We start from the raw sequence: 72,089 nt of genomic DNA, 5'->3' as shown, positions 1-72,089 counted from the left end.
GAAGTAAGACACAAGCCTGTGCCGTACTCATCAAGATAAAGAGAAGTTGTGAAAAAGGGTGCAGGAGAAAGAATAGTTTACATCAGGCAAAGGAAGAGTTGAGCAAAACAATGGTACTGCTTTCGGATTTAGATTTGCAGTATTCCCTTTAGTAGATCATACAATAATTATTCACAATACTAGAAATGTATGTCTACATAACAGTGTCGACGGCGTTTCGATCCTATGCTCTACAATGAAAGGATCATCATCAGGACTAAATATATGCCTGGAATAACATAGAACAATCAAGCCTGTAAGGAAAAACAGGAGAAAACAGAGAGGCAAAAATATTTTTAGAACGCTACTCTGTGTTTTAGCATATAAGAAGTCAACTTAGTCACACTCTCAAAAGAACATGCAATTCGGAATCGCAGTGCGGTGACGGTGAAACACTGCATGACGTGGACTGCGTGAACCCTGTCAGGCTTATCATCTGCGCCATACTAACGACCTGAAATGTAAAAAAACAAAACACAACAAAGCCATGCAGAAACACAACGCTGTGCGCCAACGGAGGGCATGGGGTTTTTCTCGTCACCGCCACCGGAGCCAATAGCGGGCCAAGCTGCAGGTGGCGTCAACATACTGTACAGCTCTATGGATGTATAGATGTGTATATTCAAGTCGTCGTCACCGGGGGCGTGGCTGCCACTGTACAACCACCTAGCCTGTCCTGTCAGAAGCACGCCCCTCAACTTTTTTTATTTATTTATTTTATTTATGCATTTTTATATAGCGCGGACTTTACCCGAAGGCGTCAGAGCGCTTCACATTAGGAACAGCAATGAAACATAATGAGAAACATTACAAAAGAACAGATTGCAAAAACATACGTTACTTACATAAGGTAAAAGTGACAATTGTGAGCAAACAAAATACATGAGGTAGTAAAAACTGTGAGCAACCAAAATACATGAGGTAGTAAAGGTAATAGTGACAATCGTGAGCGAACAAAATACTTGAGTAAAAATTGTGAGCAACCAACATACATGAGGTAGTAAAGGTAATAGTGACAATCGTGAGCAAACAAAATACTTGAGTAAAAATTGTGAGCAACCAAAATACATGAGGTAGTCAAAAGTGCACAAGAGGAAATGAAAGTGACAAGTGTGCAGTTATAAGAGAAAAAAGAGTATAATTAGAGGTATAGTCCTGCAATAGGTGCTAGACACTCAGGCTCAGGAACAAGCGTTACGTGGGCAAGGTGGCACTTGTGCAAGTATCAAAGGTAAAGACATGTGAGAGGTAGCAGCCGTGTGTTGCAAGGGCAGAGTGGTGTGTGCATGTTACAAAAGGGCACCGAACACCAGTACATGTAAAATACTGCAAAAAGGCAGACCCTCCAATCACAGGCATACACTGGGAAGGCACTTCCATGGTCATGAAAGTAGAAATTATCAGTAGTGGGAAGTCTTCCTCACAAATAGCAAGAGGACGTGAGCTACTTTTGGAGGTGTCTCTGGAGGAGGAGAACTTTGAGGTCCCTTTTGAAGGCCTGGGAGGAGGCGGTGGTCCGGAGCTGAGGTGGAAAGGAGTTCCAGATTCTCACTGCGTTGCCTGAAAAGGATTGGGCCATTGTTCTTTCCTTCTTGAAAGTGGGAGGTTCAAGCAGTAGATTCTCCACATTGCGTGAACGTCTAGAGCCACCAGAGAGTTTCAGTTTATTCGCTAGGTAGCTGGGAGATGAGGAGTGCAAGGCTTTGTGGGTAATGCACGCAGTCTTGTAGATAGCTCTAGCCTCGAAGGGAAGCCAGCGGAGGGTGGATAACAACGGTGTGATGTGATCGCTTCTTTTGGCTCCATAAATGAAACGAGCTGCTGAATGGAAGACAGATTTAAGTGGGGACAGGTGAGATTTGGGGAGGCCAGTAAGTAGAGAATTGCAGTAGTCTAGTCTAGAGAGGACCAGCGATTGCACCAGGGTTATAAGGTCCTGCTCCGGGAAGAAGCGACGGATTCCCCAAAGAAGGCGCAGTTGGTAGCGAGCAGATTTTGCAATAGAATTGATGTGGGGAGTTAGATTGAGTTTTTTGTCTAGAATGACACCAAGGGATTTTGCACTGTCGACAATGATGGGTTTATTGTTTAGTAGATTCATCTGATCCATCCATGATTGAACCGGGGGAGGAGAGAGTGAGGAGGAGAAGAGGAGGAATTCAGTTTTGGAGGGATTCAGAATCAATTGATGAGTTGACATCCAGTTTTGAATGGAGTCAAGAGTAGATCTTAGTATGGAGAGATCATGAGTGGAGGCAACCTTGAGGTAGAGTTGAGTGTCGTCTGCATAGAGATGATAGTGGATCCCAGATTTGCTTAGGAGGTTTCCCAGTGGTTCTAAGTAGAGATTGAACAATGTTGGTGCTAGTATCGAGCCTTGGGGAACACCTTGACCCACCGCCACAGGAGAAGAGAGACTGTTCGCTATTTTGATCATTTGAGATCTGTCAGAGAGGAAGGATGCAAACCACTTAAGCACAGTGCCCTCCATGCCCATTCTCTGTTGAAGAATATTGAGGAGGGTGTTGTGATTACACTGCACGTCTGCGCGGGTGCCAGCCGAGTAAACACACACCTAACCCATGCTTGAACCGCCTGCCAGATTAAGATTTTCTCCTCTCTGATGGGCTGTTTTTTGGCGTTCCCACAGCGGTGCATAAGAAAAGGGGGGCCAATCGGCCCCCACGCACACATCGCTGGGCCCGGCCCCCCCCTTGGGCCGGTCCTTTGTTGGGCGCGCGTCCCGCCCTTGCCCCGGAAGTAGTTTTGCACTTCCGGGTCAAGGGGGCGGGACCGCAGCCTGGGAGGGGTTAAGAGCCTGGGGAGCGCGGGAACCGGCCTCTTTGTGCCCGCGCTTCCCAGGCTCGCTCCTCGCCCCACAGTGGGGCCGTTTAATTTTGCTTTTGTTTATTTTGCAGGTTATCTGGCGGATCGGGGATCTTAAGGGCGGCGTTGGAACACTGGGATGTCCGGCGGATCGTGGATCTTCCTTAAGTACTTCGCCGCTGCCAGTCTCTCCATGGACTGAGGCGGCGCGCTTCGAGGAGCTTTAAGGAGCTGTCTGTGTGCGGCGCCATGATGTACGTTGCGGATGCCCGTGGGCGCTCGGATGCCTCGAGGGTGCTGGGCAGTGGAGAGCACGGAGAGTTGATCAGCGGTGGGTACACGCGCGCTTGTGTTGTTTGGGCAGGGGACTGGCTTGGACATGTTGAGGTATCAAAGTTTGGCGTGGTGAGTCTTGTGAGGGGAGGATGTAGCTCAGTGGTAGAGCGCTGCCTTTGATGCTTTGTTTCCCAAAGCAGCGAGAGACTGGGTGAGGATGGGTTGATGCAGTGGTTTGGTCGCAGCTGAGCAGCAGGCCAGGCATGCCTTCTTTATTGTACTCTGGCGTTATCAACAAGTGGAGAGGAGGTGGCCTAACGGCTAGGGTGCTCGACCTCGGACCAGGAGGAGCCGGGTTCGAGTCTCGGTAATGTCGCTTAAACATCCTGTCATTCTGGGCAAATCACTACACCTCGGGGGGCGCTAGAGGGCGCACTGCGGGATGGCTGGCATGTAAGTCAGCTCCGCTGGACGGGTGCGGGAAAAGCGGTCCCTATACCCCCAAAACTGCATCTACAACTGCCACAAAAGGAAAAATGGAAATCGGAAGGTGGTGGCAATAAACTGCCGAATTTACAGCACTGTGGCAGGGACCCAGCAGACGAAATCGGCGATTGCCCTGGTGAAGGTGAGCGGCGATCCAAGATGGCGGCGATCGCGACTCGGAGCTACGAGACTTGCAGGAGCTAACCGCCCCTAAACGCACTGTAAACGCCGAAACTACCACCCCGATAGAGCGGAGCCACAACGCTGCCTGGACCAGAGTATTGAGTGCCCCAAGCAAACGGTGACGGACCGGCGGAGGGGCTGCGTTCCAAACACAGCAAAATGGCGGTGGCGGTAAAACGCACGGGCGGAGGACCCGCGAAAAGTACTGCAAGCCTGCCGTGGCCTTGAGGGAGTGCTAGCGAGATCAGCAGCATCTTGTGAGCGGGGACGGCGGCTGAGTGGAGAAGACTGGTGAGGGTACGGATGATGGGAGACTCAGCGTAAAGCGCCAACGTACGCCATTGAGAGGTGAGCGCTGCGGCACACACACTGCAAAACGGCTGCATACCAATGGCGTGAGCGGAGCTTACAATCAAGCCGGCAGCGGGGCGGCTACACCGCGAAGAAGTGCTGACGCACAGCATTTGCATGCACGATCGGATCTGTGCAGAACAGTGCCTCGCATAGCTGTCCATCACAACTTCCACCTGCAAGGATAACCAGGGCTAAACAGACGAAACAGAAACGGCGAAACAGACCCCGGCGCGACGTGACAAGGTGTCCATGAGCGAACACTGCGTGTGATGGCAAGATACCACGACAATCGCAGGCACAGCTTCTGGTGAAAAAACAAAAAATGAACAGTGACAGGTCCAATGAATAGACCCGTGGCCATAGGGGCGCAAGGCAATCTACAACGGCGTAAGCGGACACCAGCAGTGCCCACGGCCACGGCCAGTCCGGAACCACGAAATAGTAGCCCAACTGCGGCTCCCAGCGGCATGGGGAAACCTGATAAACAACAATCGAAACTACCCTTCGAAACCAGGAAACAAACACTCAAAACTGTGCCCACACCGGACGCAGAAGGGGATCAAGAACTGGGAGGCGGTGCCAACATGGAATCGGTGCTACGAGCCATCCAGCAGAGCTTGCAGGAGATGAACACTAAGATGGACGCTGTCGTGCTGAGGGTGGACTCTATGACGGCGAAACTGGAAAACCACGAGGAGCGGCTGGTGGAAGCTGAACAACGGCTCTCAACGGTTGAGGATCTGTCCAGGGACACAACGAAAACATGCGGCAACATTGGAAAGACCCTGGAAACCCTGAAAGCGAAGGTGGAGGATCAAGAAGCCAGGTCTCGCCGCAATAACGTGCGTATTTCGGGCCTGCCGGAGACGACAAACACTGGCAAGATGGAGTCCTACGTGGAGGCAATGCTGAAAGACATATTTGGTGCGGGGAGCTTCTCGGAGATGTTCCTGGTCGAGCGCGCACACCGCTCCTTGGCGCCCACCCCAAAACCGGGGGCCACCCCTAGGATGATCATTGCCCGCATCCTCAACTACAGAGACAGGGACACTATACTCAGACTCGCTAGAGAAAAAGGCACAGTCACGTATCAGGGAAATACCCTGGAGTTCTATCCTGACCACACCATGGCGGTGCAAATGGCGCGAAAGGAATTTGCTTCAGTGAAAAAGAAACTCCGGGACATGGGGGTTGAGTACGCAATGCTCTACCCCGCGAAACTCAAAATTCTTACGGAGGGCAAACCGGTGATTTTCCCGACGGTGCAAGCTGCACAAGAGTATGTCAAACAACTAGGTAAGCGCCGCAAAGAGCGAGACAGGGAAGACAGAATGAGCGACAACGACTGAAGGCATTAATGGCGGACTAACGCGAGCAATCTAGACGTTGGTATTCAACCGGCAATGCTTCGCGGACGCTGCTGCTCATGGTGTGCAACAGATTGGATTGTGCTGCGACAAGTGGGCGGCTGTCTGCTTTCGCCACGACGATTGCCAGCACGGACGTTGAACAGTGAGTATCTAATGCACTCTTTAATGCAGGACGGCTGTACGTGACACATGGGAAGCAATACTCGGGGTGCATAGACAACGAACTAATGGGCCTGCACCACCGCACCCCCGAACTGTGTAGGTACCTCCACTGGTGGGACAACGTGGGTGCAATGGAGCGCTCTGCCTGTCATTGCTCAAACGATGGATAGACCGTTGATGGGGGAGAAGCTATGTCACCTTACGTGAAACAAGATGGGATGGAAAGGGACAGACTTTGTTGATTATGCAACTGAATACCGCACCCGTCCACATCCACTATGTGGATGGAGACGTGTGCTCCTGGCGACACCCCCAGGCGGGTGTACCCCAATACAAGTTCTGACATTGGTTTGAAGTTACTAAGGGGATGGCTTTGGCAAAGTTTGGGCGCTGAAGTGGGGGGGGGGAAGGGGAGTTGGGGAATGTTCGAATATATGCACTGTGTCTGAGAGGCATTGCGACTTCATTCATTGCTTGTAATGATGCTGTTATGACTACACTCCTTACCAGAGGGCTAAAGCACACACGCAGCCAGGAGCTGCAAAACTGCATATCAGATGCTCTGTTAGGCGCTAACACAAAGACTCAACAACCAGACACACAGAAATGACACGTCCTGGTACGCTGAACTTTATCACGTGGAACATACGGGGCCTAGGGAACCCAAAAAAGATACGACACATGTTTGCGTACTTAGATAGAACTAATGTGGATGTGGCCTTCCTACAAGAAACACATCTGGCACCCAATAGCACGTTGAAGCTGGGAAGTAGGTGGGCAGAGTCGATCACTAGCTCAAACTATTCAACTTTTTCGAGGGGCGTTAGTATTCTGATAAAGAAAGGGACCCACTTTCAGATTACGGACACACGCAAAGACACGGAGGGCAGATACGTGGTGGTGGTGGGAAAGGTGAGACAACAGCAGATTGCATTAGTAAATGTTTATGGCCCTAATATAGATGACTCCACCTTCTACAAAACTCTGTGGCACACGCTAGCAGATTTAAGAGCGGACAATATATTGTGGGGAGGGGATTTCAACGTCACGCTTCAAGACGGGCTTGACAGAACACTACATACACTGGAACCACATGTAAAGGCAAGGGCGATATTACTAGAAGCGATGACTGACTTGCACCTGGTTGACATGTGGAGGATATCACACCCTGGGGAGCACGTAGCGACACACATTAATGCGGCTAATAGTAGCTGGTCCAGGCTGGACTTCTGGTTAGGCACACAGGATACATTAGCATGGGGGGGGGACATCAAGCACCTCCCCAGGACACTCTCGGACCATAGCCCTGTGCTCTTAAAGCTGCAAATCCCTCACTATGTATCGCCGCCATATGTGTGGAGATTTAACGCACAAGCCCTGAAAGATCCGCTGTATGTGGACACCGTCCTGAAAGCGATCACAGACTATTTTGAGCTAAACTCACCCACAACGGAGGACCCATGCCTCCTGTAGGAAGCTTTCAAAGCAACTATACGGGGTGTATGCATAAGCACAACTTCTGGCATTCTGAGAGACATACGCCAGCAATTACAGAGGCGGGAGGAGGCGATTAAAGAGCTGGAACAGCGATACACGCAGACGGGTGATGCCTATCTTCAAACGGACGACTGCCAGAAGGTACGGTGAGGGGGGTAGACCTGGCAGGGCACTGGCTGAAAAAATCTGTACGGGCAGGGCACCGCAACACGTCGAGGCAATACAAACTAAGACAGGCGAACGAACACACAATATCAAGAATATCATGGGAGAGTTCATGGGCACATATGGGGCACTATATGAGGCACGACCAGTCATACCGCAAGAGGACCTGTTGGCCTATATGGCTGATGTGGAAATAGCGTGGTTGGCTGACGGACACAGAGAATACCTAGCGCGACCTATCACAGCACAGGAGGTTGTAGACACCATTAAACGACTTCCCAATGGCAAAGCCCCGGGGCCGGACGGTTTTGTGATCGAATTTTACAAAGCATTCGCGGACATACTTGCACCGCATCTAGTGCGGCTATATGAAGCCTCACATGAGGCGCAGACACTACCGGCCTCGATGAGAGAGGCGCTCCTCATTGCCGTACTGAAGCCTGACAAGGATGAGGAACAATGCGATTCTTATCGCCCTGTCTCGCTAATAAATGTGGACACCAAAATACTGGCGAGCATACTGGCGGACAGATTGAAACCACTCATGCCGCTGTTGATTAGGCCTGACCAGTCTGGGTTCATCCCGGACAGATCAACCACACACAACACCCGAACCTTGTTCGCACTGGCGCACTACCTGGCTCCGGACATAAAAGCAGTGGCGGTCCTACTAGACGCAGCCAAAGCTTTTGATACAATTGACTGGCCCTTCCTCCATGTGGTACTGATACGAATGGGTTTCCCGCCATTGTTTACAGGCTGGATTACGATGCTATACACGAACTTAACAGCGCGAATTCGAATAAATAAACACCTCTCTGACCCAATAGCCATTGAACGCGGCACCAGGCAGGGATGTCCGCTCTCGCCAATGCTGTTTGCCCTTATACTCGAGCCATTGGCGTGTAAGATCAGACAACATCATCACTATTCGGCCATTCAGCTCCCAACGCGACCCATACACATATCTTTATACGCTGATGATATGGTCCTATATGTAAAAAACCCTGAACAACATCTCAAACCGCTGCTGCGGGAATATATTAAATTTGGCCAATACTCAGGGCTGCAGATTAATTGGTCCAAATCCCTCGTGCTGGCATTAACAGATGGTACCAAGCCTACCACACTGGACTATCCTCTGGAGTGGCAGGACGAGCCAACTAGATACTTAGGTATATGGTTCCATAGGGATCCGGAATTGGTCATCCGCACTAATTACGGGAGAGCTATATCCTCACTGGAAGACAAAATCAAGAGGTGGGTTGGGCTGCCGATGTCCCTGGCTGATAGACTCGCTATAGTGAAAATGGTGCTGCTACCTAAATTTCTGTATCTGTTCAACAACATACCTATTAAGCCCCCAGCAGAGGTGTTCCGTAATATAAAATCCCTTATACTGTCATTAATATGGGCGGGCAAACAGGCCAGATTAGATTTACAAACAATGACACTGCCGTACGCTAAAGGAGGGTTTAAGGTTCCAGATATTTACCTGTATTATCTCTGCGCCCAGGCGCAATTCGCGCATTACTGGTTCCATGAGATACCTTTCCTAACACACGTAGCGGTGGAAAAGGGTGATGCAGATCCTATCCCGCTGACAAGTATATTGCCTCATAACAGACCCAGATTGCATGAACACGACATCAACCCGGTAAATGCCACAATTGAAGCATGGAGACTATTAGGCAAGACAGCGCAAAGCATTCCACTTTACGCACCAGCACTCCCACTGGCTCACCATCCGGCCATATCCGTAACTCAGGAGCAAGCCGGAATGGACCTACTAAAACATGCTGGCATAGATAGGTTGGGCGATCTATACAAGGACGGGAAGTTCGTAACCCTAGACGCACTACACTACATTCAAAATCCGACATTGCTCTTTAGTTTCAACTACTACAGACTACAGAGGGCGATGAAAGAATATTACCCGACATCTCCGGATGAGCCTCAGAAGCTAGCCCCTTTGCAACTAGTTCTTACCACACCCTCGGCCTCACACTTGGTGTCTAGACTCTACAACAGCGCGCAGACACACATTGGGGGTAACACTGCACGGGCCCGGGAAAAATGGTGCGCGGCGCTAGATGATACCCTCACAGAAGTGGAATGGGAGACATCCTGTGTACTGACGGGAATGCTGACACCAAATGGCAATCTAAGACTCATTCACATCAAGTGTATCACACGCCTCACAGATTGCACAGGTATGGCTTGAGGGATAACTCCAACTGCGTAAGGTGTGGGCAGGACGATGCAGACTTTATGCACTTAGCGTGGCACTGTAACTTGGTAGCGCAGTACTGGGTGCAAGTGATAAAGGCCATTAACGACATGCTGGGAGCGACTTTGCCATGCACGGCCAAAATCTGTTTGCTAGGACTGGTGCCGCAGCTGAAAGCGCAGAGGCGGAAACTGTGTGTGATTGCCCTGCTAATGGCGAAAAGGAGAGTATCATTGCACTGGAGCAGTAAACTGAAACCTAGGGTGAAAAACTGGCTGGAGGACTTGGCATATTGCTGTGACACACTAGCCACATACGAGGTGGAGCTGCCAGCAGGCTCACGCCCCAGAGACTATTGGGCACCTTCTAGACAATACCTGGTAACGATTGCTGCGGACCGGGACGCGCAAACAGAGCTGAATTGACACTAACCTCATGTTGGAAAGGGGGATTACTCGACGAAGTGATGGAGGGGGGAGAATGCTGTGACGCAGTGCTTTAGGTTTTTAGGGGTTGTGTTAAATTGTTCCTCTAGGTTACGGAGGTTACAAATCTAATGAACAAAATGTAAGACCATAAGCGCCACTGTACCTGCATACCACATTGTCTAATTACAAACTTGATAGTCATGGCATGAACACGCCGCCGGACCTAGGGTTGTCGGCTGAGGGGCCGTGTATGAACAGCGACATGATTAATGACACCAACAAAATGTTGAGCCGGCCTCATAAGGTTGTAGGCGAAGTGAATGTATATTGACTTTGTGACAATGGAAAATAAAAGTCTTACACCAAAAAAAATCAGAAAAAAAAAAATCACTACACCTCCCCGAGCCGACCAAAGGGAATGAGATGTAAAGCGCTAGCAATGTGGTGCTGCGTCTGCCTTGTGCCCGGAATTTGTGGGGGCTATGAGGAGTGCACACGAGACCAGATGGCGGAAAGGGAAAAGGAGTATCACTCGGTGTGTATATGTTTCCCTGTTAAGGGCAGTAGGAGGGTGGTGGTGTTTTCCAACACTCCGACCGAGAAGGGTCGGTAATTTTGGCGATATACTGCTGTCCGCCATAACTGGCTTTCCTCACTGACCGGGAAATGTGTCTTTGGGAACTGTGTTCTGATAGGTTAGGGATTACAGTGATCAGCACGGAGCTGATATCAGATATTGGATGTTTAGGTGTAGACAGGTTGGAAAAAACTTGGAAGTGGTGACCTAAAGCCTGCGCTAGCCCTCAACTCACGAGGTCTTGTGAAATAATCATTGGGTTTTCGTGAGGGGGAATTGGGATTGGAAAAGCATCTCCTAATTGTCTTCTCCTTCCTTGCTTTTATGTGACTGAAAGTGCTCATGCATTAATTTGTAAAACCTGATTTCTTCGGTTTCACCAAAAGCATCTCCTAATTGTCTTCTCCTTCCTTGCTTTTATGTGACTGAAAGTGCTCATGTATTAATTTGTAAAACCTGAGTTCTTCGGTTTCACTAATGGCAGTCAGCGGTAATGCCATAAAAATTTGCATCCCGTGAGGAGATTTTGAGGCAACTTTTTAACATTCGACAACCTGTGCTCGAGATAGCTAAGTTTTATGAACACCAACCGTATCTTACCACTACCAGTATGTGCTGGGTGATAAATCAGATTATGAATTCGAAGTAATACCGATGCATTCTATGTTAGTTACAAGATGTTTCTGTTTGGGTTCCCATGGCCAATGCGGTCAGGTTCGTAAGTATGGGGTCCGGGGTTCAAGCCTCGCTCAGGTTAGGGGACAAGAACTTATGATGAACATGCACTTCGTTTTCCAAGCTGTTAATTTGAAAGGCAATAGGACTGCCTTGTTGGATTCTGGGCAAATCACTTAATCTCCCGTGCCTGAAGGTGTAATGTAAATATGGTGCCTGTGTGAAGCGCTCCAACACCTTCTGGTCGATTCTGCGCGATATAAAGATGCAAAAAATAAATAAGTAAATACATTAATAAAAAATAAATAAAAATATCATCTCTGAGATGTAGGTGACCGAGTGGGACCGTGGTGCTGCCATACCAAAATAACCAACCAAGAGGCGCCTGTTGCTCTCTTGCTCAAAAGGTGTCCTCATAGCTGCCAAAGTTTTAAAAGTGAAATATCGAATGCATGCATTAATGCAGAGGGAGGGGATGTGGTCCGTCGGCATAGACGCCCGACGCTGGTGCTGGAGACCAGGGTACGATCCTCGGGGTCGCGTATACATCCTTTGATTCTAGGGCAATTCACTTAATCTCTCGGTGCCTGAATTTGTAATGTAAATACTGGCCAAAAAAGTGCAGGGAAAGAATAAGTCAACTTATTTAACGTTGCAACCACAAGTAACGGTGTATGCTTTTAATCCCCGCAGTTGGTAATTCAACCACAAGGTCGCAGCAGGGAAATACTAGAATCACATTTGGCTGTTTGTTTCATTTTTAACTATTGGGTCTGCGTGACAAATATACTCTGTCCTGATTCACTGACACAGTAGCAAATGGTGCTACTTAATGGGGCAAATGTTATGATGGTATTGTTTACTTATTGTCATAGTTGATATTGCTACAAGGGGCCATTGGTCGCCTCTCTTGTCTGCTAGTTACGATCAAATATAGCATTAAACAACAATAACCAGCCAGGCTTGGGAGAAGGGCCTGTACTATGTGGCTAGATGTATTGCAGCGCCAGATGTCGCTTAGGAGACAAATAGGGGAGGTAGTAGTGCTCCAACCTCCTCTAGCTATCAATTTGTGTCTTGCACCCACATTTACATTTACATTGATACTTTATGCAAGATGAAAACAATGTTGGGCTAGGTGAAATTTGCCAGTCTTTTCACCTGTAACAGTAAGAATAGGTCAGCGTTGTCCTTATCCTGGATATGCTGGTGGCATCGACCATTGATGCTCCCAGAAGCCTGGCTTCGCAATCATTGCGGGGAATTACGAGCAGCACTGATTTGGGAAAACTGAATGTTCAATGATGCTGCTTGCAAAAACTAAAGTGAAAGGTTTCCTTTAGTGGGCTTGTGAGTTACTCATTTTATGTTTCCACTGTGTGGTATTAGTGGAATACCAGACGTAGCTAGCTACCTCTTTATTGTATAGACTATTCAATGAGTGGGTCTGTTCGGAGTGTGGCGGGCCCACGTAAGTTCTCCATGCTGATGCCCTCTTTCTTGGGTTCCTCCTTGCGAGTAACGTGTGTTTAAGTGTAGGGCTTGACAATGGTGTGAAAGCCAGTTTCCTAGGTTGCGCGGCACAGTGCTCTATACGGGAGCTGCTTTTCACCTACATTTGAGAACTACTCAGGGTTCCCTGCTTCTTTATTGAATAATTCATGCACTTTATTTCTTAAGGGGTTTAGATTAGAGTTTAACTGGGTGCTCCCTTGGGTAACGGCAGAGCTATACCTCTCTGAGGGCTTTAATGAGAGAGGAACACATGTCAGGGGTTGCTTTTGATCATGTCAGGTTGGTTTGGATAGTGGTTTACCAAAAGCCAAAGCTATAACTGGACTGGTAAAGGGCTTAGGGCCAATTCTACAGCTCAGCACGGATAGCAAGGTGCTAATCCTATGCTTAATGACTTGGCTATGGAACTGGTAAAGACGGTGCCCCCCCCCTCCTTTCGATCTGAAATCATAGGCCTAAAGGCTTTGATAGTGAAAACAGAAATGGTAAATAAGGTTAGTGGTGGGCAAGTGTGAATAGGCCACTGAGAAATCCTTATATGTATCCCATCCAATTACAGGGCAGAACTGATGGGTCGGGGGTAAGTTCGTAGGGGCCCTGAGTGTGTTGTTTTTTAGCAATGATAGGATTAGTTCCCTCACTGTGCTGGTAGTGTGCTTGGTATTGACAGTAGGTAACCATGGGGGGGGGGGGCTATGGCATTCACTGGAGCCTACAGGCTTATTCTTAGCCAGGGTTATATTAATAGGCACCACACGGTAGCATGGAGTTAAATGCGCTACGTGTGTCACAAACTGATGCTATGCTGACCACTCGCAACGGAGAGTAAGGTGGGAAGTGCATCTGGGGTTCATCTCAGCTAAAGCCTAGCATCGGAGGGCATTGAATGCAGACCGGTGGGGCAGCTTTCGTTAGGAAGCCAGAAACATTACCCGAATATACAATATTATTGCACGGCATTTCACAATGTGTATTGTCCTGAAGTAACAATGGATGGGCTATTGCATTCACGGTGGACTACAGGTCTAAGCTTTCATGAAGGTCATACTACCAGGCACCCTTAAGTAGCCCTAATGTAAATGTCAGCAAGTTGCATAAAGCCTAGCATCTGAGTATGTGGAATGCAGGCATGTGTGGATCAGCTTGGGGTATGAAGTCAGGAACATTACCTAAATATACAGTACGATTCCACGGCATTTCACACTGTGTATGGTCCTGAAGTAACAATGGATGGGCTACTGCATTCAGGTCTAAGCTTTCAGGAAGGGCATACTACCAGGCACCCTTAGGTAGCCTTAACGTAAATGTCCGCAAGTTACACAAGCTGATGCTATGCGACACACGGGGGGTTGCAGGTTGGATGGAAATGCATCCGGGGGCGGACCTTAACTAAGGCTTAGCGTGTGACAACAACGTTATACTGGCATGTCTACTGTATCTCTCGTCCGGAAGCCAGAAGCACTAATCATCTGTATTTGTTTTGTCATTTTATGTCTGACCGAACCCATGGTGGTTGTCTGGGAAGGGCTCCACACCACGAATGCAGGAGATGGACAGACAAGAGGATCGTTACACCTGGATCGGGAGTGTCAAAGGAAAGCATCAAGTGTGAGGAGCGGCCATTTCAACGGTGAAAGCAATGCCGGCTGGTAAAGGTGCTTCCCATGTATCATAATTGTAGTGCGTGGTGGTCACCCATTTGGGTTGCCAGGGGCAGGGCAAGGCATGTCGGTATGCCGTCGCACTTTGAACAGAAATACAAATCACAGAGGGGGTGTAACATCACTCTCGTTGGGAAATGGATACGGCTTGGGGGACGCCGGGGCTCACAGGCGCCTTTTCTTCATAAATAACACTGCGGGGGGTAATGAGGCTCCATGGTAAGAAGGGTAGGCTGGGGCAGGGCTGAGCCTAACAATGACAGTATGGCATCAACAGCAATTAGCACTGACAGTGGGAAGTGTAAAGTCCGGGGCACCATGGTGCGGAAGCCGGAGGCCAGGTAGCGGCACAGACAAGGCACTTAGGTACCTATGAGTAGGCCAGCCCCAGCTTAGGACCCTGCAACTTGAACAGGATACTGAGGTAGGTCGGGTATACACGTCTAGGGCCAAGATACCCACGTTCATAGCAACTACAGGGATCCCAAAGAGGGGGGTCTGTCCCTCCAGAGTGGGGAGGAGAGGTACTCGATAAGCACACCCCACCGCACAGTCATTATCTGACATGCGGGTAGCAACGATTGGGTTTTTTGGTGGAAGGGATAATCGCAGTAGCAAGCAGGCTAGCAAAATATAAAACTCAGACTGCACCATAGGGGGTCCCAGTTGTTTCACAGGCTGCAGGAAAAGGGGGGTGGACTCTGTTAGTGCGCAGAACCAATCGGGGAAGGGTCGCTCGGTAAAGAGGATCAACACTTGGATTGGGAAAATATTTCAAATACCTCATTGCAGTATATTCCACAGGGGTGCATCAGAGTGATTTAGATTAACACAAGAAAAGGTTGGCGATAGTTGGATGGGTTGTCTCTACTTGCAGGTTAGGGGTACATTTGAAGGAGTCAGGGAATGCCCTACTGATAGGGAATAAACTAGCAGGGGTAGAGGGTTTTAATTAGGAGGTATGACCTTTCAGTGTAGGCGGTTGGGGGGGGCCAGATAGTCGGTCAACTATGCTGGCCTGTGGCGGTAAGGTCATAATCGGTGAGCAGCAATTTAAGGTCCTTAGGTGGGGGCGGCCCCATTCACGAAAGGGGTCGCCCAGGGGGAGGGGCCTCTGGTCTCTCCCAGAACTTCAGGGGCAGGATATCCGCTTGCTTGGGTGCGGGGGAGGGGAGTCAACGCTTTCCTCAGGCTGGTAGCCACCCCTCACATACACTATGACGCTAAGGCGCGAGTGTAAGGGCCCTCCTGTTATGGTTAAATGGAGTTCACGGAGCACACGAGGGTAAACGGGCCCTCGACGCGCATGCGCATCTCGGACGTGAGAGCATAGCTGGGTAAAAGGATCTGACACCGGTTAGCGACCTTGCCGTAGGACCAGAAATTATTAAAAATGCAAATTTAATTTCAGGATGTTAGATTCGGTTAGGAACCATGCTGTATTAGCTACTTGTTAAGGTTAGCCCATCATATCATGTCAAAAGGGATGGAAATCTAATGTTCTGAAGTTTGCATTTAATAATTGTGTAAATGTTTATTTTATAAAATTTTTTAATTTTGTTTCATATTTTAATAAATACGGCCAGGGGGTCTCAGACCCCCTGCTTTCCAAAGAATTATGTGTTGACTTGTTAACTGGGTAACGTAGTCTGTGTGTTAAGGCTGGGGGTGGCCGGCAGTCCCAGACCATGTGAAATAGGCACCGCAATGGGAACGTCAAAACCAGTACCTGCAAGCCCTGGACTCCTGCAGTCCATGGCTTGCAGGTACTGGTGTGCATGCACACAGGGGCCACATGTTGTTCCCCCCTGTGTGCATACACTTGGCGTGAGGGACCACTCTCCTTTTTAGGTTTCGCCTGGCGAAATCTTTTGTTCTTCAGTACGGGGCTTTAACCCTGTCTTCCATTTGCTAGCTCCATAAATGGAGGCTAGCCATTGGAAGAGAGATGTGCCAGTAAATGTTGGAGCAGATTCGTGGGCGTTCCGGTGATTTTTTCCTAGCTCCGCCCCTTTTAGAACGTCATGCGGCGGTGGGCGGTTGTTTTTTTTGTTGGTTTTTTTCGGCATGTTTTTGTCACTTTCATCGTGTCTTTTGCAGGAGTGGGCTGCGCTATTTATGTTGCCGGGATGTATGTATGCATTTGCGAGCAGGTAAGCAGCATTTTTTCTCTTTTATGCCCTTTCTTCCTCACACAACAGTCTCGGTTTTAAGGGCACTGGAAAAAGGGGAAAACGGAGAGGAAGGAGCCGAGGTTTTGTTTGCACGCTGCGCATTCGCGCCAGGCTGTTGCTCGCTTGGCTCTTGCAGGGGGTGGCTAGGTGAGCATCTCGCCTCTCTCTGGAGACAGGGGGCTTTCTCTTTTTCTAGTTCCGTGAGCCTAGTTCTGTCGAAAAATCCTGTTTCCGCTCTCATCCACGCAACTGCAGGTTTCGTGCATTTTTTTCGGCAGAACTGTGTTCTGATTGGTGAAATGAGATTGCACAATGGAGAAGCCAGGGGGTTTGGGCGGTGTGTAATGTGTGCTGGCGTCAGTCTGGGGAGATGTGTCTGACTGTGTTTACTGGAAGCACTCGGGGCTACTACAGCTTGCAGTCCTCCCATGTGTACTCTGTGGGGGCGCAGGGACGGTGGCCTCAAGTCCAGACCAGGGCTGGAGCCTCGGACCTCTTGTCGTTTGTTCTAGAGAATCCCTCGTCATTGTGTGCAGCTCTGGTCTCCCGGCTTCCTGTTTCAGGCTAACTACGGAGGCGCCATGTTGTGCTTTTCTTTACTGAAATCTTTCATTAAACTAAAGCTGTCCAGATATCGTTGTATGTTGTGTAAATGCTGGTTGTTCTACGTTACACTATTAGAAACGCATTAAATAAATAAATAAAAACGAAGATGTCTTGGGGTAGATAGTCATGCACGAGGGATGCATGAACTCTTCGCGCAGGGGTGGGAGTGACTTGAAAAGTTGGACGTGTACCTTAGAACTCCGGCGGAAGTCCACCAGAATTTACGTTTTTTTTCTCATTTCCTGTACCGGCATTTTTTTTTTTTTGCTTCTTGTCCTGACTATCACTTTTCTTGTGTTTATGTTTCGAGGCATGTTTCAAAAGCTCGTTTTTAATGTGAGACTGGTAGAACTGTATTCCTACGTCCCAAGCGCTCCTTTTTGAGTGTAGGGTGCCAGGTATTGAGATCTGGCGTGCACTGTGGAGTCAAGATTGACCACCTCAGAGAAACGGTGCCTCCGGCCTCATTCGCGAGTCTGGAGGTGTCCTCCTTCTGCCCAGCCCAACCTCCACTCTCTTATTTTCCCAGAACGGAAGAAGCAGTGTCTTGCGCTGACTGACCCGACCCCCGCCGTATCTCGGCTCCTCTCCCCCCCCCAGCAGGTCGGAGGCGCAGGCGGGAGATGTGTGCTCAGGCAGTACGTTGATGAGCAGTACCCAGAGAGGATCGAGCACTGCACAGCTCTTCTCGACTTGTCCCGTGCTTAATATTACACACTATGACAGAGCAGGTCGTCCCAGACAGCTTTCTGTAGTCCTTTTTAGGTTTCGCCTCGCCGAAAGCTGCGCAGCAGACTTTCGCGCAGGGCGAAATCTTTTGAGAATAATATGTGGCTTGTGTCCCGCCTCTGTCTTCCATTGGCTAGCTCCATAAATGGAGGCTAGCCATTGGAAGAGAGAGGCGTCTGTCACTCTGCGAGGCGATTTGTGGGCGTTTCTGGTGATTTTTCCCTCTCCGCCCCTTTGTGACGTCATTCCGGCGGTGGGCGTTTTTTTGGTATCGGCATGTTGGTTTCATTTCTAACGTGTGCCTTGCAGGGGTGGGCTGCGCGATTTCGAGTTGCTAGCAGGTAAGTCAATACTTTCATTTATCCCGTTCCCGCCCCCCTCCCGCTGTCCGTGAGCCCGTTAACCCTCCCGCTGTCCGCCCGCCCTCCCGCTGTCCGTGAGCCCGCCCCCCCTCCTGCTGTCCGTGAGCCCGTTCATCCGCCCCCCTCCCGCTGTCCGTGAGCCCGTTCATCCGACCCCCCTCCCGCTGTCCGTGTGACTCTTTTAACCCTGATTCGGCTCCGTGGACAGATGTTTTCTCAGTCTGGATTTGTGCTTTCTCAGTTCACGGCTAGTGAATCAACAAACCCAAGGTCTGAACACACTTCACGGCTGCTTCATGGCTACCATACGTCTCGCTCGTTTTGAAGTGGTGTCATCAGGGCAGGGCGAGAGTAGCGGCGTACTACAGGGATTGCCTACAAGCCATTTCCTCCCACTGAAAGATGTGCAAATAGTTAATATTGGTTTAGATGCACTATTAATAAGTTATGTTGCCTACGTTTCTCGTGTTGAATACCCTGTGCAGCACTTCCCCACACCTTTGCACATGCGATGTGTAGAAACACACAATTGAATATAGTGACATACATCGTCTGAGCATCCTTGGGAAGCTTATGAGACTGAGAGCAGATACATGTCTCTTACAAGAGACTCATCAGCTAAGACCAGGACCAACTACTCTCTAAGTGCTTCCCTACATAATATCATGCAGCTATGCCTACCAAGAAAGCCAGAGGTGGCATACTATTGCATTACAAACACAAATTTGGGGAAAAGATGGTCAAAATAGACAAAGTGGCAGGCGACCTGATCGTGGTGGGAGAATGGGCAGGCCAGCCTATGACTATAGTGACAATTTACACTCTAACATGGGGCAAGAGTAGTACCCCATCCCAACAGTCCACGAGACAGTTCAGACTTCAGACAACCCAGTTATAATTGTCAGGGACCTCAACGGCATGATGCACCCTACACAGGACAAATCGGAACAGCAGGTAGGGGGGACAGCAGATCTAGCAACAGCTAGCAAAACATGGCGCTAGGACACGAGCTTGGTTAACTTGTAGCGGTACAGACATCTACTCACGATGGATTACTCCCACCACACTTATACATTCAACATACACATTTTGGTAGATCAAAATGTCATTCAATTTATCTCAGGCTGGTCCATAATGATAAGACAAGCTGATTGAAAGACGATTCCACATTCGCAACTGTATCCACATGAAGAATGTGCACCCTGAGCGGTTACTGTAATACTTTTGAGAGCAGAACTAACATCTGTGGCTGTATGAATAATACCTGAAAACTATTTATGGAGAAGGTTGGATTGCACAACGTATACCTGTCATATTTCTTTGTATTGAAAATGTGTATCGCTTTCTGCTGCCCTGATACACACCAAGGAAAGTTTACAGTACTGTGATAACTTTACCATTTAAGGTCAAACAAACTGTTGACAATGGATAAAGTTATGATGAAGGCTTCCGATTTTTTTTTTTTTAACATTTCTGTCTCTATGTATTCAAATGTATTTTTGGGCCATTTTATCAGTATTTATCTGTAGTTCTTTTTGACGTCTGTCTAGTTTTACAAAGAAAATATAACAAAAAAAGATGTTAAAATAATAGTTTTATACCACAAACAAATGTCGGGGTACGGAGTTATTTAAGGAGATGTCATCCTGTAATGTATGCTGTAACTCCTAATAAGCCATATAATCTGTATTTGTCCACTTGTGTGTGCCTCTGTTGCCTGCTTGCGACCCGGTTTTGTGTGTGCCTCTGTTGCCTGCTTGCAATGCGGTTTTGTGTGTGCCTCTGTTGCCTGCTTGCGACCCGGTTTTGTGTGTGCCTCTGTTGCCTGCTTGCGACCCGGTTTTGTGTGTGCCTCTGTTGCCTGCTTGTGACCCGGTTTTGTGAGTGCCTCTGTTTCCTGCTTGTGACCCGGTTTTGTGTGTGCCTCTGTTCCCTTCTTGTGATCCAGTTTTGTGTGTGTATGTGGGTCAAATGCAACAGGTGTCGCATTTGCGAGAGATTAAGCTATTGGCTTTGTAAATGACAATGCCATTTATTTATGTTTTCAAAGCCAACACATAAATAAAAATGTTGTCATTTACAATGCCGATAGCTCTAACTTTTCCAAAGGCGAAACCGTTGCATTGTAAATGCTTGTTGACCGCTGGCTTCACTTTCTGTCCCGCTCTTCCTCGTGAGGTATTTAAGTGCAGTAATGGGTGAGTTGAGTATCCTCGCCCCATCATTGTTCCAAGTGAAACTCCTCGCGAGTGGCACCTGAGTGAGTATGCAGCAGACTCAAGTCTAAAGAATTGAGCTGGTATGAGGCTGCCTGGACTGCCATCTGATAAAGAGAAGCGGACAGCAATGAAAGGTGCGCAGCATATGTTTTCACATTGACAGAGTACAGACAGTAATTAGCCATTTTCGTAAGAAGCATATTTGAGCCTACTCGACATGTTTTGTAACAATGAACAAGCTAACACCCGGTTTCGCCATGCATGCTACAAGAGGGGAGACTGGGGGGCAGGGTGCCTTCAAAGTACTTTCTGCACCCTGCTTTTTGCTCTGCAGTTCGAGAGAATGCCAAGTCCGCAGGTTGCCTACATAGAATATTAGCTAAAGTTGCACAGGGTTCTGTAGTATATTTATAGGTTAGAGGCTACAATTATTGGATTTTCCGATACCTGGAAATTTAGCAGTATAGGGGCATTGCCCGTGATCAGTCTGGAGTCAAGATTGACCACCTCTTGAATAGAATACGTGGTTTAAGTGATGAAATACATTTGTGATTAGAAATATAAAACAGAGTAAGCTATTGGCATTGTAAATGACAATGCCATTTATTTATCTGTTTTTAAAACCAACACATAAATAAAAATGTTGTCATTAACATTGCCAATAGCTCTAACTTTTGTAAAAGGCGAGACCGTTGCATTTTAAATGCTTGTTTTCCTTACTGCCACACTTTTCATGGCAGTCGCAGCGGCCCCACCAAGCATATTGCAGCCTCAAGAGCGCCGCAGCACCGCGGTTGCAGTGCTCCCAGTGTGGCCCAACCTCCCTGGTCATAATCGGACAGTCAAAAGACTGCCACTGCTGTGCCCCCGTGAGTCTGGTGGTCCCACTGCTGTGCCCCCGTGAGTCTGGTGGTCCGTGCACAGCCAGACTTGAAATAAAGCCCTACGTACCTGACTCGAGTTTAATTTGATTTTAAGAACAGCTGATTAGTTAATGGCATCTGCAGAGGGTGTGTGTGTGCATATGTTAAAAAACACGTGTTGTCACTCTAAGCGGCCTGTGGTGCTTTCCATGAAGTAGCATGCTAGTTTGGCTGCTTTCATACCTGCCGGCAATTGGAGGGGGTGTAAGGTGTGTGTGCCTACAAATGAGACTCTGCCGGCCTCTTTCATTGCTGGTGCGGGGATTGGGGACTACGTGTCCTAGTTGTGCGTTAGTAATTTTATTTAAGGACTGGTTTTCGGTTGGCTTTTATTATAAGGCAATTTAGACAGTTTAGTGTGCTACTTGTTTACAGTTATTAGTGCTTGTTGTCCTTACAGTACACCTTTCCTTATTGCTTTTTTTTTTTGTGCTGTGTTTTTTAAATCCATTGCCTAATTTGGAGCCACAGAGGTGTTTCACAGGCACATTCTTTGACGCCTTTAAGTAATCTGCTCACTTCTACTGCATTATTTATTTTCTGTGTCTCCTAAAATGCATGAACCCACAGATAATAAAAATAAATCCCTGTAAATTAGAGACTGCCTCCTTGCTCTGCTCTGGTGTGAGGTTTGGCAGTGGGTGGTGGAGGCAGTGAGCTCCAGGGCAGTGGGGTGGTGCTTCTGTGGAAGAGATTAGGGTGAGTGGAGATTGACAGGACAGGTAAGGTGTGGCATAGCTGACATATTTCACATTCTGGCATTCTAGAATGTGCATGAATGAAAGGAGTGCCTCTTATCACCCCCTTCCTGCTTCACAGCCCATTTCCTACCACTCCCAGCCAAGGCCAGGGCATATGACAGGACTGGTGCATTGTTGCCCCTGCAGACAGGCCCTGCCACCGACAGCCTTGACTCTGGCAAGCAGGTAGTCAAGGGCTCTGGTCAGACAACTTCATTGTTTTCATGACAGAACTATAGTGAATTGTGTATAAGTGTTTATAAACAACTTTGCATCTCCCCACAAATACATTGAGGGAGGACGGAACTGAAAGGAAAGGCAAATATAGGTCCATCAAACACATTTTATAAAGGAGTTAAAAAAAATAAAAAAAATATAAAGTTTTTTTTTTTTTAAAGCAGATCACTCCTGAGGCAAATGTGATCTGGAGACATTGATTAGAAAATCAGGTGAGCTCTAGAAGCATACAAGGATACCCTCAGCACCAGTATACCCTGCCAGGTGAGTTCATCGCTATACAGACTAACGTAACATTAACGTAACGTAACATAACATTAGTAAAATCTCAGCTGCTTTTTAGATAATAAATTTGAAAAACATTGGGCCTGATTCACCATGCCTTCTCTACAGTGAAGTGGGTCCTTCTCTTTCTTCCGGTGTATTGTGGAACATCCTACCCTCAATGAGAGTAATGTACTAATAGCCTTACAGCCCTTGTGCCTGCAGCTTTGCCAATCTTAATTGGACCTCTCCCTTGCTGTGGGACACAGTGAGTCATTGGCCGGTGGAGAATCCAAACACAGGGCCCAATTCCCCAAATCATAAAGGTAAAAATACATGTCCATAAATGTATAACATGTGTAGGACTTGGCTCTGTATGTGCTATAACAAATTAAGGTATCGTGTGCACAGAATCCAGGGTGTTCCCAGAGGTATGGCAGAGGCTAAATTGGTAAGGGACTGACAGCTCTCTTTGTGGTAGTGGGGGCGAGCAGTTAGTCTTATCCAGAGGGTGTGTTAAGCATTTATTATATTCACTCACTCACTCAAGGACTGATTACACACACTCAGAGCCAGAATCCAGACCAATTGGGTAGTATAAAAATGGTATACTTGTTCTAGAACCAAGCAGGCTTGCAATAGTAAATCTTTACACAGAAATACACTTTGGAATGAATTTGCAATTGTTATAGGTTGGTATATCTTTAAGAAGAAGTTTGAATTACACAGTAACTTTTAGGATACTTTTGGATTACATTCAGATTACATTGAGTGTTGGGGGTGGTAATGCCTAGATATCACACCTAAGGATCCCACAATACACTGTAAGTAAGACTTTTTAGACTCTGCAGTTTAGTTATCTTTTCTCCATACAAATATCAGTTCAACATTTAGAACATTTTTGGCCCAAATTCTCATAACATGGGCTCCTATGGGAGAAAAAGTGTTAGCGGTTTCTAAGGTAAGTACACAACTTACGGGTGAGAGTGTTAGGGGTTAGGACCAAGGTCGGCCATGGTCTAGGTGGGCACTCAATTTGCACCACCAGCAGCACTGGGGCAGCTGGGTGCAGAGTGCAGGAGCTCAATGTTAGCCAACGACGCTACAGGGTCCTTCGCTTAGGGTCTACTTACAAGAAAGCCACTCAGGTGCAGGAGCAAAGCTCCTGGGGTTATGATTAGCCCTGGAGGGGCCAACAATCTGCACAGGAGCTGCACCATTAGTGGCACAGGGGCAGCTAGGTGCAGAGTGCCAAGGCAACATCGGGGACCCAATGGAGATTTTCAGTTCGGGAAAGACACTACAGGCTCGGGCAGGGAGGCTTCCTGAAGGCGCCCACCATCCGGACAGGTATGTTGGCACCAGCAGCACTGGGGCAGCTGGGTGCAGAGTGCAGGAGCTCAATGTTAGCCAACGACGCTACAGGGTCCTTCGCTTAGGGTCTACTTACAAGAAAGCCACTCAGGTGCAGGAGCAAAGCTCCTGGGGTTATGATTAGCCCTGGAGGGGCCAACAATCTGCACAGGAGCTGCACCATTAGTGGCACAGGGGCAGCTAGGTGCAGAGTGCCAAGGCAACATCGGGGACCCAATGGAGATTTTCAGTTCGGGAAAGACACTACAGGCTCGGGCAGGGAGGCTTCCTGAAGGCGCCCACCATCCGGACAGGTATGTTGGGATCTTGGGGGATGCATGGATACTGTTGGTTTGGTCAGCCAAGTCTGTGGGGCATTGGGGTTGTCTTTTGGTGTCAGATTCTTCTGACCGCTGATGGTCGTGGTCGGGCTGCTTGGACTGCTTTGGTCGCAGTCAGGGTCTTCTTACCGCCTTCGGTCACAGTCGGGGGGATCCTCCAGGTTTAGGCTGCGGGTTTCGTCTTGAAGCTTGAAGTAGGTCTGGGGACACCAGATCCTAGGTTAGGATCACTTGGAAGAATTCCTTGTGGTGTTGGGCCACTGGATCTCGGGTCATGGTGGCCGGTTGCAGAGCAGTGCAGGACTGCAGAACTGCCGGGGTCTGGGTTCTAGTCTTGGAGTGTTTGGCTTGAACAAATCCGGTGCTCATGGGAGACAGAGTTTCTTAAGCCGAGTGGAGGGTAGGTCCTCAGGGCTCTAGAGGGCTGCTGGACATGTTGGTTTCTTCGCTGTAGGCAGGTCAGAGTCTGGACAGGCGTGTAGGGCTGGGGTCAAAGCAGTAGGTGTCCGATTCTTCCTGGGTCAGCACGGCTCTTCGGTCCTTCTTCTTTCTTTCTCGAATCTGCCTTCTGGGTTCAAGGCTGCCCCCTAAATACTGTATTTAGGGGGCGTTTTAGTCGTCTTGAGGTAATAGCCAATGGGCTACTGGCCTTAGGTTGACTACACCCTTGGTGTGCTCGCCCCACGTGGATGCTCTCCGAGTACATTGTAACCACCTCTCCTTTAGAAACAGATGTCCTAGGCTGGGTGGGGGTGCTTCCGAGTGTCTCCAGACCGCTTTGAAGGGCACATTTGGTGCCTTCTTTGCATAAACTAATTTGCCACAGTACAGGAGCCCTTGGCTCCCGCTCTGGCTCCAAACTACACGAAGGATGGGGGAGTGACCACCCCCCCTGTCCAGCTCCTCCCCTAGGAGGTGCCCAGAGCTCTGTTAGGTGGCCACTTGATGTTGCCACCTTGAACCCCAGATGGGATAAGGTCCCTGGGAGGAGTGCCCCTGACCCCGTGATAGATGGGGCACATGAGAAGTAATCCATTCCCTTTCTGGGTTACTTACGTACTCCCCTGAGGGTGGATCCTGAGATTGATCTTGACTTCGTCTTCAAGAACCGACTGGCTTCTGCTTCTCCTATTTTTTGTGTGCAGAGATCTACCCTACAGTGAAGACAGAAGATAGAAGAGGAAGACATGAAGCAGCTACAAAGCGAGGGATGCCAAAGGGAGTTACAAATGAGGGATGAAAAAGAACCTCCATGAGGGACAGGATGTGCCGGGTGATGGAAGAAAGAGGCAAATGCTGGAATTAAGACAAGGCAGCGTTGGCAGTTGGCAGTCCTGGCATTCAGCAGGGTTGTATGTTGGAACCATGGAGGCATTTACCACGCCTGCCTTAACAACGCGGTCCAAACCACAAATGCGTCTTTACAACACATTCCTTTACCACACAAATCATTACAATCAGCACTCTGGCACTCATGAGCATGATTTTACTGAGAATTACATAATGCATCCTGAGATGTGAGTGCAACTGCACAGCTAGCATAAATAACTCGGATTAGAGTGCAAATTCTTCTGAGCTATGCAATCCATTTGCAGACATGCCAAATAAAATAAAAGCTTTACTGTGTGAGGTCGGGAGCGGGGCCTTGGAGTAGGAGAGGGCAAGTCTGAGAAGCAATTAAATGACACCTTTGCCACCCCATGCCCCACCAAAGCCGTCCTTCACACAAAACGGTACCTAAGGCTGATGGCGATATCTTGGGGTGTTCTGACACCCCTTAATGTACATGAGCAATTTAAAGCCTCGAAAGAGAAGTTGGAAATCCACGCTTCGTATCATTATCCCTGAAAACATGTCATATCGACTCGTTGAGAGCCGATACTGTGTTACCCAGGAGGGCACCGTGCGAGTTGGCAGGTCTACCTCGTTCATCAGTAGTGCATTTTTTAAAGCTGTTTCGATGCTGCAAAGTTGTTTTATTTAACAATTTGCAAGTGCTCATTTGATCTTTTAGTTATCTGTGTTTTCTTTCTAGGTAGGAGTGAAAAGAACATCAGCGTATTGGAATGTTTTGAGCTCCACTGAAGATAAGAAATGGCTCAGGCTAATAATGTCTGGTATAAGACTTCTGCTCCAACATTCCAATGTTTGTCTTTCTGTTTCTCCCTTTTTAATTTAGAACGTTCTAACCACAGTGGGTGAAATGTTCTTATAGCCTTCAATGCCATTTGCCTGAGACTATACTGTTTGTTAAAACCCTCTCCCTCATCATAGGCCCTCCCCACATGGTCTTAAATAACCAGCGAAGCCCTCTGCAGTGGACCATAAAGCTATATTGCAGAATGCTGGTAGTATGTGAGAGGTTATTTATTAATGTGTCGCACTGACGGTCACACGATACAAAGATTTGCGTCAAGTTGCTTAGCACCATAACACTCCAAACGCACAGCATGAATTTGCATTATAAATCGCGATTACTCGCACAACCCTTATTAGAACATTGTAATTTTAAGAGCTCCATTGCAGACAATGGAGTGCTCTGGGCTTCTAATGGCCAGTAGTAGCCTGGAGCATCAACATTCTAATGTTTGCTCACAGCAACAGCTGTGAAAAAAGGCCTCATGGAGCCCGAGGGGATTTCAACCTCCTCGGCCTCTGTGACACCTTTGTTTTACAATTAAGAACATTCTGCCCTGTATGGGCAGAATGTTCTAGTAGCCTTAGAGCCCTCCGTAGCAGGCTTTACCAGACTTTAAAGGCCTGCATCCTTGTGAAAGGCCCTCACCTTCGGCTCAATCCTTTAATGCTGGATCGGGCCTTTAATAGCAAGTAGACTCTAATTAGAACATTTGAAAGTCGAGAGCTCCATTGAATACAATGGAGTGGCTCCGGGCTTATATGGTTGGTAGAAGCCTGAAGCTTCAATATTCCAATGTTTCTCTTCTTGTTTCTCCCGTTTTAATTTAAAACATCTACCCTCAGTGGGTGGAATGTTCTAATTGCCTTATAGACCTTATGTCTCAGGCTACACCTGTTATTAAAGGCCCTCATCCTCGTTGTAGGCCTTGGCCACTCGTGTTCAGGGCCTTTAACAACTGGTATAGCCCTCGGCAGAGTGCTACAAGGCTATAGTACAAAACCCTCTTGGTTCTGAAAAAGTTTCACAGCCTCTCTTCTAGTTCAGCCTAGATGCTCTTTGAGTTAAACCTCTGGTGCCGGTTGCATCGCCATCGCTGCAGGAACCTAACTCAACACGGGAGTTCTCCAGAACTGCACCACCTTCTGTGCGGGATATGAACTGACGGCCTCTGTAGTTCCCTGGAACTCGCTGGGATATTCAAGTAATGTTCACTCAAAGGAAGGTCTCCACTGCCTTAGGGCCCCAGTGCCTCAAGTAGAAGAACCAGACTGACAAGGATTGTTCCACAGGCCTCAGGCTCTGCCTTCCTGTCCATCAGGGTTCTTGTGACAGTCCTCATTTTTGGGTGCAAAGAACTAAGGGCCTGATGTATGGAATGTCTTTACTGATTCTGTGTCTGTGGGAAAATGCGTTGCTACAGAGGAGCCGCACGCTCTGCCGCTGTTGGCACTGGGGTGGCCGACCAGGGGCCCAGAAGTGGCCCGACATATTTTCATTTTGAAAGCTCAGTGCCAGCAGGTGTTAGAAGTCCGTCCGTAGGGGGGGTGAGGGGGGGGGGACCTCGCTACCATGGCACCTCTTTCAGGCTGGGACTCCTGTAGAACACTTCCTGCAGGGACGTTCCATTCCTCCCTAATTTCGGGGCGCTCATGTTAGCTGCCCTCTGCAAGCAGTTCACTCGCCACAGTAGCGTGTGTGTGGGTGTGGGTGTGTGTGGGGGGGGGAGGGGGCGGGGGAGGGAGGGCGTGGCCCTCCTGGACAAGAACCTGAAGCCAAAACAAACCTGCAAAAATAACGCCTTATACACTTCTTCGCTCTCGTGTGTATTTCTCTCTTCTATTCCACCCCAGTGCTTTGAAGCAGCCTGTGTGGACTATAAGCACTACACAAACCATCGACATGGCAAACTATCGACTCCCTGCCCTTTCCCCCTCTATTTTTCTTGTTCCCTCATGTCTCCCCCTCATTACAGTCCCATTTGCTCCTCTCTTTCCTGCTCCCTCCTTCTCTCTCTCGTGCCTCTCTTTCCTTGCTTCCCTATACTCTCAGGCTCTTTTTCCTGTTCCCTCCTTCGCTTGTGCCTCTCCTTACTTACTTCCCTAATCTCACCTCTCTTTTCTGTTCCCTCCTTCTTTCTCTCTTGCCTCTCCTTTCTTACTTTTCTAGACTCTCCTGCTCTCTATCTTGTTCCCTCCTTCTCTTTCATGCCTCTCCTTCCTTACTTCCATAGGCTCTCCTTCTCTCTTTTCTGTTCCCTCCTTCTCTCTCTCGTGCCTCTTCTTACTAACTTCACCAGACTCTCCTGCTCTCTTTCTTGTTCCCTCCTTCTCTCTCATGCCTCTCCTTCCTTACTTCCCCAAACTCTCCTGCTCTCTTGTTCCCTCCTTCTCTCTTGTGCCTCTCCCTCCTTACTTACCCAAGCTCTCCTGCTCTCGTTCCTGTTCCCTCCTCTCTTTCGTGCCTCTCCCTCCTTACTTCCCCATGCTCTCCTCTCTTTTCTGTTCTCTCCTACTCCCTCGTACCTCTCCTTTCTTAGTTCTCCAGGCTCCCCTCTCTTTTCTGTTCGCTCCTTCTCTCTTGTGCCTCTCTTTTCTTACTTCCCCAGACTCTCCTGCTCTTTTTCCTGTTCCTTTGTTCTCTCTCGCGCCTCTCCCTTTTTACTTCCCCAGGTTCTCCTGCTCCCTTTCTTGTTCCCTCCTTCTCTCTCGTGTCTCCCCCTTACCTCCTCTCTTCTCCATTTGTGAGTGGCTAGGGTCCTAGGGTTGCCATAAACTCCAGGCAGCCTATTAACATGATATAAGATTAGCTTCCGACCTGGACTGCTGGCGCCTGCTGCCTCGGCTGCTGAGGCCCCCCCCCCCCCAGCAGTCAGCTGCCTTTGATTTTAGGGCTAACCAGCAGCTGCAAGGAGCAGGAATGCAGGTAAATGAAGGCAGAATCATGGATAAGAATGGCCCATGTGGATGAAGCAAATATCATGGTTATCTGCTCTCTTGAACTGCATGACCTTGTGACATTTGACCTCTGTATATGTATCTATGTGGTATTTATCCGAAAGGGGTTTTTCTCTGGCCTGAGTGCTTTTTCACCAAGTACATGTTTATTGACTGGACATTTTATTTGGGAGAATATAGCGTAATCTCAAATTTTGGTTTTTAACCCTAACTCCTCAGGAACGCTGTTACTTTGATGAGAACTGTTATTTCCTGTCCTCATCTAAGCATCACTTTTTGCTGTGAAATATCATTGTTCTTAAGATTCGCATGTGGTGTGATCCCCCCAAGATACAGCCGCCTGTCATGTCAAAAGTAAATAAGCAAAATGTCCGTCAAAGCCAATGTGCATTATCTGAGGCATCTCTATTCATGAAGTCGCTTTTTTTAAGCATAGATAGGTAAGTGGTTAGTTCATACCCTCACAGCCTATGTGATATGGTGGCAGGATTACACGAAGTACATTAAGAATAGTCATTACCATGATCATGTGATGTATTGGAATTCCATGCTGTACATACTAATCTATGCCTCTCCATTTCCAAAGTTCACCAGCCGCCACTGCTTTAAGGGCCTCATTACGATGGCCGAGGGACCAAAACCAACAGACAGTCAGTGGCAGTTCATCTGCCATTGCAATGCGCTTTTCCCCATACCATATTATGATGGCGGGGGAAGCGTGGCGGTCAGAAAGACTGACCCCCACGATCCAGGCAGGCGGATCAAACCCGACCGGCTGTCGGACCAACTTCAGATCCCTGCATTGCGGCAGTGCCTGGCAGGCACCACCATAGGGATTGTGATATCCCTTCTCTCCCGGTCGTTCTGCGGCGGTCAACCCACCGCAAAACGGCTGGCGGAAGCTGATTTGGGGGCCCATAGCGGGCCACCCTTCATCCCTAGGACAGGGACAGGTACCCTGGTGGGCACCTATAGTGCCCCCCTACATAACCCAGTAACATTTGGCAGGCACCGCATGGTGCCTGCCAGGTAGCGCAGGGAAATGTCTGCACCCTATTTTTTGTATTGTGGCGGGGGCTGCTGACCACATCCCCGCCACAAGACAAAATATAGGTAATGCGACTGCCGTAGTTGCGGTCGCATCATAATTAGGATTGTGGGTAGGCCGCCTCGTAGGTGGCTGGTCCCAAATTCTATTAGATGGCGGATGGAATGAAGTCCGCCTGCCATCGTAATGATCCCCTGAGTGCCCAGAGAAACATGACCATCATTCATCCCCTAATGAAGTTCCGCTGGTTTCCTTTGCCCCACTGTCGTCAAATCCAACTGCACCATCAACAGGGCCATCACCACCAGCGCTTCTCCCCGTCCCTTTCCGGTGGCTCTCAGCACATCCGCAGCCAGAACACCATCAAACTACAGACAAGGAAGAGCTTAAAAGGAGCCTGAAGGTATCCTTCAACTATGCACCCAGATCTGAAAGAGTGTCCTTGTATCCATCAGGACCAGCCCAAAGCTGCTCCAGTTTAGGAAAGATCTGAAGACACCCTTGAAAGAGCCCCGCATCACCAGGCAGTGAGGGCCCACGTCTGCCCCCAGAGCCCAGCTACCTCCCCTTTCACATACTGACCTCGCTTTCGCTTTGGACCTTGTACAGCGCCCCCACCTTTTGAACAAGTTCACACTATATCAGTAGCGGTCGGCAGTAGGTGTTTCTGTAGAGCGGTGACGGGGCAGGGGGAGGGGCAGGGTGGGGGGTAGTAATGTATGGATTACGGAGTTTTACAGGTAAGTAAACATTTAAATAAATACAACGAATTTCGTTGCGCGCGCTGCATCACATTTTGTGATGTTGTGCACGCAACGATATTCGTTTTATTTATTTAAATGTTTACTTACCTGTAAAACTCCATAATCCATACATTACTACCCCCCACCCTGCACCTGCCCAGGTCACCGCCCTACAGAAGCACCTATTGCCGACCGCTACTGCGAGTTATATTTCAGCTGTTTCATTTCAATCCAGACTTCAAACGCACTCGTATTGTTTCCTTGTGATGAGGGGAAAAGGAAACGTGAGTCTAACTTGAGTGACATGAAGCCTAGGCTTCTCTCTGCAGCGCCCAGTGGTTAATTTGTAAAATATTAAGGGGCAGATTTATGTTAACTGGCGCATCCCCAGGGATGCACCAGTTAATGTGCGCCACAGTGCGCCACAGCTCCGCCACCCATGGTGCGCCGCATTTATAATGCGGCGCACCATGGTGCAAGGCAGGGAAGATGCGTGACGCATCTTTCGGCGTACGGGCGGCGCATTGCTGGAGTCATGTCGCAAGTGCGACATGACTCCTGCAATGCACAGGGGCCACCCCTACAATGCATGGTGCGTCACCCTTACGCCTGCTACAAGCAGGCGTAAGGAATTGACGTAGAAAGTGACTGAGTGAAATCTCATAGACTTCACTCAGCCACTTTTAGGAGGCGTTCCTGCGCAGGAACGCCCCCCCCCTGTGCAGGAACGCCTACTTATGGCACAGGGCTTTCCAACGTGACGCATCTCCTAGATGCATCACGTTCTAAATAGGGCGCATTGTTTGTGCCGCCATTGCGTCAAATTAAGTGACGCAATTGAGGCGCAAAGAGGCGCAAGGGCCTCATAAATCTGCCTCATAGTGCCCGGGCTCTGACCATTAGGCCACTGCATCTTGTACCACCCTTAGCCCTTGTAATCACTGCCAAATCAACTGCTAACCATCTCTCTTGCAAGTAAATGCAACAGTTCAGATTATTCCGGGTCCCCAAAGCTAAAGGAATGGCTGGGGAGGCAGGTATTCGCAACTTTAATGCATTTTGTATTTCTAAACAACCGCTGTTCTGCTCATCTCTAAATTAGATGAGCAGTGCCACCATGTAGTAGACTGCTCTAAGTATGGTGTTGACAATTCGGTGGTGAGCACCGGAAACCAATTAAATGCCAAGTCTGAGCACAGGAAAGCACCTGCTCAAATTAAGCAGTGGCAGCGCCCAATGACCGTCAATCTGCGTCGCTGCTGCTTGCTAGCCTGCAGCACCCACCCACTATTATGAAAGTAAAGGGATGTAAAATGGTAAGTCCAGTCATTGCATCATCCGTCACTGGACCCTGCGCACTGGAACTTCAGAGAATGCCTGGTTGCCTGGCCTTTACTACCAGTGAGGCTCAGGCAGTAAATAATTTACCATAACTTTGCATGTGCCTACTGACAGACTGTCAGAGTTATATTTATACAAAAATGACAATGGGGTTGCCAAATAGGTGAGTGGGTCGGAGCCCCAACGCCCTAATCAAGAAACTGCTGCTGCCTTAATGAGGCCAGCGCTTAATTTGTGCCGGTGGCTTCGGGAGCTCGGCACCAGCACTTAATTGTCAGCACCGGCTCAAGTGACCGTCCACCACATGGCGGCGCTGTCTTTTTAATTTTGAGATGAGAGCAACAACCATGTTTATTACGTCAATATACATTTAACATCAATAATACCAGCCTTTCATGCCATTATTATAGCTATGTGTGGCTTGAAATAGTCTAAATTGTAACACTTGCAGGAGGTTTTATGTTGGTACTGCCATGGGCAGCCCTGGCAGGGTATGGGTGGTGCAGGCTGCAGTGGCCTTCCGAGAAGGACCCCGGCACTTAAGTTTTTACAAATTAAGCTCTGAATTGTATATAATAGGGTTAGTGAAAGCAATGTGGGGCCATATTATCAAGGAACGGCGATAACATTATCGCCACTTTAGCGGCAGGAAACTGCAGCTAAAGCGGCGAGAAGGGGCTTGATAATATGTCCTTGTGAATTCCCATAGAAGCTCAGGTTCTGGTGTGAACCCGCTAAAGCGGCGATCATTTTAACGCCGTTCTTGATAATATGCCCCATGCTCTCTGTGAAGCCAAGGAGAGGGCGGTGCCACCATCCAGATGCGAGACTAAGAGGACATCAACTGCATTACTGAAGTCGCTCTCAGAATACCCTCCCACCCCGATTCTGCTGTCAAATTGGTAGAGTTATAATTATCATTAAAGAAAAACAAAGTCATGCTCCCTGGTCCACATTACTAATTCTTGACTCTCAATATTGTTGTTCCATCCTACTCTTTTGGCAACGTCGCCAATGTTATCTGAGCATCTTGCCAATTAAACAAATAAACAATTCCAATCAGAGACAATCAGGGCATCATTTTATTTCCTCCTGCAGGCTCAGTACAGGTATGCGCCCCGCCCTGAGTACAAGAACGGAATGCATCTCGTCGCTCCTCTTTTTTTGTCTTCTGCAGACAAAACACGAGTTCTTTTATTCTATGTTCACATCACAGAACACACCGTACCTGCCCTGCTGCTGTTTGTTTGCGAGGGACTCTTTTCAGACAGAGGGCTGGTGCTCGAAAGTACATAGCTCTCTGTCTTCCTTTGAAGGAATTCATATTTGTATAGGTTTATTGTATACCGTGAAAGGACCTGAGTAGCACAGAGCTCTATGTCTCAACGGGATGGGGTTGAGGCAGGGACTGGAGGCAGCCTGAGGCTGTGGACACATGGGCTGCAAATAAATAAATATTTTTTTTTACTTGACACATATTTATTTATACCAGGCATATTAAGGGTCCGAATCACAAAGTAAACTTTCTAACTTATTAGTGACTTAGCCCTATACATAGGAATACATTATGCTTAAAATATAGTACCCCATACACATCAGAGTTCAGGAAATGGCATACGTTAAAAAAACAGAGAGCCTCATTTATAAAAAGGGTTGCATTGCTGCGTGAAAACAGCAATGTGGCACTTTTCAGTGCGCCCTCCATGCGACACAAGGGATGTGCCGTACTTACTGTACGGCGCTCCGTGTCGCAAGGATTTACAGAGGCGTCAGTTTTCCTGACGTATCTGTAGGCGCAAAAGTGGTGCATTGCTGGGATGTGTCTGAAAACAGACGCAACTCAAGCAATGTGTCCTTTCAGATGGGACAAGCCACATGTGAAAGGGCCTGCATCAGTCTCCCGCCTGCTGTGAGGCAGGTGTATGGATTTGATGCAGTGGCGTCCTAGAAGTGCAGCAGTGAAATCTCATAGATTTCGCGGCGACATTTCTACGAGCCTTTTTTGCGGGGCGACACCCACCTGCATACATGATACCTGACGCATGTATAATGTTGCGCATGGGTTTATAAAGTGACGCATCTGTTTAGATGTGCCCCTTTGTAAATATGTCGCAGTGTGGCACATATTTTATGCCACCAGTGCGTCACAGGAAGTGACGCACCAGCAGCTTGAGGGGCTCATAGTAGAAAGAAGGGCCATAAATAAGCCGCAGAGTGCTTACCTCACATACATAACTCACATGCGTTTAGTTTTTTCTTACCTTTGGGAGTCCCCAGGGGTTTGTCAGACAGGAGGCCATGGAAATTCCATTACACACGTAGGTGGAAGCTTCTAGGTATCTACAAACATTTGTAAGTGTATTTGAACACTCTGCTGCAAAATCTAGACATAACTGCTGCAGAAAGTGTAGGAAATCATCCCAGTTTTAACAAGGCTGGTGGTGGAAAAAAGGACATTTTATGAAGTAATAGTTTTATGTGAAAGAAAAGTTTTTACATTTAATTAGGAATGAATCACATTTCCCAATTCTAAGACTGTCATTTTTAGTCACTGTTTAAAGAATGCACACCTTGGGCTAGGACAATAGAATTAAGTGTGTTCTTAATTAAATTCCACATTCTTAAGTTAATTGTAAGTTACCTCTGTTTGGTTAGAGACTTAGGAAATACCCTGGCAGCTTAACCTTATTACGGACAGAAATATAACTTACAGGAGTTGTAAATTCTACATATTTTTCTAAATAGGGCCCTTAGCGATTTACAAAAGAGCTTATTAATTTATTGGTCAGGTGATGCAGCTAGAATTAGATATTAGAACCTATATCCTAAGTTTCATACATGAGGAACTTAGCCACACCCTTCCACATACCATTCTTTTTTTAATTGTATTTAAATGCCCTTTTGGGTGCCACCCTGTGCCCTCTAAGGGCAGGAAACCACACTATTCGAGATCACCCTCAGCCCAAAAAATGTGGAAAGGTTTTCTACAGATTATTTGCTAATGGTCCTACTTGTGCTTGAACCCTCGCAGGTCACTGCGCCGTTCACCGTCACTAGCACGTTCAGTGCACACTTGTATGTTATGGTTACTTTATGTAAAATTGTACTGTAGTGCTGATACAACTACCTACAAATAATACTATAAACTCTATGGAACCTTTTAATAGTCTCCCTTTCTTTTCCTCTTTTAAGTGATTTATACAATCTTTGTAATTGCCCTTGCTAATGATTACCGGTTGAGACACTGTCGTTTTGTTACATGTGGTATTTCTATTGCACAAACCTAGCAAAAAAGGCAGCAGAGAGCTGTACAGGGTCAAAGACAAGCATAAAGTTAGCGCGTGATTGAAGAGTTGGCAGGGTTTTTTATTGTTACTGCATTGCTTTGCTTTCCCTGGTAATTTTTCGTCTATCACAATTCTCTTCGATAAGCTATTACAGCAAAATCATATTTAGTTTGAAAATAAAGTTGCCTTGAGTTTAAACATTTGTTATTAAATCAGATGTACACAGCATAATTAGTATGAAATAAATAGTGCTCTTATTTGAGGCGTGTTAGGTTGGGGAGACCAAATTTAGCAGATGTAAAACTAACTTGTAAACATGATTTATTATTATTGATCATTTGTAAAGCACAATGTCTACCTGGCCGGCATCTTGGCGCGATCGGCGTTCATGAGTAAGATCAAGGCTGGAGTAAGGGTTTTATTCTTCTGAATAAGGCACACTCTGACCTACTTTATTTAGGAAAGAGCCACGTTTTTAGGCCGTTCCTAAAACTAAGAAGGTCTCTGGGGCATATTACCAAGCAATAGCGATAATTATCGCTATTGCTTGGTTAGAGACAAAAAATTATCGCCGCACATCGGCGATTTTTATCGCTTAGGAACCTTGCTATTATCAAGGTTTATCTCCTAAGCGATAAAAATCGGCCGCAATGCATGAATATCGCTGAAAAGTCAGTGATATTCATGCATTACCCAGCTAATGCTCTTAGCCATGTTATCCACCTCCCATTGGATAACATGGCTAAGAACTGCTCAGGGGCAGGTGTTAGCTTTTGGAGATATTCGCGCTTAGCGCGAATATCTCCAAAAGTTGGTAATAGGAGATAGCGTTGTTAGCGACTGTTTCCAGTCGCTAAAATCTTGACACGCCCACTTTGCATGTCATTAGTGATAAATATCACTGACATGCAAAGTGGGGCCCAAGATGGTCGCTATCTCCTACTAGCTGTCGCTAACTGGTGTTAGCGACAGCTAGGTAATAGGGAGATCATTTTATCTCCGCTTTCTTGGGTTTTAAAGCCAAAAAAGCGAGATAAACCCCCTTGATAATATGCCCCTCTGTTCTAAGGGAGATGGGCAGCTTATTCCAAGATTTTGCTACTTTGACTTGAAAAGGTCTCCCTCCTACTTAGTTTTCCTAAACGTGCTTGATAAAAGAGAGATCGCTTCAAAATAACGCATTTAGAACACAAATCTCTGATGTGGCTAGCTTGGGGTTTGCTCAATGACTTTTGGCAGGCAATAGGGAGAGAATAGGTGTTTACTGTGTAAGGGACAGGATTTCTGTTTTCTCACCATTCATGTAATTTCAGATTTGCTGCATCCAGTGGTGCACCTGCTACGGGCAACAAGCCACATCTGGAAGATGCCCAGACTTGTCTTCCAAGAGTAGATTGCCTTGGCATCACCAGAGTGTTAGAGGTTTTTACGATGTGCAATTTTGGGCGATGAAGGAATTGTGCAAATTAGGAATTTTCATGGTGCATATAACTGTAATTGATAAAATAGCGATGGTGCAATTAAAACGAAGTCATTTTCTTATACAGAAGTGTTACAAAAGAAGTGGTATAGGTATGCCATATTTAATGTGTGATGTCATTTAATTAGAATGCATGCAGTTTCGGGTGCTTTGTTCATGCTCCTTCCAATCGGCTGCTCGCTTCATGTGTTCTCTCCCCACTGTTGTCGCGAAGCACAGACGCACAATTACGTCAATAGATGGCAGAGTTAGAAAGCTTGTATAGTATTGTGAATGAACCTTTCTTTTGTGCACCTATAGTACCTTTCAGAAGGATTTCCGCTGGAAATTCCAATGCAGTTGTGCAGAAGAATATGATTCTACAGGCTATCGTTAAACATTGTTTCATATTGGGTTGTATATACCTGGTGTGCAGTTGCTGAGGGAGCAAGGAGAAGATTTCTCTTACCTTAAGAAATGGGTTAGTGTTAAGAACATTTTGAAATCACATAATGGTTTATGATTTACCAATGCCACCTAACCATGATCATTCTATTTTGAATATGCGGTTTTATTGATTAATTCGCATAAAATGTGTATAAAACCCCTGTTTATGAAAGATCAGGAGCAACTTCCCATTTTCCTCAAGAGACTCTGTCCAATTATTTTGAGATTTTTACTTTTCATTAGAATATTGTCAGTACTCTTTGAGTGTGTGACACCTATGATTAGAGGGGAACTTTATTAATTGATTTAGGTTTTGTCATGATTTATGATTCTGTCCTTCTGCATTCCTGAGTGTTTATGACTGAGATTTGCATACCTCTTTAATACTCTATTATGATTGTGTAATAAGTCTTTTTAAACTGGACTTGATCTACAGCCCAATTCTTGAGTGATCCCAGTTTTAAAAATGATTTTACTCTGCTAAATATGTTGGGTAGAAGGAGTGGGTAGTCTCTTGCTGCAAGATCAATGAGAAGAATTGCAGAGTTGAACCACCTAACATGAATATTGGGGCGCCAGAGATATTGTTTTTTTTAAAGATATTGGGGTTCAGTTCCCACAAGAGCACTTGGTAGCTGCATTTGTGAGCATCAGGTGAGAATTGCAAGTCAGTGAAGCAATATGTGAAACCAAGCTGCTCCCTGAGATGCTCCACAGGTGATGTTCGTGGCTCTGCGGAGAAAGGGTCCAAGAATAAGATGTGATTCTGTAGGAAGCATAGAAGCCATATGGATGATGTTCCACTGATCCTTCCCGAGGATGTTAGCCATTGAGAATCACATTGCCGGCAGTGGTGGTGAGTGCGATAGAGATGTTGAATGTAATTAGGGCATAGGGATTATCTTGTTCTCTGGTGGTGAGTCATTCTTCTTTAATGTTCAAACGCGATGACTCTTTACAATAGAGAGCGACAAACCTGACTGGAAAGCACCTAATAGGTCGCCAGATTCAGGATTTTGAAGGAGGTGGTGAGTGATGTCTGTTTCCAGTGTCTTACGTGAACCAGAAGGTGTATTTAGAGATGTGGTGGCAATTGCTTGTTTAATGGCTTGGGAGCTACACCGGAGAAGAGGGGAGCATTGATTAGGCGGAAATATCTACTGAAGGATCCAGCATGATCTCAAGAGAACTCAAGAGCCATACATGTGCCATGCAGAGAAATGTATTTGAAACAATCTCAACATTTTATAGTGTCAAACATTTTGAGAGGCATCTCACTGAGAGGTGACTGTAAGGCTGTGGCTGGTAGCCTCAGGAGCATGGACAGCAATCTTTGCCTTGAGTAAGTCCATTGTGTTGCTGAAAAACATTATGAGGTTCTCCCAAATATCTTTTGATGGGGCAGAGCATCCATGCACTGAGCTAAGGCTAACCACCTCCTTCTAGAAGCCACTAGGGTTACTTGGTGCAATTCTCAGCCTTTGTGATGCAGGCCTAGAGTGGTGCACCGGTTTTGCTCTGATAAATACAATATGATGGAGATCATCAGAAAAATATGTTTTATTCACTGCGCTTGTGAGTGGCAATGGAACAAGATGCTTTTGAGAGACATTAGGATTTACATTTCCAGATCCACTACGATGTCAGACTTCTAGAGGAGGATCCTCTTTGGCCATTATGGTTGGGTAGAACATCTGTGGGTTTTTTGTAAGGTTTCTCCTTGGCAGGGGAGGGGGCTGCAGGGCTGTCGCCACAGGGGGTGTAGAGGGGCGTGGCACCCCTATATTTGTGCCTGCCCATCCTAAATCTGAGGCAAGAATGTTGTTAAATAATCCTTTCTGGGGATTAAGTAGGAATGTGTGTACTGTTTACATTTCATCTCCGCAGAGAGGCCGTCCTGAACGTGATATCCATTGCTCTACGTTTTGCAGTGACCGCAAAAGCCAACCAGTATGCCACCATGCCATCAGTCAGGCAACGAGGGTAGGGGAGTATTGGGGTAGCTCGGTTCAGCTGGACTCTGTGTTACAATCAGCTCACATTTTTAGCCTCCCTCAAAAGTGCAGGGATGGGCCAGAAGCACAGTGGGCCTCATTTATGAGACTCCCAGTGCCTCTGGAACGTGACTTTTCGTGACGTTCCGTGGCGCAGAAGCCTGCGTGATATTTATCAGGCAGCACTAGGCTACTTTTTTGGGTTAATTCTGCCTGATAAATATCAGTCCCTTTAACGCAGTGTTCTGCGTTAAAGGGGCGTGCAATGGGTGATGCTGGGGATGTTCCCAGCAACATCCATGGCCTTTTGACACTGTCCCAGATTTACGAGAAATCGTAAATCTGAGGCAGCGCCAAAAGCTTCCGCCTCCCAGGGGAGGGGTAAGGGAGGCACAACGAGGAGAAATATCTCTATTTCTCCTTGTCTTTACTTTTTAGGTCTCGACCTACAGCATTACTTTAGCAATGCTTGTTTGTGTCGAGATTATAGTAAGGCTTTCAAAAGTCTACCCAAACTGCTGCGGATTGGGTACAGTTCATGTGAGTCAGGCGCGTGCACAAAGCACACCACAAGCCTCGGCATCAGACTTTAAAGGGATCCGCTCCCCCGCCCTGCATCAGACTTCAAAGGAACGCGCTCCCCCGCCCCCACACAGCAATGCCGAGAGCTTCATCACACTCTCCTATCGAGTCTTCCTTCTCCCGCATGTGACCCTACTTGCACCCTCTCGGATCCATCATCATTCTTTTCTGCTTTTCCCTGTTTCCGCCACACACTCCACTCCTTTGGGTCTCCTTTCTGGCCTCTTTCGTACTTAACCTTTCATCCTTTCTCCTTTAATCCCATTCCCACCATCTCACACCCCCTCCAAGCACTGTTATCTTAACATTTGTGTTTCTCTCTGTCTTATAATGTCTTCCCTGCCACCATTTACTTTGGACTCTCACACACCCTCACCCTCACACCTCCTCACCCTCACACACCCTTACACCCTCTCACCCTCACACACCCTCACACCCTCTCACCCTCACACACCCTCACACACCCTCACACACCCTCACACACTCTCACTCACCCTCACACCCTCACCCTCACCCACCCTCACACACCCTCACTCACCCTCACACCCGCACCCTCACACCCCCTCACCCTCACACACCCTCACCCCCTCACCCTCACACGCCCTCACTCACCCTCACCCCTCACCCTCAGAACCCTCTAACCCTCACTCACCCTCATACCCTCACCCTCACACACCCTTACCCTCAAACACCCTCACCCTCACACACCCTCACACACCCTCACCCTCACAACCCCTCACCCTCACATCCCCTCACCCTCCCTCACACTCTCACCCTCACTCACCCTCACACACCCTCACTCACACTCACACCCTCACCCCACTCACCCTCACAACCCTCACACCCTCACACCCTCACACACCCTCACCCTCACCCTCACACACCCCCACCCTCACACACCCTCACCCTCACCCTCACACACCCTCACCCTCCCTCACACCCTCACCCTCACATCCCCTTACCCTCACACCCCCTCACCCTCATACCCCCTCGCCCTCACACCCCCTCACACCATCTCACACCCCTTCACTCACCCTCACGCCCTCACACACCCTCACCCTCACACACCCACACCCACACCCTCACCCCACTCACCCTCACAACCCTCTCACCCTCACTTACCCTCACACCCTCACCCTCACACACCCTCACCCTCACACACCCTCGCCCTCACACACCCTCACCCTCACACACCCCCACCCACACACCCCCTCACCCTCACAACCCTCTCACCCTCACTTACCCTCACACCCTCACCCTCACTCACCTCACACCCTCACACACCCTCGCCCTCACACCCCCTCACCCTCACACACCCCCACCCTCACACCCCCTCACCCTCACAACCCTCTCACCCTCACACACCCTCACTCACCCTCACACCCCCTCACCCTCACACCCCCTTACCCTCACACACCCTCACACCCTCACACACCCTCCCTCACCCTCACACCCTCACTCTCACACACCCTCACCCTCACCCTCACACCCCCTCACCCTCAACCCCCTCACCCTCACCCCCTCACCCTCACACCCCCTCACCCTCAACCTCACCCTCACACACTGTCACAAACCCTCACTGACCCTCACCCCCTCACCCTCACCCCCCCTCACCCTCACAACCCTCTCACCCTCACACACCCTCACCCTCACAACCCCCCACCCTCACACACCCTCACCCTCACTCACTCACCCTCACAGACCCTCACAGACCCTCACACACCCTCACCAGCATAGCATAACAAAACATAGTATAACAAAACGCAGCATAGCATAACAAAAAAGCATAGGATAGCAAAACATAGCATAGCATAACAAAGCAAAGCATAGGATAGCAAAACAAACATAGCATAACAAAACATAGCATTGCAAAACACCCCTCCACATACCACTCTGTTTTAAAATTTATTTAAATGCCCTTTTGGGTGCCACCCTGTGCCCTCTACGGGCAGGAAACCACACTATTCTAGATCACCCTCAGCCAAAAAAATGTGGAAATGTTTGCTTGAACCCTCGCAGGTCACTGCGCCGTTAACCGTCACTAACACGTTCAGTGCACACTTGTATGTTATGGTTACTTTATGTGATACAACTACCTACAAATAATACTCTAAATTCTATGGAACATTTTCGTGGTCTCCCTTTCTTTTCCTCTTTTAATTGCCCTTGCTAATGATTACCGGTTGAGACGGTGTTGTTTTGTTACATGTGGTATTTCTATAGCACAAACCTAGCAAAAAAGGCAGCAGAGAGCTGTACAGGGTCAAAGACAAGCGTAAAGTTAGCGCGTGATTGAAGAGTTGGCAGGTTTTTAGATTGTTACTGCATTGCTTTGCTTTCCCTGATAATTTTTCGACTATCACAATTCTCTTCGATAAGCTATTACAGCAAAATCATATTTAGTTTGAAAATAAAGTTGCCTTGAGTTTAAACATTTGTTATTAAATCAGAAGTACACATCATAATTAGTATGGAATAAATATTGCTCCTATTTGAGGCGCTTTAGGTTGGGGAAACCAAATTTAGCAGACATAAGCAATGGAAAGCTGACTTGTAAACATGATTTTTATTATTGGTCATTTGTACAGCACAATGTCTACCTGGCCGGCATCTTGGCGTGATCAGCATTCATGAGTGAGATCAAGGCTGGAGTAAGGGTTTTATTCTTCTGAATAAGGCAGACTCTGACCTGCTTTCTTTAGGAAAGAGCCACGTTTTTAGACCGTTCCTAAAACTAAGAAGGTCTCTGTTCTAAGGGAGATGGACAGCTTATTCCAAGATTTTGCTACTTTGACTTGAAAAGGTCTCCCTCCTATCCTAGTTTTCCTAAACGTGCTTGGAAAAAGAGAGATCGCTTCAAAATAACACATTTAGAACACAAATCTCTGATGTGGCTAGCTTGGGGTTTGCTCAATGACTTTTGGCAGGCAATAGGGAGAGAAAAGGTGTTTACTGCGCAAGGGACAGGATTTCTGTTTTCTCACCATTCATGCAATGCCAGATTTGCTGCATCCAGTGGTGCACCTGTTACGGGCAACAAGCCACATCTGGAAGATGCCCAGAAGTGTTACAAAAGCAGTGGTATAGGCATGCCATATTTCATGTGTGACGTCATTTAATTAGAATGCATGCAGTTTCTGGTGCTTTGTTCATGCTGCTTCTGATCATTCCCCTCCCAATCGGCTTCATGTGTTCTCTCCCCACTGTTTTCGCGGAGCACAGACGCACAATGACGTCAATGGATGGCAGAGTTAAAAGGCTTGTGTAGTTGTGAATGAACCTTTCTTTTGTGCACCTATAGTACCATTCAGAAGGATTTCCGCTGGAAATTCCAATACAGTTGTGCAGAATATGATTCTACAGGCTATCGTTAAACATTATTTATTATTTCATATTGGGTTGTATATACCTGGTGTGCAGTTGCTGTGGAAGCAAGCAGAAGATTTCTCTTACCTTAAGAAATGGGTTAGTGTTAAGAACCTTTTGAAATCAAAAAATGGTTTATGGTTTACCAATGTGACCTAACCAGGATCATGCAATTTTGAATATGCCGTTTTATTAATTAATTTGCATAAAATGTGTATAAAACCAGTTTTTGAAAGATCAGGAGCAACTTCCCATTTTCCTCAAGAGACTCTGTCCGATTATTTTGAGATTTTTACTTTTCATTAGAATATTGTCAGTACTCTTTGAGTGTGTGACACCTATGATTAGAGAGGAACTTTATTAATTGATTTAGGTTTTGTCATGATTTATGATTCCTGAGTGTTTATGACTGAGATTTGCATACCTCTTTAATACTCTAATATAATTGTGTAATAAACCTTTTTAAACTGAACTTGATCTAGAACTCAGTTCTTGAGTGATCCCAGTTATAAAAATGATTTTACTCTGCTAAATATGTTGGGTAGAAGGAGTGGGTAGTCTCTTGCTGCAAGATCAATGAGAAGAATTGCAGAGTTGAACCACCTAACATGAATATTGGGGCGCCAGAGATATTGTTTTTTTTAAAGATATTGGGGTTCAGTTTCCACAAGAGCACTTGGTAGCTGCTTTTGTGAGCATGAGGTGAGAATTGCAAGTCAGTGAAGCAATATGAGAAACCAAGCTCGTCCCCGGGATGCTCCACAGGTGATGTTCGTGGCTCTGCAGAGAAAGGGTCCAAGAATAAGATGTGATTCTGTAGGAAGCATAGAAGCCATGTGGATGATGTTCCATTGATCCTTCCCGAGAATGTTAGCCATTGAGAATCACATGGTAGGCAGTGGTGGTGAGTGCGATAGAGATGTCGAATGCAATTAGGGCATAGGGATTATCTTGTTCTCTGGTGGTGAGTCATTCTTCTTTAATGTTCAAAAGCGATGACTCTTTACAATAGAGAGCGACAAACTTGACTGGAAGGCACCTAATAGGTTGCCAGATTCAAGCTTTTGAAGGAGGTGGTGAGTGATGCCTGTTTCCAGTGTCTTCGAAACACTAAGTAAACCAGAAAGTGTTCAATGGTATGGAGGGTTGTCAGCATTAGCTGAGGGTATATTTAGAGACGTGGTGGCAATTGCTTGTTTTATGGCTTGGGAGCTACACCGGAGAAGAGGGGAGCATTGATTAGGAGGAAATATCTACTGAAGGATCCAGCATGATCTCAAGAGAACTCAAGAGCCATACATGTGCCATGAAGAAGAAGATTTATTTGAAACAAGGTCAACATTTTAAGGTGTCAAACTTTTTGAGAGGCATCTCACTGAGAGGTAACAGTATAGCTGTGGTTGGTATCCTCAGGAGCAAGGTTATCAATCTTTGCCTTGAGTAAGTCCATTGTGTTGCTGAAAAACATTATGAGGTTCTCCCAAATATCTTTTGATGGGGCAGAGCATCCATGCACTGAGCTAAGGCTCACCATCTCCTTCTAGAAGCAGCTGGGTTACTTGGTGCAATTCTCAGCCTCTGTGATGCAGGCCTAGAATGGTGCACCGGGTTTGCTCTGATAAATACAATATGATGGAGATCATCCGAAATATATGTTTTATTCACTGCGCTTGGGAGTGGCAATGGAACAAGTTGCTTTGAGAGACATTATGATTTATATTTCTAGATGCAGTAGGATGTCAGACTTCTAGAGGAGGATCCTCTTTGGCCATTATGGTTGGGTAGAACATCTGTGGGATTTTTGTAAGGTTCTCCTTGGTGGGGGGCTGCGGGGCTGTAGCCACAGGGGGGAGCCCAGCAGGGCCTGGAACTCCTATATTTGTGCCTGGCCCCCCTAAATCTGAGGCAAGAATGTTGTTAAATAGTCCTTTATGGGGATTAAGTAGGTATCTGTTTACTGTTTACATTTCATCTCCCCAGAGTAGCCGTCCCACACGTGGTATCCATTTCTCTACATTTTGCAGTGACCGCAAAACACCAAACACTATGGCGCCATGCCTTCAGTCAGGCAACGAGGGTAGGGGAGTATTGCGGTAGCTCGGTTCAGCTGGACTCTGTGTTACAATCAGCTCACATTTTCAGCCTCCCTCAAAAGTGCAGAGAGAGGCCCGAAGCACAGTGGGCCTCATTTATGAGACTCCTTGTGCCTCCGGAGCGTCACTTTTTGTGACGTTCCGTGGCGCAGAAGCCTACGTGATATTTATCAGGTAGCACTAAGCCACTTTTTTTGGCTTAATTCTGTCTGATAAATATCCGTACCTTTAGCGCAGTGTTCTGCGTTAAAGGGGCGTGCAATGGGTGAGGCTGAGGGCGTTCCCAGCAACATCCATGGCCTTTTGACACTGCCCCAGATTTACGAGAAATCATAAATCTGAGGCAACGTCAAAATCTTACGCATCCCAGGGGAGGCCTAAGGGATGCACAATGAGGAGAAATATCTTTATTTCTCCTCTTTTTTCTTTTTCTGTGTGCTGCATTCTGCAGCCCACATAGAAAGAGGAAAAAGCCTCTTGTGATTATTTTTGTACAGAAAGGTTGCCCTTCATGTACAAAAATAATCATCCACCCAACGCAGGCACCCTTGCACCATGGTGCAAAGATGCCTGTGTTGGCGCATGGCAGCCCATTGTGCGCCGGTGCAGGGGAAAAGGACAAGAATGCGTTGTATCAAAATCAAATCAAATCAAAATAACCTTTATTCGGATATTACATTATCCATGAAAGTGTGCACGTAATTACATACATGGTCAAATGCAAAGATCACCATTAAATCAGCAACAATATATACGTAGGACATATATTTAGCAGCATATGTTAAACACGTGTTTTCTATTGAACATAGAGCGTACATCCTAGTTATTAAACTGTCTAGATGAAGGACATAATGTAATACTGCAATACTGACATATCAAGGATGATTCACATATTTACAAATAGCAGCATAGGTTTTAAAATGCCAATGTGCAAAAATACAAAAAATCCTAAAGTGCCAGTGTGTCAAAAATACAAAGAGACCTCCTTCCAATCTTATTAAAATAGCATGGCAATATACATAGTGTTTATCTAGCAGCGTTATAATGAACACCAACTTTCTAAAGTGCATACGGCATACATCCTAATTATAGGATTATCTTAATAAAGTGCATCGTGTAATAGCAGCCATAGATCAAGAAATGAGTTAATATCTATGTCTCTATTTTACTACAGTTCTGGCAAGAAAAAGGGTGTACATATATTTATAAATAGCAGCATCAATTTATAATGTGCAAATGTGCAAATGTGCAAGGAAACATCCTCCCAGTCTGTTAGGATGACATCGTTCATATAAGAATTAATTCATAGAAGTACGAGATCGTACAGCCATTTTTAAAAAGGTACACACACGAAATGTTAATCGATCATCTTTAAGCTGTAGAACACATTTATATGCCACATTAAAATCGTTTATGCCTTTGGCTCTGAAAAATGGTATCAGGAGGGGCTTGCTGTATTTTTGATAATAGGAACAAAAGAACAAAAAACGCATTAGTGTTTGCTTTCCGGCATTCTGACATGGGCAAACCAAACTCTCAATGCTACAGTGGTATCCCAAGGGAAAACTCAATAGATACATTACAGAGCCTACTCTCAAGTGAGACAAAAGGCTGCGCTCCCAGTATGTAATTTCTTTAAGGAGGTAGCCAGCTGGTGTGGGTGAAGTAAATGCAATATCACCTTCTATTTGAATATAGCGCTTTAGAGAGGGTTTCATTGATTCTGCATTGTATCTAATTTCCCCAAAATGCTTGTAGAGGATATTCCGTAACTTCACGTTAGTCCCCTCTAGCCCATCTGGGTTGTTAAATATGTGCCCAAGATTGACTGCTGCCAGGCTTGCCTGAATTTCGGCAAGCCATGGGAGTTTGATACCCTGATCACATTTTAGGCAGTCAGCCAAAATTTCTCTTGTCAGTGAGGCTTCTGGGTTTTTCCAAACCTTGATCCAGAACAGCGCAGGACGTGCCTTGATGTAATCCTCCAAATAAAACAATTTTAGTTCATTATGGCCTACAGAGGTGGAAGATGAAATTGGTAACCCCAGAAACCTTCTGCAGATCTATTTTCCTCTGCCTGGATATTATTTAGGTTTGAATATCCCCAGATTTCGGCCCCATATGTCATAACAGGGACACATTGTGTCTTATAAATCTTTAATAGGGGCTGGACCACCTCAGATCTCTTTGGCTTGGGAAGAGAAAGTACTGAATTTATGGCCTTGATGAATTTAGTCCTGCCGTATGCCAGGTGGGGGGGTCCATGAGCCGTTATCAGAGAATTGTAAACCCAGATAGGGGAAAGTGCGAGTGCATAGCAGTGATCCCTGATCTAAAACAATCTTATTAATTTGCCGTTTTTTGGGGCCGCAACACATTAAAAACGATTTTTTAAAATTAGTATTAAGATCAAGATTGTACATAAAATCCACAAAACCCTTCACTAAAATGCTCAGGGCATTCGGTGTACGACCCATTAAAACTGCATCATCTGCATAGAGTAGGGAAGGGAGTTTGGTGCCATTTATTATAAGGACATCGGAGGTTAAAATAGACAAGGCGTTATGAAGTTCATTAATGTATAAAGTAAATAAAAGAGGGGCAAGAATGCACCCTTGTCTGACGCCTCTGCCGACTGTTATGTCTCCTGACACTGCTCTATCCATACTTATTCTTACTCTGGCTTTTAGGTCTCTAAGCAGGTATGCCAGAAAATGCACCAAGTTATTGTCTAGGCCATAGTCCAGTAGGCGTTGCCAGAGTTTCGACCTGATGACAAAGTCGAAAGCGGACGAAAGGTCCATGAAAGCCAGGTACAGTGGACTGTGTCTGGCGATGGTATATTTTCCTATAATTAGGTTCAAATTCAAGCACTGTTCCACTGTATCCAGGTGGCTCCAGAAACCTAACTGGCATTTGTTTAAAATATTTTCTTCTTCTGCCCATGCCCTGATTTTATTCAATAAAACTCTTCCCAATATTTTGAGGGTATTGTCAATTAAAGAGATCGGCCTATAACAGCTAGGATCCGATCTTGATCCTTTTTTAAAAATAGGTACGATTACGGAGGTTGACCATGTCTTAGGAATATCAGTTGTGGTTAAGTTATTAAAAACATTTAATAATAAGGGGGCCCAGAATTCCTGTTCTGCTTTTATGAGGTCTATTGGTAGGCCATCCAGGCCTGGGGCTTTGTTGCCCATACTGTGGGATATTGCCTCCTCGCCCTCGCCTATAGCTATTGAAATCTTGGACGGGTGCATAACAGACAAGGAATTATCACAATGTAATGGAGGGGCGTATATTTTGGAGAAATGGGTGACCCATGCTTCTTTAGAGATGTTACAATCTAGGGGTGTGGAGGGATTCCGAAAAGTTCGTAGGGATTTGGTAGCAGACCAAAAGGTGGTTATATTTTTGGTATTAGCGGCGCAAACCAGCTTATCCCACTGTTCTTTTAAGACAGTGTCGCGCCTGGTTCTTAGGGCCCTCTTATAGTTTGCCTTTAGGATGCGGATAAGCATCGGATCTCTGGTATCTGCTGTCAGAGGCACTCTCAACTCCCTATTGGCTCTGGAGCAGATATTATCAAACCATTTTGGGTCAGGGTTACTGTTAGAAGGGGCGATCTCAGAGGGCCAGGTTATGCTCACCCGACCACCCCAGGACCCACCTCTCCCACAAGTACTGCCGAGTCTTACCGTGAGGTTCTGACCGGGGAGGACTTTGAGTCTAGGATCGTACACACTGAGCTCCCACCACACTTATGAACGGACACCACACCGTAGGTTTTCAGTAACAAGTTCTTTATGAACAGTAAAAAGAAATCAGCACTCTTATTTACAAGCGATCGAGGGATCGTAAAGTCTGTAGGAATTCAGGCAGAGGGAAGCGAGACAGTCTCAGTCTTTAGGCCAGTACGAAGCGTACCCTGCGCACAGCTCTCGAGCCGGGGGATACGAAAGATGATGGTCGTACTAGCTGCTTCACTCACTTCGAGTCGACTCAGGTCGTGTTGGTAGCGTCGATGGTCCAGCCGGACCAGAGTTCTCCTCGAGCCGGGACGAGGTCAGCAGGGCTCGATTCGGAGGTATTCTTGAAGAGCCGCGACAGCGTCAGCAGGGCTCAGGAGGTTTCACGAAAGTCTCTTTAGAGTTCGAGATCGAGCCACGACGAGGTCAGCAGGGCTCCGAGGTTCTAGTCGGTCTTTGCAAGGACGAGCCGCGACAGCGTCAGCAGGGCTCCGATGTTCCGGTTCCGTGTTACGAGAAGGAGCCGCAACAGCGTCAGCAGGGCTTGAAGAGTTCGATGGTTCAGTTTTCCCCAAGGGTCAGCCGCGATCAGATCAGCAGGGCTTTCTTGTCCAGGATACAACTGCCGCTAGTTGTTGGGCGAGCCTTGATATAGTCCAGTGGCCCTTTGATGTCCGGGCCCTCGCAGGCGGAGGTCTCATGCCTTGGGGGCTGGCCGTTGGGGAGGTCCGGCGGTTGGCTCTCTGATCATTTTTGAAGATGCTTCCGGGAGTTCCCAGACGCCCAGCAGGGTCTGGAGCCAGCACTCGGGGAGGCCAGAGGTGTGATCGAAACTGGCCCTCAGGGGGAGGACAGCGGTGTGAGAGAAGGCAGTTTCTCGGGGAGGCCAGAGGTGTGATCGAAACTGGCCCTCAGGGGGAGGACAGAGGTGTGAGAGAAGGCAGTCACTCGGGGAGCCCTTTACCCCCCAGCCGGGACTGGCGTGTCTAGAGCCTAAGTTTCGCTGGGGCCGGGGTCATGCTAGGCCCAGGGAATCAGGGACCTGGGGAAGGGAAAATGGCTTTCGGGCCCTGTGGGGTGATGCAGGCTCTGGGTGCTCGGAGCCGGGACGTAGGACGGGGGCATGCGAGGCTGGTCGTCGGTTGCGGGGTCGTGCGGTGGGTTTGGGCGTACAGTGAACAGGACGACCAGGGGATTCTGGGTGCAGGGCTAGGCTAACGGGGTGCTGAGGAAAGGGGGGAACCATGCCACGAGGCCAGGTCCAACACGTATCCCCCCAGCTGAAAGTCGGAGAGAACTACCCATCCCCTTGGGGGTTCTCTTCACTGAGGCGGAATAATCGGGACAGGCCGTCTGCGTTGGCGTGGTCAACACCAGGCCGGTGCTCCACAGTGAAATCCATCCCCTGGAGGAAGATGGACCAGCGCAACAGTTTGGGGTTCGATTTTGGGATGGAGGGGGGCTACTAGGCCGCTTCCAAACGGGTGCCCCAGGTAGACCACGAACCACCCTTGTCCGATTTGGCATTTGCTTGCTTTAATGGTGAGACCGGCCTTCTGCAGGAACCGTTAAAACCTCACAGAGGTGTTGGAGGTGCTCGGACCAGTGGGAGCTGAACACCGCGATATCGTCTAGATACGCGGCGCTGAACCCCTCCAACCCGGCCAGTACCTGGTTAACCAGCCTCTGGAAGGTGGCAGGGGCATTTTTCATTCCGAAGGGCATCACCCGGAATTGGTAGTGATCATCTGGGGTGGAGAAGGCGGATCTCTCTCTGGCCCCCTCGGTGAGGGCGATCTGCCAGTATCCGCTGGTCAAGTCGAACGTGCTGAGATAGCGAGCGGCTCCTAGGCGGTCAATCAGCTCGTCTGCTTCGGGGGATGGGGTGGGCGTCGGTTCTGGTGACTGCGTTGAGCCCGCGGTAGTCTACGCAGAACCTCAGCTCGGGAACACCACCGGGGGCGGCCGCCTTCGGAACCAGGACCACAGGGCTGGCCCATGGGCTGTCAGAGGCTTCGATCACTCCTAGGGCTAGCATCTTAGAGACTTCGGCCTTGATGCAGGCCCGGACTCTGTCAGGGACGCGGTAGCTCTGTGCCGTACTGGAGGGCTGTCCCCGGTGTCCACATGTTATGTTATGTTATGTTAATTTCGATTTATATAGCGCCAAATCACCGACAGGTCTCTTAGCGCTTGCTTTGGGAACCCGTCCTGGCTTTCCCTGCGAGATTACCCATACTGGGCATCCCCAAGGTGAAGACCAGGCATCCCTCCGCGGGGAGCCGTAGTGGAGATTAAGCAAGCTATTGCCCAGAGCTGCAGAGTGTGAACCCATGATTCGAGTAGGCACCGAGGCGAGAATTATCGAGTCCATGGACATTTGGGCTCAAGACCCTGCCGCGTCGGGAATTGAACCCTGGTCCCGGGTCTGACCTCTGCATCAGGGTCTGCCTCCTCTAACCAGTGAGCCACACTTCTCCGCACCAACTGGTGACGCCGGGGATGAGAGAGAAAAGGCCAGAGAACTGTCCCAGTAACTGGCGACAGTCCTCGCGCTACTCTGGGGTGAGGGAGGAGGAGAGACTCACTCCCTCTACGGAGCCATCTTTTTCCTTCGCACACAGGAGATCAGGGAGAGGCTCCGTGTCTTCTTCCTCTCAGTCGTCGGTGGCGAGGAGCAAGCTCAACTCGGACCGCACGAAGTGGGGTTTAAGGCGATTCACATGAAGGACCCTCAAGGGGTTCCTGGGGGACTGCACATCAATGAGATAGGCCACCTGGCTCTTGCGTTCCACCACCTTGAAGGGCCCAGTCCACTTGTCTTCCAGGGCACAAGGTTCCACTGGGGCCATCACCCAGACCTGCTGTCCGGGCTGAAATTCGACCAGAGTGGCATTCTGGTCATACCAACGTTTCATTTCTTCTTGACTGGCCTCGAGGTTTACCTCGGCCAGCTCTCGGAACTTCCGAGTCTGGTTTCGGAGGGCCAGGATGTATCGAAACACATCTGGAGGGGGCTCCGGGGCCGCCGTTTCCCAACCTTCTTTGACCAAGCTGAGGGGCCCCCTGCCTGGTGCCCATAGAGCAGCTCGAAGGGGCTAAACTCCAAGGATTTCTGGGGGACCTCGCGGTATGCGAACAGGAGACAGGGAAGAAAAACGTCCCACTTGCGCCTCAGGGGTTCCTCGAGACCCATGATCATTCCCTTGAGGGTCCGGTTGAATCGCTCAACCAGGCCGTTACCTTGGGGATGGTATGGGGTGGTGAACTTGTACGTCACCCCACACTGTTGCCAATGGGACTTCATGTACTTTGAGATGAAGTTTGTTCCTCGGTCACTCACCACTTCCCGCGGGAATCCCACCCGGGAGAAGATCCCCATGAGGGCCCGCCCCACCACGGGGGCCGTCACAGTTCGGAGGGGAATGGCTTCGGGGCATCGGGTGGCATGGTCCACCAGGACGAGGATAAACCGGTGGCCTAGGGAGGTCCGGGTGTCTAGGGGCCCCACGATGTCTATTCCCACCCGTTCAAAGGGGGTACTGACCACGGGGAAGGGTTGGAGGGGCCCCTTGCACCTCCCGCCGGTCTTCCCGCTGGCCTGACACGTGGGGCAGGACTTACAGTGGGCCTCCACATCGGAACGCATGCCGGGCCAGTAAAAGTGCGTGACCAGGCGGTGGTATGTTTTGTCTTGTCCCAGGTGTCCTGCCAGGGGCACATCATGGGCCAGGTTCAGGAGGAAGCCGCGGAAGCGTAGGGGTACCACCAGCACCCGGGCTGACCCTAGCTTGGCGGACTTCTGTTCACTGTACAAAAGGCCGTTTTCCCAATAGACAAGGTGGGAGCCGGACTGGTCACAGGCGGCCTGGGCGGTGGCCTGCTGCCGCCGCTTAACCAGGGAAGGACATGAGGTCTGTTCCAGGCAGAATTCTTCTCGGGAAGGTCCTCCTTCTTGGCGGCACTGGGCTAACTCAGGAAGGTCGCCCAAGTTCGGGATCTGTTTGACGTCAGGGCCTAGGGGACCTGCGTCGGGGTCAAGGCCCTTACTGGGGGGAAGCTCGGGGGTTTCGGATGGCCTGTGGCCCTCTGGGTCATCGGAGACTGGCCGAGGGTTCTCGGGTTCCACCCCCGAGGGGGTGGACACTCGGGCGGTCATGGATCGTGTGCTCACACAGGCCCATTCGGGCAGGCCCACCATCTCCAGGTGAGTCCTTCGGGGAGCTCTCCAGGTCGTTACCCAGTAGGCAGTCCACGGGCATGTCGGTGCCGACCGCTACTCGTAACTCCCCGGAGATGCCCCCCCACTCGAACGGGACCTGAGCTATGCGGCAGGTGCGGATGGAATTGTCAGCTGAGATCACCCTGCAGAAGGCGTGAGGTACAATTTGGTCTTCGGTGATTAGGTGACACCTTACGGCAGTAATGCTGGCCCCTGTGTCTCGGAGCGCCCCTATGCGGTGCCCGTTGACGGTCACCTGCTGTCGGTACTTTTCAGTGTTGTCTGGCAAGGGGGCTCCGGGGACCATCTCCCTATCACCCAGGGAGACTAAAGTCATGGCTGCCGGTTCCCACCCCTCGGTGACAGACCTCTCTCTGTGCTTGGATTCCGTGTCAGGGAATCTGCTCCCTCATCCTCTTGAGCGCGGGTTTCGGTCTGTGGCCCTCCCTCTCCACCGTCTCCTTCTGGTGGGGGAAGGTGGTCTCCGGCCTCTACCCATGCTGTCAGGGCTTTTTGGAAGTCCTCTTTGGTGCTTAAACCAGTGGTAGCGATATGGAAATCTTTGCAGAATTGCTTCAGCTCTCAGTGGGTATACTCTTCCAGAAGGTCCTGGTCTTTTCGCTCGTTAAAATGAGACTCATGGTTGTTATTCATTCGGGTAGTGTGTCAGTTGTTTTACTGTACGGTCCCTAGACGTGGGCTCTGATCCCGCCGCTGCCACCAATGTTAGAAGGGGCGATCTCAGACGGCCAGGTTATGCTCACCCGCCCACCCCAGGGTCCACCTCTCCCACAAGTACTGCCGAGTCTTATCGTGAGGTCCTCACCGGGGAGGACTTCGAGTCTAGTATCGTACACACTGAGCTCCCACCACACTTATGAACGGACACCACACCGTAGGTTTTCAGTAACAAGTTCTTTATGAACAGTAAAAAGAAATCAGCACTCTTATTTACAAGCGATCGAGGGATCGTAAAGTCTGTAGGAATTCGGGCAGAGGGAAGCGGGACAGTCTCAGTCTTTAGGCCAGTACAAAGCGTACCCTGCGCACAGCTCTCAATCCTCGAGCCGGGGGATACGAAAGATGATGGTCGTACTAGCTGCTTCACTCACTTCGGGTCGACTCAGGTCGTGTTGGAAGCGTTGATGGTCCAGCCGGATCAGAGTTCTCCTCGAGCCGCGACGAGGTCAGCAGGTCTCGATCCGGAGGTATTCTTGAAGAGCCGCGACAGCGTCAGCAGGGCTCAGGAGGTTTCACGAAAGTCTCTTTAGAGTTCGAGATCGAGCCGCGACGAGGTCAGCAGGGCTCCGAGGTTCTAGTCGGTCTTTGCAAGGACGAGCCGCGACAGCGTCAGCAGGGCTCCGATGTTCCGGTTCCGTGTTACGAGAAGGAGCCGCGACAGCGTCAGCAGGGCTCGAAGAGTCCGAGGGTTCAGTTTTCCCCAAGGGTCAGCCGCGATCAGATCAGCAGGGCTTTCTTTTTTTTTTAATATATATTTTTATTAATTATAACACATGAGTAGAAATATACATATCGGGCATCATTTGGTGGAACATATCGTAATGGTGAGCGGGCAAATCAATTAAGTAAATACACAACAATTGTAGGCATCTGAAAGATATTAATAGCAGCATAGGGCTGAGGCAAAACAATTCGGTACAGATAACCTAAGCGAACATCATCGGATCCCGCCCACCCAGAATACAGGATATGAAGACCGAACACTCGACACCCAGATATGATGAATAAAAGACCAGGAGAATACGCCACATCTCTTGCGAAGAAGGGAAAAGGGAAAAAAAGGTTATAAAACAAAATAAAGGGAAAAAAAAAACATGCGGATGGCTACGACCTAACCCACTAGCAGCGTGCCTATCGCCCACTAAACTAACCCCAAGGAAGGGAAAAGATGGAGGAGGGAATGTCATAAAAGCAAACACACCCCTAGTCTCCCATACCCCCCGCCAGCAGTGACCACCCCGAGATATAATCGAATCAACAGATAGCGAAATATACAAACCAATCGGGGGGATGTAGCAAAGCACCATCCAACTCCCAGCACATTACATGTGACAATCCCGGCATTGAATCAAGCTATTTTATCAAGCCCAAGCCCTCAAGTTCAACCAGTACGGTATTTCGTGAGAGTCTATCGCACTCGAACCACCATCTCAAAGGAAAAGGCAGAACATTCGCTAAAGTCCACATCAGTGTTGCAGGATCAACAAAAGGATAAAAGTTCACGATATCCACAAAACGAGTGAGGGAATGTGTCCAGAAATAGCGAATCTCCCCAACAGTCACTTCGGAACTTGTTACAGCACAGAAGACTGTCCATATCTGTACGAGGCGGCAGCAGGATCGAGCAGGGAATGCTAGCAACAATCACGGTCTCGCTGGCTGTGAATTGGGGGCCGACAAAGCACAATAAATCCGGGTTCTGCTCGGGGACCTCGATCTCAGGCATACATTTCACCGCTGGTACCAAAGATGTATTAGGACTTAACGGAGAGTCTTGTGCCGGTCCCAAGATACCGTCCACTTGTACGATCAGTGTCCGGAATGCAGCAGTGGATTGTGAGTGGAGCGCCTCAATGGCGGCCATGACGGCCTGTAGCGATGGCGTGCCTTCCGTCCGCCCCATCTCCTCTCACGAAGAGGCAGAGCAGGATTCGAACCCCGGAGGCCGGCTTCTCCGGGGTAACAGGCCACGCGAATCCGATGACAACGATGGACACTCTCCGTCGTGCAGGATCGACACCTTTGTCGGAAGCGAGGGCCCCGGCCCGTCAACCCCGGAAAGTTAGCAGGGTCTCCGGGCGCCGGACCCCCGAACACGGCAACCGGTGCGGTACGCTGTTGTCTCCACGGTGTAGACCGTTCACAATGTCAGCATCAAACAAACAGTTTACAATGCACTCCGGGGGACCGGGCTTAGTCCAGGTCCAGTGGCCGTTGTTGATCAACTCCAACCCGGATAGGCTAGAAATCAAGGCCCCGGCTTCCACACAATGTTAGGCCGAGAATGGGAACACGGCGTATCTTCGGTATACAACAAGATAAAAAACTCGGGATCACACCTTTAGAAGCAGAAATACTTCATGAACCCAGGAGTCTGGTGCGAATTCAGGATGGAGAGCAGGATACACGAGCTGCTGGCGGAGGTCTGCGGAGCCGGGAGCTTACGCGGCCATCTTGGTTGCTAGCGTAGCTCCTCCCAGCAGGGCTTTCTTGTCCAGGATACAACTGGTGCTTTGTTGGGCGGGCCTTGATATAGTCCAGTGGCCCTTTGATGTCCGGACCCTCGCAGGCAGAGGTCTCATGCCTTGGAGGCTGGTCGTTGGGGAGGTCCGGCGGTTGGCTCTTTGATCCTTTTTGAAGATGCATCTGGGAATTCCCAGACGCCCAGCAGGGTCTGGAGCCAGCACTCGGGGAGGCCAGAGGTGTGATCGAACCTGACCCTCAGGGGGAGGACAGAGGTGTGAGAGAAGCCAGTCTCTCGGGGGAGGCCGGAGGTGCAATCGAAACTCCCAGTTTCGCTGGGGCCGGGGTCATGCAGGGAGTCAGGGACCTGGGGAAGGGAAAATGGCTGCCGGGCCCTGTGGGGTGATGCAGGCTCCGGATGCTCGGAGCCGGGACGTAGGACGGGGGCATGCGGGGCTGGTCGTCGGTTGCGGGGTCGTGCGGGGGGTTTGGGCGAACAGTGAACAGGACGACCAGGGGATTCTGGGTGCAGGGCTAGGCTAACGGGGTGCTGAGGAATGGGGGAACCACGCCACGATGCCAGGTCCAACAGTTACGGGTGTCCACTGGCCTACAGATCAAGTTTTTTATGCCTTCACATAATTCTGTGAATGCAATGACTACAGAAGGATTGGGGTCTGATAAGACCAGACACGTTTTCCATAAAGTGGGGTATGTTTTTACCATCCTAACAAAAAAGTTCTTTGTAATCTAAACCTCTCCATTTGACTCTCAATGTGTCAGTGGAGAGGAGTAAATCACTCGCTCCTGGTTCCCGCTTGAAATTTTCACCACGTGCTACCTTTAATAGAACAATTATGGGATTGTGGTCTCCATAGGAAGACCGCTTTACCTCTGCCCTTGGGAGATAATTTTGTAACGAGGGTGATAAAAAAACATAGTCAATAACTGACCCTCGTCCTAGCCCTCTATAGGTGGGCGTTGGGTTCTCATTATTATTAATTGGGGCGATATCCATAACATTTAGAAGGCTTGAGTTAATTAGATGGTTAATCAGCTCATATCCCCGTTTGCATGGGTTATGGGTGTTTTGATCACAGGGGGATCCATTGGGGCCTCTTCCAATCCTTGCGTTAAAGTCACCCCCCAGGAAAATGCCCGCCAAATTATATTTCCCTAATAGGTTATCTTGATCCATAATAAAATTTAAAAGTTGAACAAAATTGGGATTCGGAATTGTTAAAAAATCATTATTATAAAAATTGATAAAACAAATAGAGGAACCTCGTGTATAGATTAGAGCTTGGAAGTTGGCGTGACCTGTTGGGATTAGTTTTATTATACCACCTAACGCGATTCTGATCCATATTGATAGTCCCCTTATTGGACTAACATTGCCGGGGGTGGCGGGGACGGTGTTAAAACATTCATATCCTTCGAGATATAGCTCTTTAGGGGCCCAAGTCTCTTGGAACAAAAGGACGTCATATTCCCTAATCGCGTCCACCCACTCTGGTAATTGTAACTTTGAGGCCAAGCCTGCCACATTCCAGCTCAAGACCTTCAATATGGATTCAGATATCTTGGCTTTACAGGGAATGGACGCTTCAATACTAACAGGGACAAACGTGTCCGTGTTCCCACACACCAGCGAGTTATTAAGAATAGGTGACTTAGATGGTCAGTCAAGTGTATCCAGCTCAGAAAGTGCCAGGTATTGGTTGGTTTGTAAGCTGCGGGAAACTAGGGACTGGGTGATGTGACAGTGGGCGTTTATAAAAGAACCCCAATGGCAAAACACAGATGTTAGTTTCACCGGAGTCGCTGATTTCCTTAACTTCAAGTATTGATCCAGCAATCCTTGGGTGTGAAAAATTAATAACAATGCAGTCCCCTTTGATAGTTTTTGGTGCGTGGCCTACCCAGCCCACCCTACGGACCATTAAGATTTCACTCATGTCAGGCCTTTTGAACCTTTTATGTTTAGCCAGCCAACCCATACATTTATTTCTTAGCTGAACCCATGACTCGGATTTATTTCTTTGTAGGGGAGGAACCCCTGCAAGGACTAAGACGTATGGGCAAGATGGAGGTGGCAGGTTTAGAATTTCTTTATTGGGTTCGTCAGGCACTTTGTCCGTGAGCACAGCTGTTTTGGCGTTATCTATTGTCCTGCTGTGAGCAGGATTTATGTTAGTGTCATATGATAAGCTGGGGCATATGGGTGTATTACAATCAGTAGTGACTAACACAGATTTTGTGATTTGGATTGGTGAGGGTACTGATACAGACAGTGATGTCCCTAAGGGCTTGGATGCCACAATTTTAGATGTTACGGGTGGAGGGAGAGTCGGTTGTTTCCCTGGCATATGGTTTTTCCTGGGGTTAACAGAGTTGATAGGTTCGTTAACTTCCTTATTAGGCAAAGTGGGTTTCGAGATTAAACTTTCCAGGCGGTCCAATCGTTTCCAAAACTTGAGTCTATCAGTCCTTTGATGCGATTACAGACTGTATCGACGATAATGTCGATGGCTGTGTCCCACAGTGTAAAATCAGAAAAGCCAGTTTGTGTGGATTGAGTTTCTTTATAGTTACATTGTGAATCCTACCCTATTACTACGATTGGAACAGTAATATCACTGCATCCATTGCCAGTTGGGGCTTGATCCATAGTGGGTTCGAGATTGATGGTGAGATCGGTGCTAATGGAGTTGCCCTTAACCCCTTTACTGCGGCGGCTATTCCGCCGCATTGCTAAGGGGGTGGGGCGGCCGCGCGGCGGCCGCATGCTGGTGACGGAACCGCTCCGTCACCAGCGTCGGTTGAGCAGTGCTCGTGACGGAGCGGTTCCGTCACGGCCCGCCCCGCTCAATAGAACCCTCAGCACAGGTGCGGAATTCGCGCCGCGCATGAGCGTTCTATCGAGCTGGGAGGGCCATGACGGAACCGCTCCATCATCAGCACAGCGCACCCGTAGCTGATGACGGAGCGGTTCCGTCATCAGCATGGAACGGGTTAAACCATCTATTTAAAGTTGCTCGTTGGGGTTTCAAACGGGGTGGCTGTATTCTTTTGGGGTTAGGACAGGGTTGTTTAGATGCCTTCCTCTTCTTTTTTGTACCACATATTTCCGGGTCAGGCGTGGTGGGTACGTTCGCCATAAGTGATTCATCAATTTGGCTCAAGTCAACTTCAGCATTGACAACCGGGCTAGTCAATTCTGGGCCTACCAATTCCAGAGAGTTGTCTCCTGTTACAATTTGGGGTGGGTGTACAGTAGCCATATGCGACAAGAACTGAGCTTTGCTATTGACTAAGGTGTCAAGAAGGTTTGTGCCTGGTGGTTTGGTGGGACCCACGGACAGTCTTTTTTTTGCCATTTGAATTCCGTTACTCACCAGGGTCATAGCATGCTCCAATGCAGTATCGATAGCATTTAAGTTAGTCGCAGTGGCTATGGCACCGTTCTTTCCCATTATATATTACAAGTCAAAAATCGGGAAGAAATATAAGTGAGAAGGCACTCACCAACCGTGTATTTGAGAAAACGAAATGACAGGTTTTTTGGCCCAGCCCTGCCTCCTCCTGCCCCGGACGGCCACAGACGGCCCGCCCTTTGCCCGGGCTTAGCCCGGCGCTCCCAGCGCACGTCTCGCGACACGAAGGGGAAGTTCGTCTTTAAAGCGCCTCCTGGCACGTACTCCGGCGGAAGCGGCACTCTGGCCGCAAGGGCACCTGGGAAGTGTAGTCTGTTGTGCCCCTCGGCCCCCCCCCACTGCGGCCGCTCACGAGTTGTAGTTGCTGCGGCGGCAGGGAGAGACCGAGTGCGGCGATAGACTAGGCAGGGAGGATCGCATCCCAAAAGGATCCCCAGCAACATGTCCGTAGAGGCAGGTCAGCAACTAGCAAACACAATGCATTGTATCTTCTAGACACGGCTCATTCCTGCCCTTTTCTTTTGCCGTAGGGAAGCGCAGCAGCAAGGCCTGCAGCACCGCCGTACAGCAAAACCTCATAAATGAGGCCCAGTGTATCTGTGTAGCTCTACGCTGGCGCTAGTTGGTTTCCTTATTATCGTATTTTCCCTGACAATGGCAGCAGTCATTTATGGAAGTCGGAGTAAAGTCTAATTAATGCACACGGGAAGGACTTGAAAACTAGGATTCCCCCCTGTACAACTGTTATAACAAGATAGGAAGTGTTACTCTTTCCTGCTTTCCCCCGGTTCCCTTGGAATCTTCCTTATCAATAATGAAGGGTCTGAAGTCTGGCTCACCGTCAGCCCCTTGCCCCGCAAACTTTTGGCTGCGATGGCTGAGATACTGAATCCTACAGTCAACAGGATTCTGAATCTGTCCTTGAGTACTGGTCAGGTTCCGGAGAAGTGGAAAAGTGTGAAGGTGATTCCACTGTTGAAGAATCCCTCAGCAGAGTAAACCATACTTTCTAACTACAGACCTATCTCCCTTCTTCCGTTTTTGCTAAAATGTTGGAAAAATATGTACATTCGGCAGTCTCCAACTTTGCTGAAACAAATAACCTTCTTCACTCAAGCCAATCAGGTTTTCGTTCCAACTTTAGCATTGAGAAAGCCCTACTTGAGGTCTCTGAGACCATCCGAGAGAACCCTCGATAAGGGAGGAAAAGCTGTTCTGATTCTCTTGGACCTCTCGGCAGCTTTCGACACCGTGCCCCATAATCGCCTACTGCAGAAATTGCAGGAGTGTGGTTTTGGAGGCATGGTGTTGAATTGGTTTACCTCCTTTCTGAAAGACAGAAGGCAAGAGGTCTGGTCTACTCCCTTCTCAGACAGGATTCCTCTTTTGAATGAGGGGGTCCCCCAGGGCTCTATTCTGAGCCCTGTATTATTCAATATTTACATGTCCCCCCTAGCCAAGTTGGCAGAGGCAGGCAAGGCGAAGATTATATCTTTTGCGGACGACACTCAGTTGTTGTTCACATGTAGGAAGGGGGAAGGTTTAACAGACAGAACATTAGAAATTGCCTTACAGAAGTGTTCTGTTGGTTCAAACTCCACCAACTCAAATGCAATCCTGAGAAGTCGGAAATTATCTTCTTTGGCTCCCCCCCCCCTGGATGTTTGGAAACAGTGGTGGCCTGATGAAATGTCGCCACCCCAGATGGCAGTTAACACAGTTAAAAATCTATGAGTAAAAATGGATGACTTGCTATCCATGAAAACTCAAGTTCAGACAGTAACCTGTACATGTTTTGGACTTCTGAAAATGATTAGGAAATGTCTCTACCTACTACCAACGATTCATAGAAAGTTAGTGGTGCAGGCTCTCATCACCTCCAGATTGGAGTATGTCAATGTCCTATATCGTGGCCTCCCTGAGTGCTTACTGAACAGGCTCCAGATTGTTAAGAACTCAGCGGCCAGAGCGGTCCTGAACTTAGGGGCCAGGGAACGGATTTCTCACTATCTGAAGAAATTACATTGGCTTCCGGTCCGGTCCATTCTAGAATTCTTTTCAAAGCCCTAACTCTTGCCTCCAAAGCTCTTCATGGGCTGGGGGCACATTACATCCGGAAAATAATTTTCTACTACACTCCTCGTAGATCGCTTAGATCAGCTCATCAATATTTGATCATGGCACTGAGTTTTTGTAGAGCCCGCTGCGGAGGTTGGTCTTTCCAGGTGCAAGTAGCTTGCGCTTGGAATAGCTTGCCTTTATCACTGAGACAGAACACGACCCTTCTGAAGATTAGAAAGCAGTTAAAAACGTTGATGTTTCAACAATCACCTTAATTTATTAGCCCCTCTCGGTCTCTGAGTTCTCGGTCTCTGAGTTCTAGCTCTTTCGTCTCTTATGTAATAGTGCTGGAACACTCTGCTGAGTAGCTGTGCGCTCTATAAATCTGTGATTAACAATGTGAGTCCCTGACATGTGAGGGAAAATGCAAATCCAAGACAAATTCTAAACTAGCATTGTCGTACAGTACAACAAATGGTCCATAAAGGTGAACGAGGCGCTGGCTTTAGCGTGAAAGGAATGCTTTGGAGGGTGATGCCCTTTGTATATGTCTAAAGAAGTCACTGTGAGAAACTAAGAAATGCGTCCTATAAATCAATGTCACATCAACAATACAAACACCATTCTCAATGAGGAAGCTTAGGAGGTTGACTGCCTGCAGCTGTAATCTGCGAGTAACATACAGTTCATAATTTACAATATTAGAAATAGTGTTTGGTGGGTTCATGCACACAGCGAATGGGTATGAGTATCTGGAATATTTTATTTATTTATAAAGTTTTATATAGCGCGAACTTGATCCCGAAGGATATCGGAGCGCTTTACAATTTGAGGCAAAGGTAACAAATCAGAACTTTACTCTAACATGGGGAATCTAATGGGCATTGAATCAACTAGTACAAACATACCAGCTCAATGTAACCTGAGTGCACAAGTAGGAATGGGCTATGCGATGGAGCATAGAGAGATAAGGGGAGTACATACAATAATCATATACAGGAATAATAAAACTTAGTAATGCTTGATCATTTTCCTGTTGGTCTGAAGTTAAATTTGTGCCTTATGTGGAAACCAAAGAGATGGTATGAGGGTATTCCATCAGTGATTGCAACAGATAATGGGGTACAATTTGTATCTTTGGAGATGAAAATGCTTTCAAATAGACTTGACGTGTTACCTCATAACATGGGTCCGTTAATATGAAGCTCTCTTTTTTATTTTATGTATTTTATACAGTGTAAAGCCAACTCGAAGGAGAGGTGAAGCACTACAGAAAAGAGTGTTAGTGTCAAGTTATTTTTATCTGAATTTAGAATACAACACGACAACATACAACACCCACTACAGTGTGCCAATATCTAGATCTCATCGAGATCTCATCTAGCCTTACACAGCAGTTCTGTTTTTAACAAACCCAGCACTAAAGCAAGTGAGTAATTATACAGTGCTTCAGATGGCGACATGGCGACCCCATTACCGAAAATGCCCACTAAGAAAAGCTGAAACAGGAATAAAATTTAAGAAAAAGGGGAAGAGAGAACAGAAAAGTCAAGGGAATAAGGGAAAAGCAGAAACGAAGGAATAAAAGGCTGGATCATGCAGGCAGTGTAAAAGGACTGAGAAACCACATCAATATATTACCAATTTACTAGTGCAGACCTCCCCCAAATAGCCTCATATGCCTAGAAGGCGGATCAAATGGTATTGTCTATCTCAATAGTTGAACCTCTACTGTAAAGTGGCAGTCTGAGTTCACCACTCCAGTACTTTCCTTGATGTACTCTGAACTCGTTGACAACCTTCAGTCTTCCCAATAACATTAAGAAGGATGTGACCGCCAAGCGAGCAGTTTTAGTGCCACAGTCTGGAGCACCTTCATTTTGGCCTTCAGTGCCAAGCTGATATACTGCAACAGAGTATTCCCCTACCTTCCACTTGCAAAGCATTCATTGGAAGCAACACTATTTTAATAATAAGGTAATGAACTCCCAAGTCACAATTGAACACAATAACAGTACTGGCACCATTTTCTTAGGGGAAGCCGCCTCACCGAGAGGTGAGACTGTACACTTTCTTGATCAGAGTGCCCAGGGTGGGAATGATACTCAGAAAACAATGCTTCCATCTTTTCTTTCACAGACCCACCAGCAGGATATCCCAAAACACTAATGCTAAATTGGTGTATGTGATTTTCCAGTGCCTCAATACTTTTTCTACCACCAACATCGCCCCTGTCACCCACTTCAAAATTAAAAGTAAAGTAAAGTAAAGTCCACATTTGTAAAGCGCACAATCACCCGTTAGGGTCTCTAGGCGCTGGGGGCCGTCGGGAAGATTAAGCAAGCTATTGCCCAGAGTCACATGGTGCTGGGCTAATCTGCCGCCGGAGCCGGGGATCGAACCGTGGTCCCCAGATTCCAGCGTCAGTCACCCTGGCCGCGGCGCCACACCTCTCCCCTAATTGTTTTCTGAGTATCATTCCCACCCTGGGCACTCTGATCAAGAAAGTGTACAGTCTCACCTCTCGGTGAGGCGGCTTCCCCTAAAATTAGCCTATACCCCATATCTTTCTCTAGCCCATGGGAACTCACAAACTTTATCTTGGGGGCCAAATTTACAGTGTGGTTTGTGTCTGAGGGCCGCACCGGTGGGGGCGGGGTCAGTGGGGAGGGGACGGAGCTAGAGCAACAAAAAAACTTTGACCATGAGGTTCAACACTGGTCCCTGCAGCAGACGCCTTCGTCCACTGAGCCACCAGACCCGGCATACACTCCTCTCTTTCTCGTTCACTTTCTCTTTCTCTTTCTCTTTCTCTCTCTCTCTCTCGCTCTCTCTCTCTCTCTATCTCTCTCTCTCTCGCTCTCCATCTCCCCCTCTGTCTCCCTCTGTCTCCTTCCCTCTCGCTCCCTCTGTCTCCCTCCCTCCCTCTGTCTCCTTCCCTCTCGCTCCCGCTCTCTGTCTCCCTCTCCCTCACTCGGTCTCTCTCACTCTGTCTCCCTCTGTCATCTCACCCTGCCTGTGTGTGTCTGGCTGAGACAGCTTCCCAGGCACACACTGCTGCACCCGAGCACTTCACAGGTCTTTAAAAGACCATTTGCATGTTAATGAGGCTTTGTTGTATTTCACCTTTTTGCCCCTGGAGCTCCACTTTGACTGGTGCCCGGCCCCCACAGAGCAGCAGAGTCTCTCAGAATCGTGCTGCTGCAACCTGCAGTGTTTGCAGACACTCTTAATTATTTTTTTTAAATACATGGGTACAATGTCTGAAAGGTCCGCGGGCTGCCGAGGAAGGCTTGCCAAGCCGCTGGCGGCCCGCGGGCCGTACTATTAGTACCTGTGCTCTAGCCTGTCCTTCTGCCTCTCTTTGCTGTGATTTCATTCTCATAGCCTTCATTGTGGTATCCCTACAATTCACTTGATCCTCAACCTATTTGAATTCCTACTAAGCAGCTACAGATAAACGCTTTTTCAAAGTAGTCTAGCTTTTTTAAGGTAGTGTCTGAAAGCTGGCTTATGGCTATCATCCTCTGCCACCCCTTTCTTCCTGCAAGGGAGAGGTTGGGTAAGGGGTCTTTTCTCCATGGAAGTTTGTCAATATGATGTAACTGTGGATGGTGTATTCTGCTGTCAAAAGGGCATTGGTAACCCTCTTGCTTTTTACCACCTTCAGCCCATCAAGCTGTAGAGGTCTGTGCTGATCCCAGTTAAAGCGATGTCCACCAGGCATTTCTGGAAGTGACCTCTCCTCCATTGGTTGCTGGCAGTGCATCTACACCAGCCCTTCTATCTCGCAGGTGCTACCGGTGCCTCCCACAATGTCTACTTCTTCCAGGTTCAATCTAGCCATCCTCACCAACTTCAAGACAGTGCGCCGCCAAAGCTGCAGATTTAGTAGCCTAAAGTCACTCACTCCATGTGGCAACAGTTATTGCCGTAGGAGTCCTCGTAGCCAAGAAATGAGACTGACGTAAGGAGCTCATAATGCAGCAACTTAGCACACCGCCAGGTTAGCTCCCCTCCAGGGAATATATTTATGTCAGTAATAGCATCTCAACCCCCACACCATGGCAAACATATTTTGATAGTGTATTGTAATTGGTTTTATATAGTACCTCAAACCATTGATGAGGCACCAACTCACATTGGCTGACAGACAGCACACTGCCCTGTTGGGAAGTGCCTGGTTGGAAGCCTGTTGAATTGCATTGCCGCTCCTGTGGGAAGTGCTTTAGTCTTGTGTGTGATTGACCAAATTAGTGATCCTAATCTGACCTAACTGCATAGAGGAGAGGAGACATCTGAGGGATGGTACACATGTGCTTTACATTCATTTATAGCTCTAGCTGTTTGAAAGTATTTGGTCTGAGTGTTGCCTTGGTCAGAAGTGTTTTGGTGCTGTGCGTGGTGAGTCATTGAAAGCCTTCCTTGTGTTGCTGTTCTCATGCATGAAGTGGAACAAAGTAGTGTCAAACATAGATGCACATCTGGACTGGCCTACTATCCTAGTCAGACCAAGGGTTACAGTTCTTGGTTGGGTTTCAGCAGCAGAGGAGAAACCCAAAGGAATGCACTTGATTACAGTGCAGCCATAGTGAATGCCTTTTCTAGTCCACCCAAAAGCCACAAAGGGAAAGCTTAATGGCATGCACTGGATACAGGCAATTAAAGGAAATAGCCTGAAATGCCCACTCGGGATTGACAAAGGAGTAAACAGAGTAATGCAGCACTTTACAGGCAGTTATGGTAAGTGCTTTTTCAGGTATACCCATGTGCAATATGGGGCAACCCTGGCATGCACAAGGTACAGGTAGCACGACAATGTAGCTGAAGTGTCCACCAGGATAGCAGTGTTGGTAATATGCCATGCAGTGTAAGGAATGTGCTTACTAGGTCGGATAAGATGAAGGAGAGAGGGGAATGTAGGTCACGATTCAGAACAATTGGCCAGGGGTCTGGCCCTAGTCCCTATCATAACATAAGAGGCCGAAACAGGTAAGATGCCTGAGGAAGATGCCATTACCTTCCAGCCCTTCATCTGTATGGCTGGGCTGGACACACTGAGAGCAGAGGTAATATTGTGGTTGGAGACTATCACTTGGTCCTTGTAAATAAAATCAATCTGGTGGGAGATTGGGAGAAACCTGAAAATAAAAAAAGAAGGAAAGAGAGAAGACAAAAATTAAGACAAAAAAACAACCTACTTGGATCCTGCACAGATTCAGGTTTGACACAGTTATTCAGTTGAAGGGTTGCAATGAACATTTCTTTAATTACTTACATTAAAATATCCTAGTGACTTAGTGGGTTACTGTCAAAGTGAGTGGCACCTCTGTGCTATGAGAAGGCAATGGTGGATTGGGTGATAGTCCTAGTTGCCTCTTCTCTTTACCTGTAAACTAATTATCAAAGTAATAAAAACAAGTAAAATATCTTCTCTTAGGGAAGAAATGGTGAGAACCAGGGTTTTTAATGTGGCATTTTTTCTGCATCAACTCTTGAAGAGTCATCAGATCTCAGCGCATTTAATCACTATGTTCCCTGCAGGGTGTGAGGTAGTAATGGTTGGTCTGAAGGAACATTTCAAAGGTCTACGGTTAGGCAATGCTGCCCCTCAAGTCATGCTGATCTCAGGGGGAAACCCAACACAGACATTTCCCATGATGCAGAGGCCCTGACTCATCTATCAAACTAAAAATGCTTTTATTAAGGAGTGGCTGCCCATTTCCCCAAGAAGATATGCAACTGTGAGTATTCCTTATTCTGTGTGACAAGATTACCACCTCACCGCCCTATAATACTCTACCTGTCATTCAAAAGCAGTTTGCTGAATACCACATCCATTCGGCAGTGCTATGAGAAGTGGCCTTGGGACATTTTTACAACTTCTCTTTGGGGCATGAGCTGCTTTGTGATGTGAGAATGAACAGCTCTGTCTACAAGATAAATAGTGTTTGCTCCTTATTACGAGATGAACAGGAATGGAGTGAAAGTGAGCAACTGATAAAGATGTGTGACGCTCGAATCTGGGGATCACGGTTCGATCCCCGGCTCCGGTGGCAGGTTAGCCCAGCACCATGTGACTCTGGGCAATAGCTTGCTTAATCTTCCAGACGGCCACCAGCGCCTGGAGACCCTAACGGGTGATAGTTCGCGCTTTACAAATGTGGATTATTATTATTATTATTATTATTATTATATTCTAGAAGTTTTTAACATGCTGCTGAGTGGTGGCAATAAAGGAGTTATCGCATAATATTGGCCTCTGGGTCTTGACATAAAATCAATGGACTTGCAGATGTTTTTTCCTTCCATATGTGGCATATACGACAAATCCTAAAAGTAGATCTTGTATTTCCTGCTTGGTGGAACTTTGAACAACATTCCAACACACTGAAGAGCATATTATCAAGGGGGTTTATCTCCGCTTTTTTGGCTTTAAAAGCCAAAAAAGCGGAGATAAAATTATCTCCCTATTGCCTAGCTGTCGCTAACACCAGTTAGCGACAGCTAGTAGGAGATAGCGACCATCTTGGGCCCCACTTTGCATGTCAGTGATATTTATCACTAATGACATGCAAAGTGGGCGTGCCAAGATGTTAGCGACTGGAAACAGTCGCTAACATCGCTATCTCCTATTGCCAACTTTTGGAGATATTTGCGCTAAGCGCGAATATCTCCAAAAGCTAACACCTGCCCTGAGCAGTTCTTAGCCATGTTATCCAATGGGAGGTGGATAACATGGCTAAGAGCATTAGCTCGGTAATGCATGAATATCGCTGACTTTACAGCGATATTCATGCATTGCGGCCGTTTTTTATCGCATTTGCGATAAACCTTGGTAATACCAAGGTTTATCTGCGATAAAAATCGCCGCAGCTCAGCGGTAAAATTTTGTCTCTAACCAAGCAATAGCGATAATTATCGCTATTGCTTGGTAATATGCCCCTAAAACCCCCCAGCAGCCAACAATTCGGTAGTGGGTTGCTTGTGTTCAGGTATAGGGAAGACCTGGCTTGGAGGTTTGAGCTGGGCTGTTCCTATTGGAGCAGGGTCGAGAGCGATTTGCATATGGCTGGCTCCAGTACATAACTTGTGCCAGTGCACTTATTGGTAAACACCACCACATATTTATGAAAAACCACCACATGGTAACACTGTGCATGTATTTATAAGCAATGTTTATTAGTTGAGCATGAAACTATTTAATATACCTTTAAATAAATAATTAAACTTGAACTTAAATCCGCAGTTTAAAAATTAAACACTGATTGGGTCAAAACTGAGGTGGCATGGTGTGCAAAATAAAGATGGACTGGGATGCGGCCCGAGTAATTACCAGTGGCTGAGATTAATTCAAGCATTCCATACATCACTTTTTTGTATACTTCATATCTACTGAGATATGTTGCTGTATCTCTCTTCCCTGTGCTGGCACACTTTAGGCAGCCTTGCTGTTGCATAATAGCGCAGGGTGTGTGTGTGATGTCTAGCATACATTATATACATGAGGATAGCCTTCCAGTACAAAGAACTATTCTTTGACATAGTTTAATCGTTTCCAGGTTGGTAAGTGTGCTGTACAGTGATGAAGCAAAGCTTCGCATTTGCGACTTGTTTTTGTCATGAACCTCGTCCATGTATAATCAAATAATAATTTGTACGTCTTACTAACGTTTATTTTATGTTTAAACGAGGTTCCCCGAAGCTTGCCTATGTGTTTTACTAAAATAATTAATTCGAGTCTTTAAAATGGCCGATGCTTTGAAATAGTGTCTGCGCATGCGTCAGTCACACTCACGTGTCCTGACGTGTTTGCAGGTTTGGAGGGAAATAGTTGCGCATGCGTAATACATAGCTTTGCCAGTAACGTGGTACTGCTCGTGCCACTGCTCTTGTACTTGTTTATATGTAGCTAACATTTACACTGCATAAGTATATTTCTTAGTGATAAGTTGAAAGTACAAGCCCTATGATGTGTTTTCATAACGTTATTTCTATGTATTAATTTGTTCTCGCTTACTTTTCATGTACCGCGGGGAATGGGGGTCTGACTGAGCCGAAAGCCATCTTGGAGGGTACTTGTGCGCAGACTCGCCGAAAGTCATCTCGGCATTGAATTGCTGCCAAGGAAGGTTGATGCCAGAAGCCACCCTGGGAAGCAGCACCTTAGCCCCGCAGCATCTCGATATTGTTCTATTATGTTGCAAAAATGTATTCTTTGCCTGTATTCTGCGCAGTTTCTCATGGGAACCCATATCTTGCTAGGCGGTGCCCTGAGATGTAAATAAGGCCTCCAAATAGTGTATTCTGATTGGTGTGTTACCCAAATCCTATCTTAGGACCAATCCAACTTGAGGGATTCTGACACTTTGCAACATTGGGGGGTGGTACACCGTCCCCAAACTGTATATCTACCCTGGGTTCACCTAGGGAAATTGTCCGACTTGTCTGGTTTAGCTGACCTGTCACTGACCCATCGTACTCAATAGGTGACTGAAGATACAGAGCGCTGCGGAGCACTCTGTCTGAAATTGACCATAGACTAAGGTTTTACTGAACCTTAAAGTGCTGGCGAAGCACATTGCTGGGAGTTCGCTGACCCAATCGGGGTCTTGATCGATAGCTGCAGAGAGGGTGGAGCGCAGGCGTTGCTTCCAAACTGCGAATGCGGTCCTGTCCTGAGCGGTCCTGTCCTGAGGGTTTGCTGTTCTGTCCTGAGGTCCTGCCCTGATTTCTAATCTGAGGGTATCCTGTCCTGTCCTGGGTGTCCATTCTGCACCTGCTGTCCATTGAGGGGTATCCTTACTTGAGGGTTTCCTGTCCTTAACTGACCCGTGGCCAGGGTTTGGTTTTCACACCAGTCTAGGTAAATATTGCTCTAAATTCTTTGAACTTGCACCTTTCTATTTTTCTGTCTTTTGCTTCAATAAAGACACACCTTTGCATATGTGGATTTTTCCATGCTTTGCCGCAAACTATTGAATCATAAAGTCATTTGCATTTTCCATAACGTGGTCCTATGTTGCCCTACCTGTTAGAAATCATATTTTGCATTGCAGTTTGTCATTTCCTGATATGGTCTAGAACGGCCTTACTTAAATTTTCCAAAGAACTATTGCCCTAAATGCATAGCGTTTTCTGTTGCACCCCATATTAGCATTTCCATGATTACCCTGACTTTATTTCTCTATAGTTATGTACTTTTCGTTATATTGATTATTGATTGTCTTATTCTTGTAAACTTAATGCTCAACGAAAACGAACTTTAGATAAAGCTTTTAAAACTTCCAGTTGTCCGTGGTCATTTACAACAGTATTGAATGTCATTTTGAGTTTGAATTTTGCTGCCTTTCCTTTACAGCTAGCTCCCTGATCCGTTGTGGTCATAGGTACCCGTGTCGGTGGATGGTAAGTCGGGTACGCTGAGTAATAACAGTAGGGAATTCACACAAATTGGTAGCAGCCCGTGAAGTCACCCGGTCAATGTATATTGTGAATTGAAATATATGGGCCCGAAGCCGGAAACGGCGAAATTATTGGTTGGGTGACCTCGCGCGCTCTATCAAC

The sequence above is a fragment of the Lissotriton helveticus genome, chromosome 4_1 (assembly GCF_964261635.1).
Source record: "Lissotriton helveticus chromosome 4_1, aLisHel1.1, whole genome shotgun sequence".
NCBI lineage: Eukaryota > Metazoa > Chordata > Amphibia > Caudata > Salamandridae > Lissotriton > Lissotriton helveticus.
Note: the sequence above shows the minus strand (reverse complement) of the source record.